The 72089-nt window shown below is 45.7% G+C and overlaps 2 protein-coding genes across 4 annotated transcripts in view; both read right to left on the reverse strand.

The window, feature by feature from the left end:
* Positions 1 to 27777: 27777 nt before the first annotated feature.
* On the reverse strand, positions 27778 to 55132 carry AP2S1 (adaptor related protein complex 2 subunit sigma 1). Of its 2 annotated transcripts, none has more exons than XM_085852861.1 (5): positions 54952 to 55132; positions 50184 to 50333; positions 36203 to 36316; positions 36029 to 36088; positions 27778 to 29161 (listed from the first exon to the last, which is right to left on the reverse strand). In XM_085852861.1, the coding sequence occupies exons 1-5, from the start codon at positions 54952 to 54954 to the stop codon at positions 29060 to 29062; spliced, it is 429 nt and encodes a 142-aa protein (XP_085708987.1). In that variant the 5' UTR covers positions 54955 to 55132; the 3' UTR covers positions 27778 to 29059. The 2 variants fall into 2 exon arrangements, with proteins under 2 accessions (XP_085708987.1, XP_085708986.1); XM_085852860.1 differs by lacking the exon at positions 54952 to 55132 and adding an exon at positions 54674 to 54808.
* Positions 55133 to 63800: 8668 nt separating this feature from the next.
* Positions 63801 to 72089, reverse strand: part of SPRED2 (sprouty related EVH1 domain containing 2) — a 126470-nt gene continuing 118181 nt past the window's right edge. Inside the window, exon 6 of one of the 2 annotated variants that reach the window (XM_085852863.1) lies at positions 63801 to 69141. In XM_085852863.1, the coding sequence (XP_085708989.1) occupies positions 68491 to 69141 (651 nt within the window). In that variant the 3' untranslated portion in view covers positions 63801 to 68490. Of the gene's footprint in view, positions 69145 to 72089 lie in introns of both variants that reach the window. The other variant, XM_085852862.1, reaches the window with a different exon arrangement.

Raw genomic sequence — 72089 nt, forward strand, 5'->3', positions numbered from 1 at the left:
CAGGTCCTTGGTACTTCCAGTCTTGCTCTATGGGTGCGAGACTTGGACTCTGACCAAGGATCTGAGACGGAGACTTAATTCCTTTGGTACCAGGTCTCTTCGGAGAATCCTTGGCTATCGCTGGTCGGATTTTGTGTCCAACGAGCGGTTGCTGAGAGAGACTCGGATGAGATTTGTTACCTGCATAGTCCGTGAGCGTCAGTTGCGGCTGTATGGACATGTGGCTCGTTTTCCTGACTCTGATCCTGCTCACCAGATTCTCTCAGCGAGGGAGTCTCATGAGTGGAGGAGGCCAGTGGGTCGACCACGTGCCTCATGGTTGCAACAGGTTGACCATCATCTCAAGGAGATGGGGATGGGCCTGGCATCTGCCTGGGGGATGGCCAGACGGAGGCCCCTGGAGTACCGGCGGAAAGTGGACGCAGCGACGTGCTGTTCTGGCACATGCTCCCATACCTGACCTGACCTGACCAACACAGGTGACGGGAATCTTGGTTGGTAGAACCAATAGTTTAAGCGACAGGCGCTTTTGGAAAGCCCCAGGGTAGTTAAAGGTTCATGAATATTAGGGTAGATAGGGAAGTGTACCTCTCCGCACCATCCATCCCTTCGCTCTCGTTGTAGGCCGCTGGACCCACTTTGGGTTAGATCGCTGAGATCTGAGGCCATTCTGAGGCTTGATTGCGCCTCAAGACAGGACGCTAGCTCTCCCATATTCCCTTCCAGGAAGGGAACGTCGGGGTTGGGAGTAGGCTCGGATGACTATAGGTTAGCCGGACAGAGACAATAAAGGGGGGTCAGGGAGACAAAATTATAAATCGAGTAAATAAATAAGATGGGGCTAAATTTGGTTTTGCAAAATAAGGGAGTGGGCATGGACAGAGACAGGCAAAGGCGATAGGTTGGGAGGGAGACAGTGGGGTAGGTCCGAGCCCGCCTTCTGTGCGGCCGGCACCACCGCACTCCCTCCACGAGACCAGAGGCCGGCCAGTTTCACCTGCCGGCCTGCTTGTGTTACAGTGGCCTGTTCCAGCCTTGCCTCGCCATGCCTTGTCTGCCTGCCTCTGCCTTGACCCCATGCCTACTACCCTTGTTTGCATTTGCCCCTGTGTCCATCCATTACCATGTGCGTCAGGATCATCGCGCAAGTTGCGGGGACTGCCCTGCAGGCAGCCCCGCCGACCATTGTGCTTGCTTGTGTCAGTGCCCATCCAGTGTTCTGCAGGGACTGCCCTGCAGGCAGCCGCACACGGGGATTGCATTGGTGCAGCCCATGCACCATTCTCGTGTTTTGCTTCCATTCATTTCATGAGCCAGAGACTGCATTTGGGCAGCCTGGTTCCCTGCTTCAAGAATGGCCTGTGGGATGGCATATGGCATGCCGGGTTAGGGTGAGTTGCCTCCAGCAGCTGAAAACAAAGCAAAAGGTTGAGTGACAGACAACGGGCCTTTTGAACAGGCTCCGAAGACATCCAACCTTCAGTTGCGGAGGCGCTCACCCTCACAAACAACTGACTAACTTTGCCATGCCCTTTTTCCCCAGAGTCCATCGGTCCTGGGCCATGGTGTAGTGTAAATTTATAAGTTAAGGTGAATATTGTGTAAATATGTGGACCCCCACCTGCATGTGTGTTTTAGCGCCAGCAATTTGGTTAAGTTGTCCGAATGAGTCTGTGTGAGTTGTTAAGGTAGTTACGCAGCGCAGTAAGTTATTTATTTTTGGGACACGTATACTCAAAATGTCGCACTCAGGGATCCGAAGATAAAATGTATTGAGGGAAAACTTACACATGCTGGTCACACGCAAATTTGACGATTCGGGACGAGTCTGTAAAAAGGGGAGGGGGTAGTGTTGTGGATTTGGAAAGCTATCACACTCAACATTCAGGTCCTTTAGCTCATTTATATCGGTAAGTACATGTTGCCAGTTAGGGTCCCAACCCTGGTCTAATGGGTAATTAAATGTTCCTGCGCTGTGAAGTTGTTTTAATAGTTAGATTTTCTTTTAGTTATTTTTTTACACCGCCGACCACACCGAATCGCCCTCGCCTTCGCTTCACTCCAAGTGATGTCACCACGCCACCGTGGCCGATCGGCGGGGAGCCGGCGTCTTCCACGCTCCACCTCCGACCCAGCACCGTCTCCATTAACCACGCGGTCTGAGGAGAGGCCGTAGGCTGAGCCACGAACTCCGCCCAAGGGAAGGAGTGCCCCGCCCACCGCGCGCCTGTCCAATCTGGTGCAGACGACAATTCACATGGGAACTCTGGTCCAATGGGAGGGCGAGTGGGGAGGAGCGGAGGTTCGTTGAGTGGGAGGGGGAGATAAGGTATGTTCTGAGGAGGGGAAGGTTGTTCCTGAGTTGGCTGGGTTTTTCCTACGGATGAGGATTTCAAAAGAGCGGACACGAAAGCGCAGTTCTAAGGAGATTTCGTCGTCGTTCGTTCGCTGCTTGTTTCTCCCCTGCCCGGCTCATCACCTTGGCTTCAGGGGCGACCTCGTCCCGGCCCCAGAGATTCGCGTTGTCGCCTTCCGCCTGGCTGGGACGACACCAGTCTCACGGCCAGGGGAGGTCCATCTGCGCGCTCGTGGCCAAGTCAGCTACCCTGAACCTCAGCACGACGGTCCTCCGGGCTGGAGGTCCCATTAAAGACCCAGGGGGTCCATTTCTGTGTGTGTGTGTGTGTGTGTGTGTGTGTGTGTGTGTGTGTGTGTGTGTGTGTGTGTGTGTGTGTGTGTGTGTGTGTGTGTGTGTGTGTGTGACACAACGTCACATCACCAATTCAGAGATGAGCCTGATTTGACATCTAAGTAGTGAACAAGTAGTACAAGTGCCTGTGCTGTATATTATTTGCCTTGCTTTTTATTCAGTATAAATCTTCCCTTGCATGCTCCCGAACAATTCCCTCATTATTTGTAATAAAAACTCCAATTGTTAAATATACTCAGCTCATCGTGTCGTTTCCTTCATTGGCTGAACACGTCGTGCGTGTGAGGGATTAGTGGGCCATTGCCACTGCCAGGGTCCCAAAATAATCGGGCCGGCGGAATTCGGCGATATCACCGCTCGGCATTCGCATACAGAACGAGCCGCTTAAGCGGTTCGCTTCCGAACGAGTTCCGCCGAGGATGAAGTACCCCGGTAGCTGGATCACGTGGGTACTTAGGTAAGTTGAAGTTGGCAATTAACCCTACCCCACGTGATCTCCCCATTGGCGTATTTCAGTCCTAAAACACCCAGGACCCGTCGACCCAGGCTAACCCGGGCCGGCGATCTGTAAATTCCGGGCGATCGAGGCGAGACGGCCCCAATGCTTCATCGAGGGTCGTGCTCGTGGCGGTGGGAAACCTCAACAATATGTTATTCTTTACATCCACACAAACACAAACACAAACACACCCTTTATAAAACCTGGTAACTCGAGTTATATCAAGAATAATTTGTTTTTTAAAGTTTTATCTTTTACGGTAAAAAGCAATATTCTCCTCAAGAGCAAAAATAAAAAAATAAAAAAACTTATTTAGTATGGGTGGGATAACAAGATCAATGATGCTCGACCTGACCTGACTCCATTCCACCTGCCTCCTCCATGACCGTCCAAAGTGTTCTCTTTTTGCGGGACAGTACGTGGAAGCTTGCGTCTAACGTGTCCCTGCAAAAGTAGTGACAGCAGAAAGAGTAGATAGTTTTAAAATAGAATGGGATAGGTATCTGGAAGTAATGGGGATAGAGAGAGGGGCCTGATGGGATTTTTAACCACACCCATTTTTTTTCAAAATATCTTGCCATATAATATATGTTGTAATACACAAATATGGTGGCATTTTGGAGGCCAATTCCTCCCATAATTCATTTTATGTAATCTTTCGCTTACATATCCTTTTTCCTCTCCTCCCAAGCTTCTTCTCTTCTCCTCCTTCACTTTCCTCCTAACCTCTCTTGTCATCAGTTCATCAATTTTGATTTTCCAAATTTAGACCCTCCACCAGCGACCTGCGTACATCATAAATAGATGACACCAAGGTAAGTTATTACCTCTGCCACTGAAGGTGGATGGAGGTTATGTTTTCATCCTGTCTGTGTATCTGTCTGTGAGCAAGATATCTCAAAAGGTTATGGACAGATTCAGACAAAACTTGGTGGACAGGTTGGGTGTCACTGGTGTGTCATGTAGGGCAAGGATGAATTGATTTGATTTTTGCGAAGATCTAGATCCAGACTATCAGCGGGATGCAAAATGGAAACTGTTCTACCTGGTGGAGGTATGCATTCCACCAAGTGCCGTTCTCGTTGCACCTCCATTCCAGCCTAATAACTGTTTTCATGCCACAATAGTAATAAAACCCATTGTCTCAGGTCAAGGGGGACAATGGTAGAAATCAAACAAGAAAAAGAGCAATCAGGGATTGCAGACCCTCCCCAGGACTTATTCTTTTTGGTGTATTTTGTGTGTTGTTTGTGTATTACGTAACTAATAAGAGACTTAATTCGGACTGCCACTTTATAACTGCTGGCAGTGATGACCAGGTACCAAGTCGTCCTGCTTTGATGCATCCCCACTTTGATTAGATACCTGACCCTGACCCATGGCGTTTTTTATTATTATTCATTATTCAATTGAATTTACACTTGAATTAAAATAATTCAATTCAAATCAAATGGAAGACCAAATCGATGCAGTCCTGCATTGGAGTAATCATAAGGAACCCAAACAAGCAAAAAGTAAAGATTAAGTCATCAGGAGGAACCTGGACAGGATTCACATTTCAGCTGCAACTTACTTCTCCACCCTCAAACCCATCCAGGCACAGCCAAGTGAGACTCATGAAAAATATATATATTGTGACGTCCACGGGACTTGAACAGTCCCGCCAACGTAGAATGAGCCGAAACGATGGAGGCGGTTTATTTATTTATAACCCAAACATGGCGGTTCTAATCGCTCTACCGCAAACGGGACGTGGAAGGTGGCACGAGTCACTTTTCACTGAGTTGATGATGTTTATTCGTTTTTACTATTAACCAGAAATAACAAGACTCGGCAAGAAGAGGGATCCGGGGCGATTCGACGGGATGGTGTGGGATCGGGCGTGGGGAAAAACACAGACAATTGCAATGAATATGGAGATCTCAAACCTTCTAAGGCGCCAAGCACGCACGCACGCACGCACGCACGCACGCACGCACGCACGCACACACACGCACACACACGCACACACACACACACACACACACACACACACACAAACACAAAACGTAGCTATTTCTGGTGGTCAGGCTGGACCGTGGTGTGGACGCAACTGTCCCTGGCTCGGCGTCGGACGAGCTGGCCTTGCTCTCGTCAGGGGGGACAGGAGAAACCGTGGTGCTGTCGACCTCCTGGTCTTGGCCCAAGTCCGCTCACAGCCGCCAGGGAACCAGTTCTGGCGCCAAGTTGCGAGCAGGAGAGGGAGGCGGGTCCGCCCGCCGTTCGACCCCGTACTCCGAGTCAGCAGAACCCCAGAGCCAACTAAGGTGAGGCACGAGGTTCAGCAAGGCTCCAAGACACGATGAAGAACACGATCGACTCAGCACAACAACAAGGACGCTCTCCGCGCAACAGCCTCCACACCAGAAAAACACGATCGTCTCATCCAGATCTTCTTCCTCTTCCTTTTCGACCCCGAACAGAACCTTTTTATCCTCCTGCCCTCGTCACCTCCAATCGAGCCGTTTATTGGCCCACCGCTGTCGCCTGCTGCCAATCGTGATCATGGGGCGGAGCCATCCGCTGCACTGTCCTGTGACGTCACGGCCAGTCTCCAGAGAATACCAAAAAGGGGTTTACGCAGACACACTTACCCTATCCCGTGTCCCTATCTAATTACGTGACAATTATCATTTCCCCCCTTGAAGAAATGAACATTTACTAGACAACTTATCACCACTGAATTGCTAGTTATTACATCGAGATCCTGGTAAACTCGAACAGCATGGCATACCTAATTACCCTTTGAATGCATACCCCCCCCTCAAACGGAACACTGCCCCCTCCTCTGGTACCGCAGCTCCTGCAAGGTATATCACAGGCGCTACCGTACCAGCTGTGGTGAATTGTCGTGAATTGAGGGACATGACGCGGGATCACATGTTGTGCGTCTCGCGTATAAGGGGAGGTCTCTGCGGCACGAGTGATTGTCCCCGGGGCATTGCTATTGACATCGGCTGTTCACTTGATGCTCGTTAACTGAAGGTGCTCATTGACTGGTGAGAATGGAAATTATATCGAACTCCGTGCTTACGCGGATTGTCTGCAATGATTAACTGCACATGTATACGTTACTGCTTATGTACTCCTAGCTGAACCTGTATTCCCCGGTGTGCCCACAGAAGCGGCTCCAATCAAATGGAATAAAGCCTAAACTCTGAAGGTTCATCTCTCGCTCTCATTTCACCAGCCTTAACACTTACTGACTCACACCTAATTAACCTAACGAAATAAAGTAGGAGGGGCAATGGGCAGCGAGTCGCAGCTAACTTACCTATCCTGCTTAATGTACTACCCCTTTATGGCCTTATCCTCGCCGAAACAATCATTCGTTTTTTTTTGTTTTTATTTTATTTTATCACATGAGAGCACTGAGCGAAGTTGCACTCCATCCTCTGGATCATCGCTCTTGCCCAGCACTCTTCCAGTGATCTGGGGAGGGGAAACAAAAGGTTCCACAAAAACACAACACTTATACTTTACATTCCTACTCTAAGCCTTAACGACACTATTCACAGGATATTTACACTTGACCGCCTCCCCCAGTGGATGCTAAAATAGACCTAGTGTTACCTGGGGAGCCAATTTTCAAATTTGCTTGCCCCAAAATGATGCGGACATCATGCCCTTGCTGCACATGTCAAGTTGTGCAGGATCGAGTGGGACTCATACATCTTCACAACACTCACACCATGGTCATCATCACATTTCTAGGTCATGGTCCTCATTTTAATCATGCAGGCTGAATCCCGTCATGGCCGTGGGGTGGGTTACCACAAGATGATGGGGGCATCTCAGGTGCAACCATGCCCACAGGTAAGCTTTAGTCCAACCCGGACGTTTCTCCACCCCGCTCCCTTTGATTCCCACCCCCCTGGTAGCATCAGCTCTAATCCCGTACAACACTCTGGAAGGGGTCTCACTGGCTCCTCTGGCCTTCCTGGGTCGCCAAGGTCCTACCCGCCTTGGTCGCCCAACCAGACCCTCTCCCAGTTGCCTCCAGACACTGTCACCATTAGCCACCAGGTGGTGAATCTCCTTGAAGGGGGTCGCAATTCCCGCTCACCGTGAGCTTCAGCAATCCCTGTGGACAAGCACATCATCCCCACACACAAAACCCACATGACTCCCCCACCCCATCGGCCTTACATATGACACCTGCATTTCTAACACTTCACCGACCATGACCTTCCCTGTTACCACACCATGCCCAATAAAAAAACAATGTGTGCACCATACATTTCACTTCTTCACTTAAAACAACTCACACAGCACTTCTCACCCGATCCACGCACCAGCCATTGGACAGCCACTCGTGCCCACTTTGTTTCCAATTACCCACTGTCCCGATTGTCACTCTAAAACCCAGCAGAACTTACAAACCCATGCCAATTTTTCCACAATTCATTTTTTTCCACCAAAGGAGGGCACTTCGCCACAATCTCAGCAGCCGAGCATGGCCGTATATGCTCAGCCCAATCTAGTCTCCCCGACCCCCGACAGTGATTTCCGGACCCGACCTATGAAAGGGCATCTCGGATAGACCTGGCGGTTCAGCAGGAGGATTCATCCTCTCCGGGCTTGAAAGTCTATTGGAGGGTCTCTCCATCGCCGGGTACCGGCAATATTGTTGCATGTGTCCTCTTCGCCCGCACCGGAAACAACTCCCCATAAAAGGCCCCCGTGAGTATCGGTGAAATGTCTCTTCCGGTTCCGGACCCCCTCGGCCATAATCAAATTGCTCTATCGGCTGGGCTGGACCCCGCCGCTTTGGTGCACTAACTACCGGATTACCCTTTATCAAACTTGACAGTTTCTGGCAAATTTCCTGAAACATTTGGGTAATGCCAATTTCTCCCAGCCCCCCTCCCTGATCCCGAATCTCCACCTGTCGGATCGTCACCGATGGCCTCTCTGGAACCCGACCCGGCCGACTCCACGAGGCCAGCCTGGCTGCGCACTCAGCCGCTCGGTGAACGGTGGGTGGATCCTGTAACTCCACTAGCGCTCCGACCTCAGGGTCAGGAAGAGCAGCTAAAAATTTCTCTAGTGCCAGTCTGTCCCATGCCTCCACTGTAAGGTCCAGATACGCAATCCTGACTGATTGGTAAATGTCCTGTGCCAGCTCCTGCACTGTCTCACCCGGCTTTAATCTGCGGTGCTGGAGCTGGGCCCGCACCAGATCACAGTTTGCCGCGAACCCAAAACGACGGCTCAACGCCTCGCAAATGTGGGAGCTGGTCAACATCCCCTCCGCGATCACGTTTAACACATCTGCGGCTGGTCCCCGCAACGTTGCCACCAAATTCCCTGTATGTTCCTGCTCATTCCACCCGTTTAGTCGGGAAATACACTCAAATTGCGTCAGAAAAGCTTCAACGCTCCCTGACCCGTCGAAATTTACCAGGAGGATCACTTTTACGGTGGCCCGCTTCTCAGTTTCTCCCTTGTCCGAATCCAGCCCAGGGATCAAACACCCTTGTGGCTGCGTATCCAATTTCGGAGCCCACTGTGGCCAAAGATGTTTTGGGGTGAGGGTCTCATGGGTCAATTTTTCCTCCTGTTCCAAACGTTGAATGGACCGATTCACCTCTTCCCGCAGGATCTTCTGGGCCCGCACAACCTCCTCCAAGGCTCCGTCGCGAGTTTGTAGCTGCTCCTCAACCAACCCGGACACTCTACTTACAAAAGACGGCTCTACCAGGCCTTTATCCAAGACTTCATCTTGGCTCATAATTTTATCTTGTTCGTCCAAACGAGCCTCCAATCCTTTTACCTCCTCCGCCAAATTCATCCCTTGCTTCCTCAGCTCTCCCCACTCTTCAACTTGTAGCTGCATACGAGCATCCACACAGGCACGATGACGTTCCAGGCTTTCATCCACTTTATCAACCCGAATGTTCGTTGGATCAATTTATCTACCAATTTTTTTCGTATATTTTCCCCCTCCAATGTAATTTCTACCTTTGTTTCCTCCAATCTATCCTCGAATTTACTTTGTATTTCTCCCAATTTAACATCCACACACTCCTGCATCTCAGTTTTCATTATCTCCATCTTTTCCCCCAATTCATCCCTCATTAAATCAATCCGTGCACCCAACTGTTCCCCCATTACCCCCAATCGATCCGCCATCTCTGCCCCCTGTGCCGTCATTTCTGCCCTCTGCGTCACGAATTGATTTTCCATTTGTGCCGTCATTTCTGCCATTTGTGCCCCCTGTGCCGTCATTTTTGCCCCGTGTGCTGTAATTGCACTCATTAAACGTTCCAACATTGTCCAGATCGTCATCGTGCCGGTTTCCGGCACTGCCGGCTCCGTTACGGGCGATGAAGCACGGTCCACGCTAGGGATGGGGGAGGTTCCAATCCTACCCCCGTCTCTCCCTTCTTCCCCCGACTCGCTTCCAGACGCGTGGCCTTCCTCCTCAAACATCTGCACATCCGCCATGGTGCAGAAGTCCCGTTTGCCGCCAATTAATATAAATTTGAAAAATCCTGCCAAAATTTTCCCGCGCTCGCGCGCTTTTCTGTAATCATTTTATATTCCAATTCATGGCGAGATTTTAATCTTGGTATATTCTCCCGAAACCAAATATAATTTAGAGGGGTTCGAACATCCAACACCCTGACACCAATATGACGTCCACGGGACTTGAACAGTCCCGCCAACGTAGAATGAGCCGAAACGATGGAGGCGGTTTATTTATTTATAACCCAAACATGGCGGTTCTAATCGCTCTACCGCAAACGGGACGAGGAAGGGTGGCACGAGTCACTTTTCACTGAGTTGATGATGTTTATTCGTTTTTACTATTAACCAGAAATAACAAGACTCGGCAAGAAGAGGGATCCGGGGCGATTCGACGGGATGGTGTGGGATCGGGCGTGGGGAAAAACACAGACAATTCCAATTAATATAGAGATCTCAAACCCTCTAAGGCGCCAAGCACGCACGCACACACACACACACACACACACACACACACACACACACACACACACACACACACACACACACACACACACACACACACACACACACACACACACACACACACACACACACACACCGTAGCTATTTCTGGTGGTCAGGCTAGACTGTGGTGTGGACGCAACTGTCCCTGGATCGGCGTCGGCCGAGCTGGCCTTGCTCTCGTCGGGGGGGGGGCAGGAGAAACCGTGGTGCTGTCGACCTCCTGGTCTTGGCCCAAGTCCGCTCACAGCCGCCAGGGAACCAGTTCTGGCGCCAAGTTGCGAGCAGGAGAGGGAGGCAGGTCCGCCCGCCGTTCGACCCCGTACTTCGAGTCAGCAGAACCCCAGAGCCAACCAAGGTGAGGCACGAGGCTCAGCAAGGCTCCAAGACACGATGAAGAACACAATCGACTCAGCACAACAAGTACGCTTCCCGCGCAACAGCCTCCACACCAAAAAAACACGATCGTCTCATCCAGATCTTCTTCCTCTTCCTTTTCGACCCCGAACAGAACCTTTTTATCCTCCTGCCCTCGTCACCTCCAATCGAGCCGTTTATTGGCCCACCGCAGTCGCCTTCTGCCAATCATGATCACGGGGCGGAGCCATCAGCTGCACTGTCCTGTGACGTCACGGCCAGTCTCCAGAGAATACCAAAAAGGGGTTTACACAGACACACTTACCCTATCCCGTGTCCCTATCTAATTACGTGACAATTATCATTTCCCCCCTTGAAGAAATGAACATTTACTGGACAACTTATCACCACTGAATTGCTACTTATTACATCGAGATCCTGGTAAACTCGAACAGCATGGCATACCTAATTAAACATCCTAATTACCCTTTGAATGCATACCCCCCCTCAAACGTAACAATATTTTAAAATAATTCACCTCGATTTGTCCAGCTGTTCAGGAGAAGATTTTCGGGTAAATCCAATATGCCTACCAAACCATGTGACCTGTGACATCATGTGTGAACATTTTGTTCCTCATGGATAGGCAGTCATGGTTGCAAAGTTTCGCCACCATCTGTTCAACTATTTCAGTGAAGGTTTTCGAAGATTAAAATATATATATATATATATATATATATATATATATATATATATATATATATATATATATATATATATATATATATATATATATACATACATACACACATACATAGTTAGCTGCTGAATCACGTGACAAATAATATTGTTACAGTTCGGGGGTGGGGGGATTTCGGACGAGCGCGTCAATCACCGTCCGCAACCAGTTTGGGTTTTCGCACCCCACTCTTGACAGCCAAATGTTACAGACTCGGCGCCACCCTAACCACCGCCGTCTCCGGGGTTATAACACCGGCTGGTTCGGCACAATTCCCGGGTTACGCGTCTCGAACCACGACACCAAAATACACCTGTGCCTTGCCAGCTGGAGGAATCGATCCCGGTTACAGACTGGTTTTGTCAGAGACCGAGCGGAGTCTACCAGTCTGTAACCATTTTGGTTTTTATATCCAAATTGAGCGGATCGTTCCTCGGCGTGGCACAAATTAATTCAAAGCGGCAACTTCATACGAATCAGCCAGATTTATTGGGGACATCGGGGAATACGACACAAGCAAAGCATTCACGACAATGTTATAATAAATCTATAACCCGTTCTTAACTAGGGAGCTACGGATTACAGGTTTCCAAGGGATCCCTAACGAGATAAGCCTGAAACAACATGCAAACAAGACATGGACAGCACGCAGACAAGACACAGAGTACTTGGTGATGTTTCATGGACGAGAGGAAAGTGTCAAAGGCACGAATGTGGCTCGTGACAAGCCGATGTCCACGGATTCCAGCACCCAAGCTCAAACACGCCGCGTGGCAAGATGGCTCATCCTCCTTTTGTCGCACCGCCCACGCACGCAGCCTCCACGCGTTCTGACTCCGTGTAAGGTCGACGGCACAAGACTGTCAGATCGATGGTGGGTTTCAGCCGGTTTCTCCCAAGGTCCAGCATACAAGTCCAGGCCTGGCCTGTTCACCAGACCAGGCCAAATCGAGGTGTTGGGCTCCGGCAGGCTGGGTCCATGGGACTCCAAGACGCCGTCGAGCCGTGAGGTGAGTAGGGACAGTCAGAGGCTCCGTCACTGGACTCCGGATGAACCTTTTGATGTCTCCTCACGAAAGTGGATCGCCGACTCACACAGCAGCCAGTTCCTCTCGACGCAGATTGCAGCCTCCCACTAGTCGTTTCTATACAGCAGAAATCCTCACTCGACACTCAGGCTGAGTTACTTCCTCGGCAGATGGCAGACTCGACCCTCAGGTTCAGTTCCTCCTACTGCCGATCGCACCACACTTCGGCGCTCTCGTCACAGATCCACCCCTGCCTTTCCTTCGCTCGCTCGTCTCAAAGCCCACTGCAGTTTTTCCCTTCAGTTTCACTTCCTCTTTCTCGGTGCTCTCTCGCCTCAAAGCTCATCCAGCAGATCGCAACTCGACACTCGTCGTTTCTCTGTTGCCTTCCCTGCCTTTCTTTCGGCTCGTTCCTCACGAAAAAAGACCCAGCCATCCCATGTATAGCCAATCGGCGCCACCTCGGCGCTCACAGTTTCACCACCTTTTTCCGGCGTATGCTCGCCTCAAAACCGACTGCTCATCCAGCAGATCATGACTCGACACTCGTCGTTTCTCTGTTGCCTTCCCTGCCTTTCTTTCGGCTCGTTCCTCACGATAACAGACACAGCCGTCCCGTGTACAGCTGATCGGCGTCACCTCGGCGCTCACAGTTTCACCACCTTTTTCCGGCGCACGCTCGCCTCAAAAAAACCCCTGGCTCCTCCCTTCAGTTTCACTTCCTTCTCTCAGACACTCCCCCTGAGAACGCTGGGCGGGGACTATTGTCTGGAGAGAGGAAGGAAAAAGAAGCTCTCGGTCCACCACCAATGTACGAACAATGAACTGGTTCTTACACCTCCCGACACACATGTAGCGTCCATTAACCGAACAACCTGGTAAACATGCATTTAATGGGGGATCTGGGCGAATCCTATATTTAGTAACACACCAAGGGCCATTTCCGCAACAATATCAATAATTTTTTTTCTGTGAACCATTTTATCCCAAGATGACCCTCAATGTTTTTCATATTGATCAGATGTAGTGTTCTACAAATGCAATTATGACATCATAATAAAGACTCCTGTGACATCATAAAAAAAAATCACACCTATTCCCCATGAGGAGTATGTGCCAAGTTTAATTTTTTTCCTTGGTGTAGTTTCAAAGATAGAGGTTCAAATTTTTTCCGTTTTCCAAAATGGCTGCCAAACCACGTAACCTATGATGTCATAATTATCATCCTTAATCATTAAAGCCTTAACCTTGAGGAGTTGCACCAATGGTGAAAATTTTGTCAATCTGACAAGCAGTTGCGGAGAAAAACATGAAAGTTTTGTTCGGACAAACAAAGAAACAAACTAGAGGGGGAGCACTCGGTAGAGTGCAAAACCTCCGCCGCCAATACTGCTCGGTCACTCAAGTGAACCTGATATCCTATTCATTCAATTTGACGTCAACAGTGCTCACAGAGTTATAGTTTGCAACTTTCCCTTTTACATACTCAATTCATTCGTACTCCACATTCTCGATTCATTCTCTAAAAAAAACAATTGTTAGAGAAAAAAAAAAGACAAAATTTTCTAAGTTTTTTTTTCTCTAACAATTTTTTTTTGTGGGGGGGCGGGGGGGTTGGAAATCGCTTCAAACATGTAGAAATGCAAAAACAAAAATTCAAATATTTTTTCAAAATGGCCGCCATTGCGACTATATTGGACTTTGGACCAAGTCCAAAATCTAATGGCATGATCCGACCATACCTCATCCCCCCACCAAGTTTCGTCGAAATCCGTCGAGGAGTTTTTCCGTAATACTGTTCACAAACAAACAAACAAAGACAGGGGTGAAAACAGTAACCTCCGTCCATCTTCGATGGTGGAGGTTAACAAACAAAGAGGAAGAAGAAGAAGAAGATTATGTGCAGAGCTTGCAAAATCCATAAAACAAATTTGACCTCAAAAATAATTGGTGGTTGAATTCAATGACCAAATACAGAACTCCTCTTCAAATTTCAAGTCAATCGGATGAAAATTGAGGATTTTAGAAATACCACCATAGTGGTTGACCTTGGTCCATGTTGACCTCTAAAATAATTGGCTGGTTGATTTCAATGACCTGAAATATAAATCCTCTTCAAATTTAAAGTCAATCGGATGAAAATCGAGGATTTTAGAAATCTCACCGAAGTTGCTGACCTTTGGCCTATGTTGACCCTTTGACCTCAAACAATAGGCTTCGTCCTTATGACAAACTCTACCATGTGGTGAAGTTTCGTGAAGATCAGTTTAGAATTGTGACCTGTAGTCAATAAACAGAGACAGACAAGCCGGTAGGCAGACATGGGTAGTCGATCAAGTCGAATTTAGTTGTTTTTCAGCCGTTACTCACCAACAAAAGCGTCCATAGCAACGGTTCTCTCTCACACATAACTAGGACATACCATGAACCTACCATAGTACCAGATTCATGTATGTCTGACTCATAGTCTCTGAGATATAACGAACTTCGTTTTTTATTTTTTTTCGACCAGGGTTCATTCAAAGTTTATCTTCTCCGACAGTTTTCATGGGAGCGGGCTGAATTTTTTTGTCAAGGAGGCTGAATGTGTTGCCCACAAACGATCATAGTTTGATTTTTTTGAATTTCGATATTTTTGTTTTTTTAGATTTTTTTTTTTTAATTTCAAAGGCCCGTTGCCAGGCAACCGAGGGGTCCATAGCAACGGTTCTCAAACGCGCACAACTAGGTCATGGTATGAACCTACCACCAGAGTTTCATCAAAATCAGCCTACGATTAACGGAGTACTGGCCTGGACAGACAGACAGACAGACATTACGACGGAAAACCTGACAATAAGGGTAGATAGATCGACTACCCAACAAAATCGACGAAACAATATATTTGAGAAATGTTCGATTTAGCAAGTAACAAATTAAAAATCACTCATGGAGTGAACTTGGCGAAACGGAACGGCACTCAGTGGAGCACATCCCTCCACCAGGCTGAACACTTTACATTGTGAATCCCACTGATCGGTTGAATCCGAATCGGGACCTTAACCAAATTCGAATCGGTGAGTTCTTGTCACCTACCCAACTCTTCCACTTCGTTTTGTCATCACTGGTCCACAACTTTTTGAAATATCATGACATTCATAGTTTGGCTAAAATATTTCAATAATGAAGAATCACCTGAGAAAATTCTCAAAATATAAAAAAAAGATCCAGATTCAGATCTTCACCAAAATTTACCGTTGCTGTCCTTGGTCGGTCACCTTCACACAAAACAAATTTCAGAACAATTGCTTGAAAACTGTAGCCATAAATTGTGTGACAGACAGACAGACAGACAGGCAGACCAACATACTTTGTGAAATTATTTTTCACTAAGTAACAAACAGACCCCCTCCTTCAGGGAGGGTAAAAGAGAAAACCCTCACCCTTCGTGGCCATATCCGAGCACGTGAGTATTGTTGGCACTAAAACAGGCAAATTGGATGTGGATGCTGATGATGACCAGGAGACGAAACATCCGAACACACACAACCCGAGGCACGTGTATGGGCCATTCCACTGGTCGCATGATGGAGATTCAAGGCGAACGGTTGCCTTTCAGTTTTCATGACGCACCCCTTACTGTCATTGGACATTATCTCTTGTTAATGTCACGAGCTGCGGGGACGGAGGTGAGGCCCAGCACCGGGGAGGGGGCCACCACCCCTGGGGATACCATTGCCCCTACCAGGGACTACGTGCGCAGTGCGCCTCTGACTCGCCCAAAGGGTGCTCATGTGTGACTGACAAAATGAAAGAGACAACAGGGGTGGGTGGATGTTCGGGAGTGTGGAGGTTCGAGTGGGATGGGGTGGGTGGTACCTCCGATGACCGCTTTGAGCGTTGTCAAATGATAAGTACAAATGCAGGGGCTGTTAGTACTCGCCCAGAGATCGAGATATGCACACTCTGCATTGAGTTGGCCAGTCTGGGTTCGAATCCCGACCCAGCTATTAACTATCATCCTGGATCCCATCACACGGTCCTTCGTGAAGAGGAAGCGAGCTATTGCCGGCACCCTGAACAAATTCCAAATTATTGATCTCATCTACAAGGGGGGCACCGCATCAGCGGCACAGCCGCATCCGCATCATCAGCCAATGATGCTACCACGCAGCTTTGTCCCGCATGCGAACAGAACGGCGTGTTTTATCATCTCTCCAGGTGTAGGTAGACAAGGTGAATCAAGTGAGCGCCGCTTAGTGGACAGGATTAAACGAGACCATTGTAAAAATAGCCGCAAATTACTGGGACTACGTTTTGACGAACGCGACTCGACCGGATCCAGACCTCATCACACCGGAAGTGCGTCACTTCAACGCCTCGCTTAGACCTCGCCGGCGTCATGGTGATCGCGTCCGCTTTGAATCTGGGAGGTCGACGATTTGAATCTCCCCGTTCGAATCGTACCAACGATTTTAAAATGGTTCATCATGCTTCTGTGCTTCACACGCAGAATTTAAAAGGAAATAGCCGTTCTCCTCGTCACAGATTCAAGACGAGCCCTTGCACGGATAAACAACCAGTGGTTGGCAATGCTCGTGGAGGATTTGATGGGCGAACAATTGGGATGAAAGAAAAACAAACAAAAAAAACCTCTAAAACTCACACTTGCGATGTAGTTGCTTGTAAGAGATGAGGTGTTATTAAATGACATCATCGCGCAAATGCCAATACGCCCCCTCACAAGCGAATGCTTTGTGGTATATGATGCGACGTGTAAACGTGATGACGTAATAATTGCATTTCAATCCTGATGGTCAAGGTTTGTTTGAAGGCCGCAGTTAAAGGTAATGTCCAGGTGAACGCGCAGTAAAAACGACTTGTGAGAACTCGGTAGTTAAATATGAATAATAAAAGAATTCAAAAAGGAGAATCGACATTTAAAGTAGGACTAGCCAAACCCGCGCTCTGCGCGAAGTTTATAAAGTGAGGGTTCGTTATGACATCAATATATCCAGTGTTCACAATGTGATTTTGGCGAAGCGCATGTAAGTGGTTACCACTCTGTTTCAAAATGTCAAAAAATGAAGTTTGTTCCATTGCCTTCTCACTACATTTTCCTGAAAGTGCAACTCTAACCGAGTTCAGAACAAACAAAAAAAACCGTATAGCTTAATTACATATATATACCGAAATATGATACTTTGAAGAAGGGGTACCTATTCTGATGGTTTTGCGAGTTTTCAATGAAATTACCTAATTTTCTTTTTTGGCAAAATAAATGAAGGTCATAGTATGTAACTTATTCTAGCAACTAATCTAATAATCAAAATACCAATTTCTGGGATTATTAAGAAATAATATGTACCTTTTTTTCTGCTCTATTCAGTGACTCAGATGCTGAAAAGCACTAAAAGAGATTTATCGAACAAATTCTTGGACGTAAATTTTCAATTCAATCAATTCTGGGAGTAACAAAAAGCTCTCTAAATTCTTTGAAACTGTTAACTACCTTCTACATTAATAAAATATTTTTTAAATACCTGGAAAAATATTTTTTTTAATTTTTAAGAAAATTAATTTTTTAATCAAATTCAAAAAAGTGCGACTTGCAGTCGGACAAAAATGCAAAATTACTCCAAACCAAAGCCATGCATGTTTTCAATATTTTTTTTGTACTATTATATCTATATCACTGTGCCCCATTTGTAAATAAATTTTAGTGAAAATAATCTGATGCACAGGAGAATAAAAGCATTTTTTTTTAAAACGTGACATGCAGTCAGACATTTGGGTTGGAAAGTTCGGTCAAGCCGCTGTCATAAAGTATCCACCCGGATCATCTCAATTTTTTTTTTACATTGATTTTTGGTAATAAGTTGAATAATTTAAGACACGTAAATATGAGTTACAGATAAACTAGTCATTTTGTTAGGGGATTTCATAGTCCCAGGCTCTAAAAGGGCAATAAAACAAGAAAAAAGAAAAAAATATGCCAGAATGTGCATATATCATGCGAATCCACCACTGACCGACACAAATGCTGATTTCCTCAGACGGTGGGTGACAACCTTTTGATTAGATGAGAAATTTCATATTGAATGTTTTATATGTTGTATTTTTGCATGGTCTAATATATGTCATATTTTAAGGTGAAACAAGAAAAAAGGCCAATACTGGGCATGTATAGTCAATAAAAAATCCTGTAGATTCAGTAATATACATCATAGACACATGAACCTATATTTTTTAAGGTCCAATGGAACACTGTCTGTGCAATGAACTAAATTTCATGACCAGTAGTAGTCTTTGTGACTTTCAAAAATGCCACTCAAGTCAGGGTATGCCCTAAAATAGGGGTGGTAACCACTTACATGCACTTAGCCTTTATAGAATTTATTTACACGAGTGCATTCCCGTATGTGCGTTATCCCATACACCCATCACAGATTTTGTAGTGCATGCCGGTACACCCATCACAGATTTTGCAACCACAGATTTTGAAGGATCTGATGGATGACGTACCTTCGTGCGTGACCGTATGTGCAAAAAAATAAATAAATAAAACTTTCAAACCGCGTGCCAGAAACAACCACACAGGCCGTTCCTTTGCTCGAGCGTGCCTGGCCATACGTCACGTATCAAGCGAGCAGCCCGTGCTAAATCCGTTTCTTCTGCACGACGCCTTGCCTCACATCCAGTGTTGTTTTCCAAGCGAGCAGCTCGTGCTTCATCAGTTTCTTCTGCATGACACCTTGTCACACGCGTAGCGTCGTGTGTCAAGTGAGCAGCTCGTGCTTCATCTGTTTCTTCTGCACGATGCCTTGCCTCGCGTCCAGTGTCGTCTGCCGAGCGAGCAGCTTGTGCTTCATCCGTTTCAACTGCACGACGCCTTGTCACATGCATAGTGGCGCGTGTCAAGCGAGCAGCTCGTGCTTCGTCCGATTCCATTGCATGTCCACGATGCGCAACTTCATTCCTTCGCTCTCGTAAACGACGACTGGATTGGGGCATTGTTTCTATTAGATCGGACCAACCGTATCATAAATGGCCATAACTTGGGAAACAGCTGAAACGGATGAAGAAGAACGATATCAAACTTTGAAAAAGCACACACTCAGGTCCCCAGTGTCAACTGTGACGAAGACGAAGAAGAAGACGAAGAAGAAGACGAAGAAGAAGACGACGACGACGAAGACGAAGAAGAAGAAGAAGACGACGACGACGACGACGAAGACGAAGAAGAAGACGACGAAGAAGAAGACGACGACGACGAAGAAGAAGAAGAAGAAGAAGAAGAAGAAGAAGACGAAGAAGAAGAAGAAGAAGAAGAAGACGAAGACGAAGACTAAGACGAAGACGAAGAAGAAGACGAAGACGAAGACGAAGACGAAGACGAAGACGAAGACGAAGACGAAGACGAAGACGAAGACGAAGACGACGACGACGACGACGAAGACGAAGACGAAGAAGAAGAATTGTGATGTCAATTGTGATACGTGCAAAGAAAAAAAACAAAGAATTGTGACTTCAATCGTGACGTCATAGCACAGTGTCCTGTCATTGGTTTGGTAAATAAATGGCCATAACTTGGGAACCACTTGTCCGATTAATATCAAACCTTGACAAGGCACATCCACAGGGCTCCAGCAATATACCTGGCAAGTTTCAATGACATTGGACCAGTGGCTGTCGAGAAACAGCGGTCGCAGACACACATACAGACAGACAGACAGACAGACAGACACACACAGAGATTGCTGGAATAATAGATAGACTAGTGCATGCCCATAAGTGTGTGGCCGTACGTGCGTGGCCGTACGTGCAAACCCCCCCAAAAAAAAAAAAAAAACACGTGCCAGAAACAACAACCACACAGGCCGTTCCTTCGCTCTGACGTGCCCATACGTGCGTGCAAAAAAAAAAAATATTATATATATATATATATATATATATATATATATATATATATATATACTTTAAAACCACTTTCCAGAAACAACTTCACAGGCCGTTCCTTCGCATGTGCGTGCCCATACATCCAAATTAAAAAAAATAATAATAATAATAAAAAAAAAAAAAACTTTCAAACCACATGCCATAAACAACAACCACACAGGCCGTTCCTTTGCTCTCACGTGCCAGTACGTGCGTGGCCGTACGTGCAAAAAAAAAAAACTTTCAAACAACCACACAGGCCGTTCCTTCGCTCTCGTAAACGATGACTGGATTGGGGAATTGTGTTTATCTATAAATGCGCATAAGAAATCGAGAAATTATTAGAATATAGTAAGTCATCACTATCCAGAAGTAGTGCGTGCCCGTACGGAATGTTCACATCATTCCACGAATTATCGCTTTCATTGAAGTAACAACTGCTGTGATACTTCCACACACAGAGTTAATAAAAATCCAAATTAAAATCAAGTTTACCTCCCCGTCTTTGCTTGCCATGACATTCGTTGCCATTGACCATTGCCACTCCTATGCCATGGTGAGGCGACAGGGTAGGATTTGTAGGAGACCTGAAAATAGTGTCATTAGGTATTCCATGTTCGAATTGTTTTATTTTGAAAATAGTTAAAAAAAAAAAAAAATAGTTTTCAAAGCATACCACCAAATTGAGATGTATTTCGTTGGCAAGCATGTTGAGTAGAGCTGAATTCCTGAACACTTCCAAAAGGCCACACTACACCGTTTTGACAATTGGAAACAAAAAATAGTTGTGCACTTTTTTTGATAAATTATTTTTGGAATAATTTTTCTTCAATAAATAAATAATAATAAAAATTGTCTCCATGTACACACCTTTATATCATTAGCACCTCTTTCCATTAGCACCATTAGCATCTCATTATCCCATAAACAACATTGCTGAGGAAACGGCGCTTCTTCTTTGTTTCCTCGTCCAGGGCAAGAATGCGGAGGCTGCTAGATCTGCCGTTTTGATAAATTATTCGTTTTTATGGCCAATTATTAAATTAGCGCCAACGTATTTTGCCTTTTCGCAAGGAAAAACACAAAGAAAAGAGAAGACAAAAAAACCCCCGTAATGGCGAACGCGGCTGAAGTTTTCTTCCCCATGGGCCACGCCGATGCAGCAACGTGTCCTGTCATTGGTTGATAAATAAATGGCAGCAGCAACATGTCCTGTCATTGGTTGGTAAATAAAAGGCCATAACTTGGGAAGCACTTGTCCGATTAATATCAAACCTTGAAAAGGCACATCCTCAGGTCCCCAGCAATATACCTGGCAAGTTTCAATGAGATCGGACCAGTGGTTGGCGAGAAACAGCAGTCACACACACACACACACACACACACACACACACACACACACACACACACACACACACACACACACACACACACACAGCTGGAATTTTAGATAGATACAATGTTTCCTGTTACATTTTGTGTCAAATTTACCTTCTGAGGTAGTCAGTATGTGCAGAAGAGGGTTTCACATTGCAGACGCTGTTTTCTCGGAGTGGCATTACGCCTCTCAGCGGTGACAGTCTGCCGACGACAGACGTAATGACGTCAGCGAATGACCGATTTTGTCATGACGTCATTACGTCTGTCGTCGATGGACCGTCACTGCTGAGAGGCGTAATGACGTCAGCGATTTACCGATGTCATGACGTCATTACGCCTCCGCGGTGACGTCACACGTCACCATGGAAACTAATGTAAAAATGAGAAAATCGTCAAAAATTCCCAAACCTGTCCATCTGGCACGATCTCACAGAGCCTATCATTAGACCACAGAGCACCCGCATGCCGAAAGTGGCGACAATCCGTCCGGCAGATTCGGAGGAGAAACGTTCACAAAATATGGCTTAGTGTATTGATATAATAATGTTAAGTACTGGGACAAAGACTTCACAACGCAAATTTGGTCACATGGTGGATCTGGAGAAGAAGATTTTTGAAGGAATTTATTAAGTCCGCCATTTTCACCGACAAAGCTTTGAAATCCCTGTTACCAATCAGGAGCAAAACCTTGCTGCCAAATTTGAGCAGGATCGACCGAGCGGTTTGGATCGGCCCAGCGGTTTTGATCGACCGAGTGGTTTGATTCCACCGAGCGGTTTGGATCGACCCAGGTACCAGTTTGGTTCCACTGAGCGGTTTGGATCGACCCAGCGGTTTTGATCGACCGAGTGGTGTGGATCGACGGAGCGGTTTGATTCCACCGAGCGGTTTGGATCGACCGAGCGGTTTGGTTCGGCCCAGCGGTTTGGTTCGGCCCAGCGGTTTGGATCGACCAAGCGGTTTGGTTCCATGTGGTTTGGATCGACTGAGCGGTTTGGATCGACCCAGCAGGATCAGTCGAGCGGTTTGAATCGACCAAGCGGTTTGGATCGACCCAGCGATTTGGTTCCACCGAGCGGTTTGGATCGACCAAGCTGTTTGGTTCCACCAAGCGGTTTGGATCGGCCCAGCAGGATCAGTTGAGCGGTTTGGTTCCACCAAGCGGTTTGGATAGGCCCAGCAGGATCAGTTGAGCGGTTTGGATCGACCAAGCCGTTTGGATCGACCCAGCGATTTGGTTCCACCGAGCGGTTTGGATCGACCAAGCTGTTTGGTTCCACCAAGCGGTTTGGATCGGCCCAGCAGGATCAGTTGAGCGGTTTGGTTCCACCAAGCGGTTTGGATTGGCCCAGCAGGATCAGTTGAGCGGTTTGGATCGACCCAGCGATTTGGTTCCACCAAGCGGTTTGGATCGGCCCAGCAGGATCAGTTGAGCGGTTTGGTTCCACCAAGCGGTTTGGATAGGCCCAGCAGGATCAGTCGAGCGGTTTGGATCGACCAAGCCGTTTGGCGAGAGAAGTCGAACGGACGGACGGACAGACAGCGCATGATGACGATACCTTGTCTAATTCAAATTCCAGTTCATGATAAGCAAATACAGTGTTATGATTTGGTGTTTCACCAAAAATAATACTTCATGTGCTCATCATGACCCCTTAACCTGCCAATAGGTGCAAGATGACCAATACAACAAGATACATTGAGTGGTTCCCAGTTCAGGTCCATTCATTTATTACGGACACAAACGTGAAGAAAGAAAGAAAAAAAAAAATAGTTCAACACCACTCGTCGTAAAAACAACAACAACAAAAAAACCACTCGGCAACCATCGGGGTTTTTTCAGGGTGGTGGGGAAATCTTCCCCACTGGCCGGATTCGTCGGGGTAATGCGGTCAGTCTCATCGCCCACCAGTCCACATGGACTGGGCCACGTCCTCCCGTCTTGTGGGTCTCTGTCTCTGCTTTGGCTTCATTAAGGCGGGGGTACACCATGTTGAATGCGAGGGATCTCTGGGTCGCCCGTGGTGGATCGATCGGCTGTCTCTGTGCCACGGATCTGTGCAACAACCCGTTGGCTCGTGACCTTCATATGGAGGAGGTCATGGACGTTTGCTGCTCGGTCGACTCGACTTGTGAAGCGGCATGCCCTCAAGAAAACTTGGGGTGGATTCCAAAACGTACTCGAACTAGTTCTACTCCTACTTTATGCAGCTACAAACTCGCACCATCTTGTCGGCTCCGCCAAGGAATATTTGTGACCAATCTTTCACGAACTGGCTGGCCAGGCCTGACCCACTCTTCACGAAGGACACCGTGATATCCTTAATGTCCACCAACTAATACCAGGAGACCGGACAGCCGGCTTCACGTCCATCCGAGAAACGGCACACACACATTAATGAATCGCCCTGCCCGTCAAACACCCATCGGGATGACAGTTCATAGTTTGGTCAAGATTCAAAACCAGGTGAGACAGCTTGGAGGGGAGTGTGCATCCCTCTTGGCTCTGGTGTTATGGTGCTATGCCGTGATGTTTATGGGTATTAAAATACAACCCAAATCCCTCGAAACGAGAAAATAAAAAAATACATGCAATGGAAGCAGCAAATCATGACTGTCTGGGGGGTGAGGGGGGGGGTGTGGGTAGGAATCATCCAAGCCTGATTTCCATTAAAAAAAGGAAGCAGGGATTTTGATCACATTGAATGTTTGGATTACTACTAAACGCCACAAATGTGTGGATAAAAAGTGTAATCCACTCAACCATACAACAAACAAAGCTCTTGAACCAAAGACTATTCAAATACTCTGGGTAGTGAGAAATTGATGGACATTGTGGGTTCAGGCCAGTGTTGGCAGGATGGCCGATAGGTACATACACCCATTTACAAGCTGTCTAGCCTGGGTTTGAATCCCGACACGGCTATAAACTGTCATCCCAGCGATTCATCAACGTGTGCCATCCCTCGGATGGACGTTAAGCCGGGTGTCCAGCCTGCTGGCATTAAAGATCCCACGGTGCCCTTTGTATCGAGTGAACGAGCAATCGCCTACACCCTCAACAAATCACAGATTCCTGCCCGAACGTCAGGCCTGGCCAACCGATTCGAGAAAAACTTCAGCAAATTTTCTCCCGACCACCCCCACAAGAATGTGGGAGTAGTTGTGGCTGTAAAAGGAGAGATGAGTTGATGTCACTCGAGTTCATGTCTACACCTGACGTCCCACTATTGCGACAGGACAGTTTCATTGCCTGTGGGCTCAGACAGTGAAATCACATCAGGAATTAAATAATTCGTCCTGGGAGAGGGGGGGGGGGTGGAGGAAAAAATAAATAATGAAGCCGCTCGCAGAGTCTGTTCAATTATGTATTTGCAATTATCTAAGACTTTCCAAACTTATTTGTATTCCTAATGAAGTTTATTCTGAAGAGATCATTCGATTTCCATTCAGGAATCCACGAAGGCATCAGGTTCTGATGTACGCGCAATAGTGAAGACTTAATCATGAGTTCAATGGAAACCGAACCTTTGGAAACCAATTGGAACAAAGAATGTACAACTCCATAACAATGAAACAATCAACGTCCAACGGCAGGACAGCCAGATCTATAGCTTGGAAGGCATTACGAGGAGTTTAAACAGGTCTTTGTCTCGACCCTCCCCCCTCCCCCAAACCATTCCTCCAAAAAGCTGGAGATTTTATCCAACAAAAGAAACCTTTCAAATTCGCACAGCCAGGAAGGGCCGTAAAAAGCAGAGACCTCGGTTCGGAAACTTGCCAAAACTAAAGTGCAACCTGAAATATACACGAGGCACTTCTTCAAAATCTCAATTACAAATCCAACCCCACCCCCTCCTCCCCAAACCATACCACATCCACAATAAATACCACATCCCCCCCCCGACCCCCAAAACCATACCACACCAAATTGACCCCTCCAGCCCCAACACACGAAATCCACCACCCAAACCCACCTCCCCCCCGAACCATAACACCACAGTCCACACCAAATTCACCCAACCAAACACACATAACCCTTTCCCTATAACAACCAACATCCACTAGCCATATTGATGGCGTTGTTCATGTGTGAGCTTGCTCGCAGGGGGACAATTACACCCTTTAGGATGAACTGCAAGTCGACGTGCTCCTTACTTGCTCGCCATCTATTTATCCTTTGCCTTTAGACTTCTGTCGGACACCTCGGCAACGTGCCTGGAAACAGCCGTACAAATGGCTTTTGTGCCGGGCTGGATGCAAGTGAATTAAACATGACGAACGTATGCCAAGTGGAAGCATCTTGGGTGGTGTTGGTGGTGGTGCCTTGGACGAGGATCGATGTGCACAAGTGTTTGGAATATGAAAGTTTGAACCAAACTCTCCTGGGACGTGAAATGTATTGATCATCCATCCCCAAAGGCTGAACAATCTGATAATCAATTTAAACATCCAAGAAGTTCAAGGTCCAGCCTCTTCTTTGTTTCAACTGTTAAGAACGATCATAGGAAAGATGTTTTGGATCATCGAAGGAGGAAGGGGTATGTACGAAACGTGCAAGGGTGGAGAGGATCAAAAATTCCACCATATTGGATGGACCTATAGTCCACTGCGGCAAACGGAATTTTTCATCTTGGTTTCTTACAAATGAACAATATAGTAACACCAGCAATGACAACGATGAATAGATCTTCATTACTTGGGTCATGGTGATACGACTTGGCTAAGGAATATCATCAGGGTCTTAAAGCCTCAACAACAAGAACTTCAACTCTTAAGCAAGTACTGCCCTCTGGTGGAAGGAGTTTTAAAAATAGGAACCAGGTAAAAATCCTATGTCATACCATCGCAAATCCATCCCCACGCTCCCCCCCCACCACCGAAAACAATGTTGAAAGATGGCAAAAAGTTCCACCACGAATGACCTAATGTCAAATTGTTTAATTTTTTTTTTAAACATTTTGACACCTGTGGCTCCAAGTCCCACCAACTCGGCATAAACCCAAAGTCAAATCCCCCCCAAAAAATCGCGGTTTCATTACCTCTTCCACCGAAGGTGAAGGAGGTTGTTTTCACCCCTGTCTGTCTGTGTACAGGATATCTCAAAAAAGGTCTGGACGGATCCAGATGAAATGTTGTGGACAGGTTTGGTGTGTGACAAGGACGAACTGATCAGATATTGGTGAAGATCAGATATTGGTGAAGATCAGATATTGGTGAAGATCCGGATCCGACTACAAGAATTTTGAAAGTGTTTCTTCATCATTGAGAGAAAGGGCAGAACCAATATAAAGCACGATATCTCAAAAAGTTGGACAGATTCAGACGAAACTTGGTGGACAGGTTGTGTGTGCGCCAAGGACGAATTGATTCGATTTTGGTGAAGATCTGAATCTGGATATGGATACGAGAATTATTTAATTCTCAAAGTGATTCTTCACCATTGAGAGATTTGGCCAAAAACGATCTATCGCATGATATTTTAAAAACGTATTGGGCCAGATATGTTCTTGTGGATCAGGCATGCACTCTGAGTGCCCTTCTAGTTTATTTTTTTTAAGTGATTATTCACCATTGAGAGATAGGGCTAAACCAATATAAAGCGCGATATCTCAAAAAGTTGTGGACAGATTCGGACGAAACTTGGTGGACAGGTTGTGCATGTGACAAGGACGAACTGATTAGATTTTGATGAAGTTCCAAATCCGGATCCGACAACTGGAATTTTTAAAGCGATTCTTCACCATTGAGAGAAAGGGCTAAAAACCGATATCTTGCATATGTCAAAAATGTGTTGGGCCTGATATGTTATCGTGGATCAGGCATGACAGGGCGGAGGTATGCACTCTACCGAGTGCCCTTCTCGTTTAAAAATGTGCCCGTAATTGCATTCTTTGGTATTTGACCTCACCCCAGGGAGGTTGGGCCAAAAACGATACTGCCGTTGCATCTTCTTGCCAAGTGATGATCATAACTACCAAGCTTGGTGAATTTCTACACAACCGTTTCGGAGATAGCATGACGGACAGATAGATGGAGCACTTATAGTATACCCCCCACCCCCCGCCGCTTTTATTTTCAAAATGTGTGGTGATAACATGCGAAGCAACAAGTTCACAAGTAAACCACCTCGCAAGGATCATCACAAATGGGTTTTATTTATAACATCGATTGAAGGACAAGAAAAGATAATCCACCTGTTATTTTTTGCCAATTTATAGAGCCAAGAGCGAGAATTTTTATAAACACACATAATCACCAATTTGGATGAATGATTAGCTTATTACAAAGCTAAACACTTTCAGGTGTAAAAACAAGGAAAAAAAATATTCGACATTGCTTCAATAAATATTTACAAGAAATATCAGCAACAAATCACGGAATGATTAGCGAGTAGAGATATATCAACAGTTATAAAGTCCCAGAACGTAAACGGAAAAGTAACAGCGCCCAATGCCTTAGGACGGTCACAACCATCATCTTACCTCCTCAATGTGAACGGATTGAAAGTAAAGAAAAAAAAAAAAAAGAAAAAAAAAACGCTTTCCAGCTCACGCACCCATAAACGGCATCGCTTACGGGCACACAACCTCATTTTGTGGGTGAAGACTATAACGAGGCATGAGAGGAGGGGGCAGGAGAGTATATATATGGCTTCTTGAAATGGCATAAAGTGAGAAACTTCGGTCATCGAGACAAGCAAGGGCAGTGGTGTTTCAAATTAAAATGCAGGATATATGCGGGGGTGGGAGGAAAGATCTACGACAAGACAAAACCAGGAAATTGAGACGATGTCAACCTCATTATAACAATGAACCACACTGTGCTCCCCTCAAATATCTTGGTGCACTCCTCTTTAAGTGCCCAAAGCGAAAATTATACACCATAAACACGTTTGTTCATACAGAGGAATCCCTCTGCTTTGATGAAGGAGGCTATCAGGAGAGGGACGACGACAAGCTTGCAGCAATCTTACTTTATCAATCATCTTGGAGCAAAGCAGTTTTGGCCAAGTTTGAGGAACAACATTTATAACTTTCATACACTTAACTCAACGGGCAAAAGTTCCTTTTTGAGAAAACAACATTTGATAATAATTTAAATCACAAGGCCTCACAATCAACAAATCAAAACCAATACATACTGGTGTGCAGAATCAGAATACCATGACATCGTAGATACTCGAGATGCAGGTTTGGAGACATTTGACCAAAGGAAGTCAGAACGTTAATCCTGGTGAACAGGTAATGAGATCATGAGTGCGGGTGACCCCCCCCCCCCCACCGGTATGGACCTTAACGATCTGGGTTGGGTTTGCGAGGGACACAGAGTGTCCTTTCAAATTCTGCTGGCACAACAGAAACATGTATGGTGAATGTAATGGGAGAGAAGGGGGTGATGAGGGTAGCGGGGGGTTACTCCAAAGATTGGAGCATGAGCAGCTGCTTCAACACTTTGGTCTGACTTGTCTCACGGATTTCCCCTGCTAGAAACATCTCGTCCACCACAGTGTACACCTGCATATGACAGAGCACAAAATGAAGAGATAATATCAAAGTAAAATGAACAGGAAGGGTGTGCAAAGTTCAACAGTTCAAGCGAATTGACTGCAAAATAAAATCCCCCCCCTACCCCCGAAGACACCACCATGGAAATGGACTTAAGAAGCAGAGGCTGACTGAAGGTGGCAATGTGACAAATAGAACAATCCAATAGGGGGAAAACCAGTCTAAAACTCAAGAAAATAGTCAAATAAAATAAGAAATAGAAACAGAAAACAATAAGCTAAAACCATAAGCTGCCCATAATAAACTCCAAATACAACAGATATCGGGGGGGGGGGGTATGATGAGGCAATCAACAAAATAAATCAAAATCAACAGTTTGAAAACAACACAAAAAGGTTCTCTCGAGAGCTCGGGAAAAAGGAAATAAAATTTTTGGAAAGGTACATGTGACGACGATAAAGAACACAACAAGGAAGCAGACTGGATACAACACTTGGAAAAGAAAAAACAACATCTACAGGAAACACACCAAATGAGAATCGATGAAGAAAATTAGAAAATCTCTCGCAAAAGTGCCGACTTTCAAATGCCGCCCAGATGCAATTCCAAACTTCTGGCTAAAACGATGACATGCTCTCCACCCTCACGATGCTCAGGCATTTAAAAAAACTCATCCAAGGGGAACAGCAAATGGATCAATGGTTCACAGAAGGCAACACTCTTCCAATCCCAAAATCTAAAGAAACCCATCCACCCATCAACAACATGCAAACTTTTAACAGGTATAATGACTGACGCAATTTACGACCACCTCACTCAACAAGGAGCTTTGGAGAGGTCGAGCAGAAAGGATGCAAAAGGATTCCATGGACCAATAGACCATTTATTGCTAAACAAAACCACACTTGAAAACTGCAAGCTCCGACAAACCAACTTATTCACAGCCTGGATTGATTTAAAAAAAAGCCTTTGATAGTGTCCCACATTCATGGATGATAAAATGCATGCAAGTGTTGCGAGCCAGGGGTCGGTGGTGAGAACGACCACTCGGTGGGGAAAGCTCGTGTCGTCTCCCACCAACTCCCCGGAATTGTAGGCCGTTGCTGGGATAACTCCGCGAGCCGGCGGGTTGTTGAACCGACCGTGGTCGCCAATATTTCAACCGCGTAGCGTAGGGACTATTTGTCTATAACCAATTTACTTAATTAACTACGCGATTTCAACTACCGGGGAAACCACGCCCTCAGCAAGTCTTGCTCAAACCGGGTCACTCTACCGGCTGCGGTAGAGTTCCAACTACCGACTACCAACTCCGGTTCGGGTGCAGCCGAGTGGAAACTGTCAAAGCCGTGCCGGCTGGAATGGACGGATTATCGGGGATAAAACCCCGCCTAAACTCTCAGATCCGAACCATGCTGGACCAATTCAAGAAGGGACGGAAACGAACTGGGAACATTTCTAACAAGTTTTATTTCCAGTAAATGAAGACACAAAGCAAGACTTAACATGAATATGCAAGAAGTATTTACAATGTTCCAAAAACACTTATTCAGTTCGACTTAAAGACTGGCCCACACGCAGGCACACACACACACAAATGAAAAGAAACCCAGAGTTTTTTATTGGACCCTTGCAGCTGAGGAGAGAGACAAGCTGGGGGTCAGAGTTCGGTTAGGTACCTGGCCGTCGGAGAAAGGGGGTACTCCATGCTGCGGCACCTGACAATGGTTGCTGGTTTTGTCCCCAGTTGCATGTGTGGGACTTGAGGTTCGTGGAGGAGCTCTGGTGGTGAGTAGTGGGGTCCAGAGGGGGGTCGGGGTTGCTCTTTCCTTCCTCGGAGAGGGCCAGCAGACACGTTCGCCGCCTCGACGACTTTCTTAACAGCAAAAAACCCTTTCGTGACAGCAAAAACACTCCAAAAACTCTCCAGGACCCCAAAAAGACTCTCCAAGACCCCCAAAAAGACCCTGCCTCAGAGTGGTCGGGAATTTATGGACCTCCCTCAGTGGGGAGGGGCCTTGGTGAACACACCTCGCTGTCCGCCTTTGGACAGGGTCCCACGACATGCCTTTCCGGGGCGGGGCCTTCGCCCCTGCCGGGAAACCCCAGCCACTTTTCCACGCGGGTTCATACTTGACGAGTAACAGTATCAATGTTGCAAAGATTGTGATGAAAGAATTACAACGTGCGTGGGAGCCGAGAAACCGGAACCACGAGATCTTGCCTTGGCATGTCAGGGTGCGAGAAGGCAGCTGGTTGGTGGTGGATCGTGATGGGCCAAGGGGTCATGCAGATGGGATGGTTGTTAGATGGCTTGTTGGAGGGTTCATTGGATGGAAAGATTTAATAGCCTCACTAAAAAGAAATCGCAACGCATGCCTTTGATTCTCCCACAAGACAAAAGGAAAGGGATCTGACTACACACATACTTAACGACATCTGTATGTGGAATGCAAATGGTTTCCAGATCCATAATACAAGTATACAAAATTGACGTCCAGATAGTCACACTGATTGAGAAAGCAATGACGCTCAGGAACACAACTCTAATACTGTTGCGGGCCAGGTATCGGCGACGAGCATGACTGCAAGATGGAGCTGCAGAGTCGACTCGACCGAACACCCGGAATTTATAGGTCGTCACCCCGGACAACTCCGGAGCCGACGGGTCCCTTATTGGACCGAAGATTGACAATAGGTCGACCACTTGGGGTAGGGTCAATTGCCAATTTCAATTTACCTAAATACCCACGTCGTCCAAACTCCCGGGGAAATTCACCTTCGACGGCCCTTGTACGAGTCGAGCCATTAGCATGCCCAACCCGAGCAGACGGTTGCCGAAGTTCCGTCAGTCTGAATGTACATTTACAGCGGCAACAGCCTTTATAATTCACCAACACGTGCCATGCTAAGCCAATGGAAGAAACACAGCAACGAACTGATACATTTAACAAATTTATTTATTTATAATGGGGCAGCGGAGCACGCAAGAAGGAAGAGTTAACCGAATACTGAAGGAATAGCAATTTATGTACAAGCACTTATGCAGTTTTACTTAATAGACTGGCACCACACACACACACACACACACACACACACACACACACACGTACACCCAAGAACCAGTGGCCATAGCCTTTGAGGCCTCGAGCTCAGAGGGAAAGGCAAACTGAAGACCAGAGCCTGCCTCGGACCTGTGCGCCTCGTGCGGGTACGTTGAGCTGGCGGGACTCTGACCTGTGGACCTCGTGCGGGTACGTTGAGCTGGCCAGACTCGGACCTTCCGCATGTGAGGCGAACGTGATAACCACTCGTGTCAGGCGAACGTGATCACGACTCGTGTTCCCAGTTTCTCTCTCCTTGTTCACCGACAGAGACACGGCACGCAACCGACTTGCGGTTCTTGTGGAGGAAGGATCAGGTGTCGTCCGATCACGCCGCACCCTTATTCCCCCTGTCCAGGGTGGAAGGGGCCCGCTGGCCCGCTTACCCCCTCCCCCTCACTGGACGGTTTTAGCGTGCAGAATCGCTCGTCGCCCGGTCATTGGCTAAAACGAGCGGCAAGTCTGTCGATTGGCCCGGAGGAGTGATGACGTCACGCGGACCGCCTTTTTCACAGTCACGGGATCTGATTGGCTGAGCGGCAGCCACCTCACTCGTAGCACGCTGATTGGTCGCGGGCCACCGCGAGGCTCCTCCTTGAACTCCGCCCACCATGGCGTCGACCAGAGAGAGGTGAAGGTGATGCCGGCATTGTTGTAGTTTTGAGGATTTAAAATAAAAGAAAAGAAAACCCTGACTATCAAAGTAACTCACAGCGCATGCACATTTATTCACCCATTAAACAAGGGACAGGGACCCTAACTAAACAACACATACTTACCGATATAACTGTTCTATAGGACCTGTATGTTGAGTGCTCACGGCTTCCAGATTCGCAACAATACTACCTTACTTGGAAGGAAAGATTGAAATCCCAGGAGTGAAGATACGACGTGGTATCGTACAAGGCGACAGCCTTTTCCCCCCTCCTGTTTTTTCTGTCCCTTGACTGATTGAATAACCTCATCAATAAACAAGGACATGGATACAATCTAACATACAACAGAAAAAATGACCAAAGAAACAAGAAAGGGAACACACCTACTGCACATGGATGATCGAAAAATAAATAAATATAAAAATAAAAATAAAAACCACACCGAATGATGAGAAATTGCCAGATCAGCTAAAACTAGTTAAGTAGTACTCAGAGGACATTCAAATGGAGTTTGCTTTTGACAAATGCACATTTGCACAAGGAAAAACAAAAAGAACAAACATCTCAAATTGATCAAAGTAAAACAACACAGGAACTAGAAAACAAAGCATCCCAAAAATACCTTCAAATGGAAGGCTACCCCAAGTACAGCACAAAAAAAGGTGAAAAATAATCAGCAACAAGTACCTACGCAGAATAAGACAAATTCTGAAGTCATCCCTCTCTCCAGGAAACAAAACCAAAGCTATAAACCAACTTGCAGCTCTGGTATTCCAATATAGCTGTACAATTATAACCTGGGCACAATTGGAGATCAATAATTTAGAAACCAAATTGCTAACGATTCACAAGATCTTCTGCAAAAACAACAAGCAATGCATAATGAGGTTGTTCTTGCCAAGATGAGGAGGAAGAGGCAGTCTGATGGAGCTTAACCAAGTGTACGGAACAACGTGTGAAAAGCTCAACAGACTATTGGATGAGACTTGTACATGAGCAAGAAAACAATAAACCAGAAAAGATATTTCATCTATTGAGCAACAAACTTCCAAACGTAGGTGCAAATGAAGACTACCACACAGGAAAATGAAACAGAAACAAACACAGCCCCAATGATTGCAAATAAAAACAAGAAATTATTTGCTGATGACTCCACCCTCTGCCGTACCATCCGTCATCCTTCAGACCAGCAAGCATTAGCCTCTTCGCTCGCTGCAGATTTGGATAAAATCACAAACTGGTCAATCACGTGGAATATGTCTTTCAATCCTGACAAATCTCACACTCTCACTATGTCTCGCAGAAAGGACCATCTGAAAAAAAAACCCAACCTACTTTCTCAACAATTCTCTTGAATAAGTCCTTTCATTCAAGCTTTTGGGTCTCACCATCTTCCACGATCTTTCCTGGGAAAGCCACATCTCCAAGCTCGCCGACAAAGCCAGTCGCCGACTGGGCATTCCACATCGTGCAAAGTCCTTCCTGGCACACCTGAGCTCCTGACCACAAATAAAGCTTTCAACTGCAGCCTTATGGAGCACCGCTTTCCCTTCTGGGCTGGTGCTCCCACCTCTCACCTTTCTAAGCTTCAAGCTGTGGAAACAAAGACATTTAGGATCATTGGTATCTCCCACAGTGAGGCTGTGTCTTTGGGTCTCTCACTCTCTCATTGCAGGCAGGTCGGTGGTCTTTGTCTTCTAGTCTCTTCTCCAGCCTCTAACCCTCTACTCTGTCTACGATCTGTCCTACCCATATTTCCGCAGGGTGCTCAAGGTTCACCAACAACCGCCTTCTCGTAAAACGACCAAAATCATGACTCACTGCTCACCTTCACTTTTTCATTCCTTCTTTTTCCCACCTTTGGAACAAACTCCCACACTCTCTTCAATCCCACTCTTGCCTCCAGGTCTTCAAAACAGCTGTTCACCACCATCTCTTATCTTCCCCCATCAAAAACCATGATCTTTTCTTCCCCCCCCGTTAATCCAGCCCAAATCCACGTCGTTCAAAGTCTTTCCTTCCTGAACGTCCCTGAGGGGCCATCTTGTTTACTCCTTCACTCTCCCTTCCACAGATCTAATGTCTGTCCCCCACTATTTTGTGCTTCACGTCCCCACCCCTCTTGTCTCCTGCTCCCCTTTTTATATATTCTGTGTTTGCTCTTCTATGAGCCTCGACATTGTAGACAAAAAATTTAAAAAGACCAATAGGGCATTTCAGATCCCCGCTAGGGCTTTTTTGTGGCGTTTGTGTAGTTTTCTGTCATGTATTTTGTGTGTGGTGTTTGTGTACTGGTGTATTCCATAATTAATAATAGACATAACTATAACTGCCACTTTATAACTGCTGGCAGGGATGACCGGGTACTAAGATGTCCCGCTTTGAACGGACACGTGACCCTGACCCATGACGCTTATTATTCAATTGAATACAGAATGGGATTAAAAATAAATTCAAATGAAATCAAATGGAAGACCAAATTGGAATCATCAGAAGGAACCCGAACAAGCAGAAAGCAAAGATGAAGTCATCAGGAGGAACCGAGATAGGATTCGTGTTTCAGCTGCTACTCCTCCACCCTCAAACCAATCCAGGCACAGCCAAGTGAGCCTTATTCCAGAAAAAAAAAAACCCAGATCCAAAAAATTAAATAATTCTGGCTGCCAGACCATGTGTCCGATCAGGTTAGAATTTAAAACATACATTCTCCACCACTACATCATAATTGTGAAGTTTCACGTCGAATAATGAAGCGGTTCAAAAGAAAGAATTTTTTAAGACTCACTCAATCCAATATCGCTGCCAGATCGTGTGACCTATCAATTATTCATGAATACCCTGGCATCCCCAGTCTTTAAAGCTTTATGGTCAGTTCACAACTTTTGCCATATATTTTCATAGCCAACCATAAAATATATTAATAAAACACACCAATTATGTATCACACGTCGACATTGAGACAAACATGTTTTGCTTTATGGCATACAAAGAGAAGCTTGCAGAGCTAAGCTTAATTGCCATGTGACAGGAAGAAATGGTCGTTCAAAGCACCCTTTGTTTCCTGTTTGTACTTTTAGTGAACAACATTGCTTCGACAAAAGAAACCAAACAATTACCTTATAGAAGTTAAACACCAAGTCCAGCTCACACACATTGTGGAAATATTCATTCAAAACCTGCATTGACCGAAAAGAAGAAAAAATTTTAGAAGTTAAGAAAAAAAAAAAAATACATGATTGCTTTCATGAAATTGAAGAAGGCATTCACAGGACATTCAAAAACATTCTTACCTCCACAAAGTTGTGAATGGCTTCCAGGTAGGCGAGGTTGTTATCGTTCACGTCGACACAGATACAGAAGTAGAGTCCAGCATAGCGACGATAAACGATCTTGAAGTTGCGAAACTGTCAGGAAGAAAATATACTGTGTCAATATGTCCACGGAATAGTACTGTTACGGCTGTGGAAATTCGCAGAACACCATAAAGGTCCTTAGTTCAGTTATTCCGGTAAGTCTGTGTTCAGATAGGTTTCCCCACCGTTGTCTAGAGGATTTTCTTCGTGTAACCGGGCTGTGATCCTTTGAGGTAGTGTTTTTCTTTTTCTATCTTTATTTTGGACCAACCACATCTCAACCACCATTACAACAACCACCTTAACCACAACGCCAACCACGCCACCATCACAACAACCATGATCGCCTCAACCATCAACTACAACCACCAACGTCGCTCTCAACAACCTCCACCACAACCACACGTGCCTCTCCACAAACCACACCATCCTCACCACTTTAACCCCAAACAACATCGCCTCACCACCTTCTCCACCCCAATCACCTTTGCAACCACAATGCTAACCACCAGCCACGCCACAACTACAAGCAACCACACCACAATCCCACGCACCAACGAATAGCATCTGCGAAAGCCAGCGCAACGCGAGCAAAAAGACTAAGGAGAAACCTCCAATGGTGCGCGGATTTTTCCCGCGCTTGGTGTGGGGAGGTGCGATCCGAGCAGAGGTCAAAGGTGAGAAAGAGTGGGGGCCTCTTTTTGGGGGAATGATTTCCTTGGACCTGAGCCAAGAATGATTTCTCTAGCGCCCCCCCCCCCCCCGGGTGGCGCGTGGGGAGGGGGACGAGAGGGCACGCCCCTTTTCTAGAAGCTTCCTGCAGGAGCTGGAAGGGGGGCAGAGCCGAAAATGGGGAGGAGTCAGGCGTTGGAACCTGGGGGATAAAAGGGTGCACGAGATGCCAGGTTCGTTCGCTGTTGGTCGTCAAGTCGTATTGTCTCTTCGGGGGAGCTTAGTCTCTTCGTGGCATTGGGTGATTGCTGCTGCTTCGTGGTGGTTCGAGCTCCGGGTGCCTTCCCTCTGGATGCCAAGTTGTGAGGGTTGTGTGCGGTGGTCCAGGGTCGAGGCACGCACGAGAGGAGTGTGCCGGAGAGAGCTCGCCGACCGTCGCACCACGAGGGTGGAGGTAACCAGTGTCGATCTCGTGGGACCCATTCGGTCAGCCAAGTCCCATGCCATAAAGGCCCACGGGCCCAGTCTGACCCCCCTGTTTGTGGGGGGGTCTTTTTTCTTCTTTTGTGTGAATGATGTGGTGCCGTGTCCATAAGTGAACCTGTTAAGTACCTGTGAAATAATAAGAATATTCGGTCCTAGTGCTTTCCCGTGCTTTTGTTTGCCTTGCTCGTGTATGCTTTTCTGTATACGTGCATGATTGTTCCATTGCAACATTGTTTCCGTGTTTCATTATAATAAATGTGCTTGGTTCAAATGTAACCCGTTCGTCGCATCCTCCTTTCACCACATTGAAATGCCATCTTGCATCGCGGAATAAATAGCTGGGTTTTAAACACCCGTTAAATAGAATCGGATCCGGCGAGGTCGGGCGATAATACCCGCTCGGTTATCACTGCAGAACAGAACGGACCGCTTAAGCGGTTCGTGTCCCAAGCCGACCTGCATCGAGGTTTGGCCGCCCGGTCGGCTGTCCGCGCGGGTACTTAGGTATATCGAATTCGGCGAGTGACTATCTTGCGCGGGTAGACAATTGGCTCGGCCGTGGTGGGGTTGAAGACCCACCCATGACAGGGTTCTGGCGTTGCTCCGGAAGGTCGCGACTGAATTGTCCGTCCGGTGGGCGAGCTGCTACTATTAGTGGAAAGCGGCAGTTCGCACGCCGGCAGGTGCAAATTCGTAACAGTACAATATCTGCTGATGTCCTTATCCTGCATGCAATTCATTCATGTACAAACTCCTGACTATGAATGTTTAATTACTGTTGAAATAAATTAAACAAGAAGGGCACTCGGTAGAGCACATACCTCCGCCAAGCAATGTCTGATCCACAAGAACATATCGGGTCCATTACGTTTCTGAAATATCATAACATATACATATATATATACATATATACATATATACATATATACATATATATATATATATATATATATATATACATATATACATATATATATATATATATATATATATCGTTTTTTGGCACCATCGCTCAATGGTGAAGAATTACTTTAAAAATTAAATAATTCTCGCATCTAGATTCGGATGTTCACCAAAATCAAATCATTTCTTCCTCGTCACACCCCCAACCTGTCCACAAAGTTTCATCCAAATCAGTCCACAACTTTTTGAGGTATCATGCCACATATTAGTTTAGCCCTAATCAATGGTGAAGAATCTCTGGAAAAAATTGTCATCGTCGGATCTGAATATTCACCAAAATCTAATCAGTTTGTCCTTTTCACACACCCAACTTCAACCGGATCCATCCACAACTTTTTGAGATATCCTGTACACAGGCAGACAGGACAGACAGACAGACACAGAGACAGAGACAGAGACAGAGACAGAGAGACAGAAAGGGGTGAAAACAACCTCCTTCACCTTCAGTGGCAGAGGTAATAAATAGAATATCTATGCAACAATTAAATAAATGAATAAGAGGCAGTCAATTCAAAAAAAAAAAAAAAGTGACAATTTCTTTAACTTTTATATATTCTTACATGAAATATGGCTCAGTGACAACAATGGCACCACCTTTCTCACCACACTCAGCAGAGAATTTCCTGAGGAGCAATTCCCTCCTCCCCTTGGATGCCATCCTATGGAGATTGCCTGTGCTCTTCAACCTTTTCAATGCTGCATGTCAAGCAAGGAAGTAGCACGTGCCATTTTCAAGTCTTTGGTATGAATCGCTGAACCGCAAACCTCCGAGACGCAGAGAGAACGCTCTTACGATTACAGAGTCTGGAAATTATCTCCACCCATTAAAAAGAAAACAAAATTTTTTTTAAACGATTGGGGAGGGGGGGGGACATTGTAATCAGTTGTCTGTCTGTCTGTCATGATATCTCCTCCTAAACGGTTGACAGATATTCAAACTCGGTAGTTATGATCACCACATGGCACGAAGGTGCGAGAGCAATATCATTTTTGGTCTCGCCTCCTGGGGCAGTTACAAAGTCAAATAACAAAAAAAAAACAATTGCAGTTACAAGCACATTTTAAAACATTTTTTTTAAATGAAACTTTGTATATGCAATCAACATGGGGAGACGCATGAAATATGGAATGATTTTTTGGGATTTGACCGTGGTTCACGCCCCAGGGATGGGGACTGAGGGACACAAGATGTTTGTTTGTTTTTTTTTTTTTTAAACTAAATTTTATATTGGGTCACTCTGCTATTTTCTGGTGGAACTCTACTATTTTCAATTTTTTTGCTATCTTCAAATTTCGCTTTCGGTTGGAAGCATGGGGGCTTTCGATGGTGAGTCATCGACTTCGCTAAAGTTATTATTTTTGTTCGGGCCGAGATTTGATTCACACGACATCAATTTTCTCATGCATCACATACTTATCCAATCAATTACCAGCCACCAGGAGTAATAAATAAATAAATAAATAAATAATAACTTGTTCTTGATTAGATTGCACGACAGCAAATCCTGTTTAGAAGAAAGCACTGCGAGTGCAAAGCTGAAGGCGGTCTCTCATTAGTTCGAGGGCCGTTTTCACGACACCACATGCTCGGAGACACGCACACTTTACCCTGTGTATGACAGCAATCAGGTCAATCTCAGTTTTTATAATTCAGGATATGAATCGATGTCAAAACAAAAACAAAGTTTAATTTTTCTCCACCACCCTACCAATGAAGCACCTGTTACAGGTTATCCAGTCTGGGAATCCTGAGGTATCAAATTTTGCAAAGGCCGTGTGCACACGCCAAACATTTCCCCTTCACATCCATTCATGGTGTCAATCGCCTACATGTCAGTACGATTCCTCCACCCACACTTCTGCTCTCTGGGCTCTTATCCTCAACGTTGTGCTGCCCCTCTCAGCTTTCCCCCCTGCCCCTCCCCATACCTCCTCCGGCTTTCATTCTCCTTGCTCCTTGCCACATCCCTATGTCCTATCAGCAGCTCCTCTCCACCTGTGTGGAACTCAAACATTTGGGGCCTCCGTTCAGAGAAATCTTTTCTCCAACAGCCTCAGATCATCAATTTGGATTCAGACCTGGTCACTTTATCTTAGACATGCTGCTTCTACTCTACCAACAATGGATGGAGGCCCTCAATAATCAGACATATCTCAAGCTTTTGATACAGTCTGGTGTGGTGTCGTGGTAGAGGTGCTCCAAGGCAGACAAGCGCGGGGGAACAGTTCAACCCTGCTTTATTGCACGAGCGAGAGCGTGAGCGTACGTTGCCCGTAACTCCCCTTTATTACGTACTCGATGCACTCTACAAGCCACACGACTTAGGCTCCCAGGCCACAACGGCTACAGCAACTACTACCATTCCTCAGGCGGCGTGCACTCCTATATCCCGCGCAAGCACGTGATCACTCTAACCACTCCTCCACCACACTCCCTCACATCATGCCCTGCCCCCGCAGGCCCGCTACACCGCACTCCTCCCTCCTAAAACCATGATTATTAAATGACCATCATCATAATAAGCATAACACTGAACAACAAATTTCAAAAAATTTTTTTTACTGGAGATGTGTAAAGTGATTAAGACTAATTTGGGTACGCTGATTTCAAAAATCATAACCGTTTTGCTGTATCACGTCAGGATTTTCAGGAACAGAAATATTCCCATTGCCTAGAAGTCAGGATTTCAATGAAATTTACATATGTCTTTAACATGTCTATTTCGTACAATTGTTGTTAACTTGTGTTATATTTCTTTCTTTCAGATAAAGATGAGTAGGCGTTACTGTACCAATCATCCTGACAACTTCTGTTATGTCTGTGGTCGGTATACCAAAAAAGATCAACAGCGAAGTATATCTACAGCAGTGAAAATGAAGGCCGCCTACTTTCACTACTTCGGGTGTAAGGTGGGGGACCAAGAACAGAGCTGGGCACCACACATCTGCTGCACAAGCTGTCACACAACCTTGACTCAGTGGTTGGTGGGCAAGCGCGCGAGCATGCCATTTGCGGTGCCCATGATATGGCGTGAGCCGCAGAATCATCATGATGATTGTTATTTCTGCTGCACAAGCATCGCCGGCTTCAACAAGAAGAATAAAGGTCACATCAAGTACGCTGACTGCGTCTCTGCTCGTAAACCTGTGCCTCATGATGACGAGAACCCCGTTCCAACACCTCCAGCTGATCAGAACATAGCTGTAAGCAGTGGTGAAGAGGATGGTGATGATGAACCTTTTGAACCCGACACTCAAGAATCACACCTTCTGAACCAGGGAGACTTAAATGATCTTGTAAGAGATCTCTCGCTGTCAAAGGCGAAGGCAGAGCTGCTTGGATCAAGGCTGCAGCAGTGGAATCTACTTGAACCTAACACCAAGATATCCTTGTTCAGAGCACGTCACAGAGACATGGCTGAGTTCTTTGAGATGGAAGACACGATGACATTCTGTAGTGACATCAACGGTCTGTTGAAAGAACTTGGGTCTGATCACGATCCTGCAGACTGGCGCCTCTTCATCGACTCGGGGAAGAACAGCTTGAAGGCTGTTTTGCTCCACAATGGCAACGAGAAACCATCAGTCCCACTGGCTCACGCGTTCGGCATGACAGAGACCTATGAGACTATGCGGCAGCTGCTTGATTCCATCAAGTACAATGACTTCAACTGGCACATCTGCGGAGACTTGAAAGTGGTGGCGCTGTTGTTAGGGCTGCAGTCAGGCTACACGAAATACATGTGCTTCCTTTGTCTCTGGGATAGCAGAGACGACAAGAATCACTGGACGAAGAAAGATTGGGAAGAGCGAAAAGAGCATGTACCTGGTCGACACAACGTGAAGCATGTCGCCCTTGTCGACCCAGCCAAGGTTTTCCTTCCACCACTCCACATAAAGCTCGGCTTGATGAAAAGTTTTGTACGGGCAATGGATCTGAATGGGCGTGGGTTTTTCCTCAAGGAAAAGTTTGGCAACACCTTGTCGGAGGCCAAGATCAAGGCTGGTGTCTTTGTTGGACCGCAAATCCGACAGATTATGAAGGACGAAACTTTTCCGACAACTCTAAACCCCAAAGAGCTGGCAGCGTGGAGGAGCTTCAAAGCTGTGACGGACAACTTCTTGGGGAACGAGCGTGCGGACAACTATGAAGAAATAGTGCAGCAGCTGCTGGAGTCCTTCAGGAAACTTGGCTCCAGGATGTCCCTGAAAATCCATTTCCTCCACCAGCACCTGAACTTCTTCCCTGACAACTTGGGAGCAGTCTCGGACGAGCATGGCGAGCGATTCCACCAAGAGATTTCACTCATGGAGACGCGTTACCAAGGGCGGCACAACCCGAACATGATGGGCGATTTCTGCTGGTTCCTGCATCGTGAAACTGACACAGAGCAGCACAAACGCAAAGCCAAATGCCTAAAGCATTTTTAATTACATTCTAGTGGAGTTTTTCTGTAATTTCTATAATTTTGAAGCATTCATGATGAAATAAATGAATAAATGAATTTTTGTAAATTTCATTGAAATCCTGACTTCTAGGCAATGGGAATATTTCTGTTACTGAAAATCCTGACGTGATACAGCAAAACGGTTATGATTTTTGAAATCAGCGTACCCAAATTAGTCTAAATCACTTTACACATCTCCAGTAAAAAATTTTTGTTGTTCAGTGTAATCAGCATAGGATACCATGAAATAAAAGCAGATAAGGTACAAAAACGATAATAACCCCAAAGCATAGGCACATCACACCATATACCATGTCGATGCGAGCGAGCGGAACTGCAATGGACAGGTTCCGAAGACTGAGTTGCACAACGAACCCACAAAAACCCTGACCGCGTTACAGATATCAAGAAGCAAGGCGGGCAGCACAGCATCACTACGCAGCAGAAGCGCCCCCAGGAGGCTCATGCTTACACGCCTTCCGGCGAGGTCGCGGCGACCTCCCGAGCAAACCTCCCCCAGCACCATCAAACGCCCCCGGCCGACAAGGCGGCACATCTCCCCCAGCCAGACCCGAATCAGATAAACATTCCGAGCCCGGAAGCCCGCTGTCTGGAAGCCGTGGCGCCAGCGCAAAACCCGACTGGCCTTGGGCGGGGACGCTGAACCGCGCCGTCGGCTGGGTGCACCAACAACCCCATAACAACCCACGCATTACAATCAGCTGAGATTCCAACGTCGTACGCCCAAACGGCCTCGGGCGAGAACAGAGAGTTGCGCCCCAGGTGCCAGGCACGTCTGACCTTGCCGAAACCAGAGGTGGGGGTAACGCTGAACAGCGAACCAGCCCCGGCTCTGAGTCGATCTCTGAGATCCACACGGCAATTGGATGGCAGCAATCCCATACAAACCACACATCAAATCCAGTCATGTCATAAATCAACAACAACATCGTCTGCGCAATTGCAAACTTCTTTTTTCGTACAGCGCGTTCTCCCAAAATAATCCCCACACATGACAGAGTAACAACCCGTGGCCCGCCCACGCAGCGGGAGGTCAATAAAACCTCTTTATTTGCCACGATCGCCCCCAAAGCCTTCATATCACATCGGTCATAACGAAAATCCCATTGACTGATCCCAGCCAAACATATTCTCACACACGAACTGTCGGCATTTATTTCAACAACGTTAAACTGCATCACTTGAGCAATGAAAATCAAATACGCAACGAACAGCAACCCATGAACCACATCACGTGTCCGTCTCTCGGTTGTCGTCGCAACGTAGCGATGACCTGCTTGTCGTCGACAGTCGCGACCCGCGAACTCCTTAAACGCGACTGGCTCGCTGCAATCGCCTGAACGACACGGGCGCGCATTGCACCACGAGTGCAGCCGAAGCGCGAGAGCTCATCGCGGCTGGCCTGGCTCCCGTTGCTCCAGAACCGTACATCATCGTCGCAGGAAGCAATGAACGGCAGCTCACGTTGAATCGTCGCGGCCCCCGTCGCCGGAACCTCACCCTCGCATCTCGAGGGAGGCCCGGGCCCACACGGAGGTACGTGCCCCGAAGGAGGCACAGGTGCACCTGGAGGTACGAACTCCGAAACAGGAACTGCGAGTCCCACCCCTCGCACCACGAACTGCAACCCGCTGACCCCGCTGGGAAACCAAGACGTGTGCCCCGCCAACTGCCGGCAGCGCTTCACCGGCATACGCGTGCGATGCGAGGGCAGCACGAGCGGACTCAACTCGACACCCGATCAGTGCCCCGATCATCTCGACCTCCACTGGCACTGGTCCTGTCACCGTTGGACCAATTGAAACCAGGTTCAACACGGGCAGCATCAGTGCCCCGGTCATCTCAACCTCCCCTGCCATTGATCTTGTCACCTCCGGACCAATTGAAGGCAGCTTTAACATCGGCAGTATCTCCCGTTCCGGGTCGCCGGGATCTCTGTACCCAGGCTGCAAGACTCGACCCGGGGCGTAAGGGTCGCTTCGCACACCGCCATCCATGACCGTTATGATGGGCGATGACTCTCGGCACACACACCATAGACGTCCCCGAATGCTCAGACCGCCGTCCGATTGACTGCATTGCAACGCTCGGCCACGACCCGCGCCGAAGACCGTGCGCGCGGCCGTGCGCGCCTGGAACATCGCGCTGACCTCCGGATCATCTGCTGCGCACCGACCATCGAGACCCCGGACATTCCTCAGAGCTTGCGCGACATTCGACACCGCGTCTGAGCTGAACTACATGTCCTCGTTCTTTAGCCGTGACCTCGCAGAAACCATTCCCGAGGTTTGCCAAGCATTAATAAAACGAACTCCGACCACGGCCGTTGTCCACTCAACGTGACCGTGGAAATAGCAGCCCAACTGTTCAGAAAACAATTCGAAGTCGTCTCCGATGAAGGCGGGCACGCGTCCGTGCCCCGTGTCCCGACCTTCTGTCATGCCTGCGCCGGCCGTGACGGTGAGACGCCCGGCCCCGGAGCCTGTGCGTGCGGCGCACGAAACCTGCGCTGCGCTCCTCCGGGATCCTCGCCCGGCGTCGACCTCGAACCGCGCGGGGTGCGCTGAGTTACTCGCTGCCGATCCGAACCCAACCACTCTACACACGCCGATCCGAACAGCCTCGTCGCCAAACTGTGGTGTCGTGGTAGAGGTGCTCCAAGGCAGAGAAGAGCGGGGGAACAGTTCAACCCTGCTTTATTGCACGAGCGAGAGCGTGAGCGTACGTTGCCCGTAACTCTCCTTTATTACGTACTCGATGCACTCTACAAGCCACATGACTTAAAGGCTCCCAGGCCACAACGGCTACAGCAACAACTACCATGCCTCAGGTGGCGCGCACTCCTATATCCCATGCAAGCACGTGATCACTCTAACCACTCCTCCACCACACTCCCTCACATCATGCCCTGCCCCCGCAGGCCCGCTACACCACATCTGGCATCCTGCCTTGCTCTCCAAACTGGCTGCCGATGGAATCCAAGGCCAACTCCACTCTTGGGTTACTGACTTCCTCCACTCTAATAACCAACATGTGGCTCTCAACAGAACCCTTTCATCTCCTCTCCCTGTCAAGGCTGGAGTACCCCAAGGCAGTGTTCTTGGCCCTCTCTTATTCCTAATCTTCATCAATGATCTCACCAACGATGGAAAATCCTCTTTATCTCTTTGCTGATGACTCCACTCTCTGTCATGACGTCTCTCATCCTTCTGACAGACAGGAAGCAGCCTCTTGCCTCCCCTCAGACCTTGACAAAAATCACAAACTCGTCAAACACTTGGAATATTTATTTCAATCTTAAGAAGGTCACACTCTCACTCCAAAAGGACCATCCTGCAAATACTCCCAAACTCTTCGGACTCGCTCTCAGCCATGTTCTCTTGAGCAAGCCACATTTCAAAAATGGCCTCCAAAGCCATACTAGGCATTCCCCATCATGCAAAGTCCTTCCTTGGCACACCTGAGCGCCTGTCCACCTACAAGGCTTTCATCTGCAGCTCGATGGAATACTGCTCTCCCTTCTGGGCTGGCCCCCCTGCTTAAAATCTTGCTCAGCTTGACACCATGGAAACAAAGGCTTTCAATATCAGAGGAATCTCTCACGATGAAGCTACATCTATGGGGGTAGCTCAGTCTTCTTCCACCTCATCTCTGAACTTGCACCATCTGCCCTCTCCGTGCTTTGTCCCCCCGCATGCATGCGGTCCACTAGCAACCCCCTCTGAGTGACACTGCCTAAATCCAGAACTACTGCTTACGTTCACTCATTTGTTCCTCTTTTTTCCCCCCACCTGTGAAACCACCTACCATACTCTATTCAGTCTCTTTCTTCCCTCCAAGTCTTCAAGACAGCTGTTCACCACCATCTCTGGTCATTCTCCATCCAAAATCATGTTATTTTCAACACCCAATAACCGACCACCCCCCCACCCCCAACCAAACCCTCCCAAAAGTTTTGCTTGTGTTGTATCCATATTGTCCCCCCTTTGCATTCTCCCTTACCCCTCATCATTGCCTGCAACCCTTCTTTGTCCCTCTCCATCTACTTTCTCCCTCCACCCTGCTGTGTCCCGATTTGTTTTGTCATAGCTCTTCCTCGTGGCTAAAGCATGTGGTGGAGAAGAAAAAAAATGGGGGGGGGGGAGGAGGCAGCCGGTGAAGCTCTATTCCTTCGAAGATGACTCAGATAAAGTAGGAATTTAAGGACACACTGGGCTATTTACAATGGAAAAACTGGGGAGAAACACCCACCAGCAAGAAGAGATTGGGGTGAAGCAAGAAGAGATTGGGGTGAACAGCAGGCAGGGATCACAAATGCATCATAAGGGACACCACAAAAAGACAATTCCCATAAACCTTCAACAGCAGAGCAGACAAGATCACTGCTTATCCCAATGACATGATTCGTCCACAAGTTGGCTTAAATTAATATGAAATTCATTCCGAGTCTACAATTCATTTTGGAGGAGAGGTACAAGTTCCACCATCCCCCATAATCAAGGAAAGATCCGAAACATTTATATTAGTACTCTCACTAAAGTTTTAAAAACAAATTTTAACGAGAAAAGCACTCGGCAGAGCACATACCTCCGCCAGGCAGAAGTTTACATTTTGGATCCCACTGATAGTCCGGATCCAGATCCGGCCTTGAACCAAAATTGAATCAGCTTGTTCTCGTCACCTTCCCAATTCATCCACAAAGTTGTCATAACCGGTCCAGAACTTTTTGAAATGTTTTTGGTACCATCTTTCTACGGTGAAGAATCACTTGAAAAAAAATATTCTCATATTCAGATCCGGATCACCAGCAAAATCGAATCAGTTCTTCATCATTACACACCCGAACTGTCCACCAAGTTTCGTCCAAATCCGTCCAGAACTTTTTGAGATATCCTGTTCACAGACAAACACACAAACAGACAGGGGTGAAAACCATAACCTCTAGCTACCTTTGGTGATGTAGGTAATAAATAGCAGTAATATATATATATATATATATATATATATATATATATATATATATATATATATATATATATATAAAAATACAAACCAAACTCCTGACCACAAGACGTTCGTGAAAGCCAAAGGGGCATGCCCCATCGCGGTACTTGTGCAACCTGAGAGTCATCTGCCACACAAACACATTGCCTCTGCCTTGCTGATCACAAATTAGGAGATTTGCAGTCAGGAATAATAAATTTAACGAAAGGAGCACACTGAACCGAGATGCGACATGACACCGCCATGAGATACAGTCGATACATAAAGACTTCAAATTGCCTTGCACCTCACAAAAGTGTGTATATATTGTTGCGGTTGAGGAAATTTGCAAACCACCATTCAGGTCCCATAGGTGAGATATCTCTGTAAGTACATGTGTAGTTAGCCCCAAACCCATTGTTTAGAGGGAATAAATGTGATTCATTTGGGCTGCGACCCTTTGAGATAGCCGTTTTTCTGTTCTATCTTTATTTTGAACCAACCACGTCTCAACCGCCATCACACAACGCCGCTTCACAGCAACAACAACGCCAACAGCCACGATCTTTACCTTCACAACTCGCTCCCGCAAACATCACATCACCGCCATTCCGAACGGCACCATGGCCATAAACCACCACCATAAACCCTCCACCACCTCCACCTCTCTCCTTCTGAGGCCATTCCCGGACCACCTATGGGCACGGAGCGTTAGGCTGTCCTGGGCTCGTACGGGACGCGCGGCGAGCCACGAGTGCAAAATGCGGCCTTTCCGAGGAGAATTCGGATCAGGAATGCTACACGCCCACTTCTGATCCGTCCAATCAGCAAGCGCGGGGCGGTTTGGCCCCGCCTCAAGACGCGTCTGTGTGGAATCGAGATATGCAAATTCTAGGCTCAGGGGAGACTCACGCCCCTTTTTCTCCGTCCAATGGGCGAGCGTGGCTCCACCCCCGAGCTCGTTCTGATCCAGAAATTTGCATATGGGTTCTCCTGCCGGCCTATAAAGGCCGAGCGCGGGGCGAATCTGAGTCGGGTCAGTTTTGGAGAGCAGAGTGTGGCAGTGGCAGCGGCAGAGTCGGTTTGGGTCGAGTCGGTCTCAGAAGAGCGGAGAGTGTTTTGGGCAGAGTCGGGTTGGAGCGCGGAGTGGAGTCGGAAGGCGAGGGCGTACAGGTGGTTTGCTGCAGTCGGCTGAGGAGAATTGGGGAAGAGACCGAAGAGCCTGGGTCCGAGGCAAGGAAGACGGCGGTCGGCGACGAGGTCGCGGTGGAATCGCTCGTCGCGGGACCCAAGCAAGCCAGCCATACTCTTTCCCAAGAGCATCAACAATTCCCCTCCTTTTACCCCCGCGCTGAGATAGTGCGAAAAGGGGGCCCCATTCCCACCCCACTCCAAGCAGTGCCAACGAAACCCGCGAAGGAGCACGAAGTCGGGGCACCGCCGCGCCGCCACATCACAAACACACGGGTAGGATACACCCGGTCTCGCGGACCTGACCGCTCTTTCAGGTCCCGCGCAAATATTGGCCCACAGGCCACGTCTGCCCCCTTTTCTTTTGTTTCTGTGTAAACGTGTGTGTGTGGCGCCAGTCTGGTGAAGTAAAACTGTGTAAGTGTTGCCGTGTGTACGCATCGTCGCTTGTAGATCTGCATTGTTGTGTTTCTTTTGTTGCAATTGCTTTTTGTGCATAATTGTTTTAATTGTATATGTGTGCTTTCCGTGTGCTGCGGAATAAATGTGCATCATGTTGAACTGTTTTCCCGTTTCGCTTCGTCTTTTCATTAATTGAATCTCCATCTTGCTTCACGTAAAGGGTTGGTAGTGGGCTTAATACGCCCGATAATTAAATCGGAACCGTCGAGGCCGACGATAACACCGCTCGGTTATCCCAATAGTACGGAACGGGTCGCTTAAGCGGCCCGTGTCCGGGGTCGACCTGCGGCGAGGTGCGATCGCCCGGTCTACCCTCCGCGTGGGTACTTTGGTAGGTCGAGTTTGGCGAACAACCCTATCCCACGCGGGTGGCCGATTGGCACGATCGTGGTGAGTCCGAAAGGCCCACCCGTGACTAGCTCCCGCGTTAGTCCGAGAGGGTCACGACAGAATTGTCCGTCCAGTGGGTGACGTGCCGCAATTCGAGTTACGTGGCCGTTCGCACGCCGGCGGGCGTGAATTCGCAACAATATATATACAAATAAATAAAGTCTTTTGCATATCTAAACCAAATACAAGCCACAATAGTGAGGAATCAAATTAGCACTAAAAGGCAATATACTTTTCAAATAAACACCAAAGATACAAATGTAAAAAGAAATAATAATAATAATAATAATAATAATTTTCACCTCTACAAAATTTGTGTGCTTTGCATCTCGAACCGTGACCACTGCATGGACCTCTTCAATGAGCTTCTGTTTCTCATCATCATCAAACTGCATGTACCACTTTGCTAGTCGTGTCTTTCCTGCCCGGTTCTGAATCAGGATGAATCGAATCTGGCGGGGGAGTGATGGAAGAAGGAGGGTGAGTTAGAAACGTGAGTGCGAGATACGCAAGTCCAACAAGAAGTGAATACTTCGATATCGCGCGGCTGGGGGCAGTAAAAGTCCAGGTTAAGAATGATGAAACAATTTTGCAGTTATAAAATTTAAATGTAGACAAGGTGAATTAGCATGCATGATGGGAAGAGTTTATGTACTTTGGACAAATTTCTATTGATAGCACTCAGATCAAAGGGACGTACATGGCCATAAGTGTAATAGAAGACATGACAGAAGACACAGGACAGAATAGCCAATTGTATAACAGCGCGATGTCGCCGCGCTGTAACAATGAAGAACGAGAGTTACAATGCTGCGCATCAACAACTAACGGAACAGGAAGATTATCACTTCCTACTCAGAAAATAAACTTCCGGCGTCACACAGAAAACGATTCAGCACAAACAAAACAAAACAAAACAAAAAAAAAAAAAAAAAAAAAAAAAAAAAAAAAAAACATCGCTCTTGCGCATTAACCCCGCCCACAATTCACCTGGCAATCTTCGCCCCGCAATCCACCCGGCAATCTCCGCCCACAATACACCCGGCAACAATACACCCGGCAATCTCCGCCCATAATACACCCGGCAACAATACACCCGGCAACAATACACCCGGCAATCTCCGCCGGCAATCTCCGCCCGCAATACACCCGGCAATCTCCGCCCACAATACACCCGGCAATCTCCGCCCGCAATACACCCGGCAATCTCCGCCCACAATACACCCGGCAACAATACACCCGGCAATCTCCGCCGGCAATCTCCGCCGGCAATCTCCGCCAATAAGTGTGATAGAAGACACAGGACAGAATAGCCAATTATTAGTGGGGCAGATAACAGCAATTTTTGAGAGGAATCGTGCAAATGATGATACAAGCATCAAATTTGGCACATTTGTTCTCCAGGGGGATTCTAGTCAAATCTGCCTGATTGGCCATTTGAAAAAAAAAATAAAAAAAAATAAAAAAAAAAAACTTCAAAAAAGTCAAGATCACGAATCAATGTTGGATGCCGGCTGACATTGGTGAATGTTTCAGAAACATCATCAAAGACGTTCCAAGTCTGCCATGCAGTTTTCTTCCCTTTACCGCGGAAGGCAGACACGACGTCACATCCAGTGAACGTATGGAAGTATGGGATCCCTCTAGCTTTCTCAGGCCCTATTGCAGAAACGACCTCATGGACTGGAATCCATCATGCCTTGGCTCCTTGACCAAAGGCAATCCACATGTTCTCAAGACCAAGACAGATATTGCTATGACCAGTACGTCCGTGTCATTAGCCTTAATGATAATGGACTTGCTCCCATCCGTCGTTGCATCCCTGGCATGTACAAATATTCCAGTGTCAGCTTCTTCATGACAACGTGGAGACACAGCATCCAGTGACTTCCTTGTGTTGCTTCTGGCATCGTCTCCTTTTGTGACAACGACTGTGCTTCACACATCTTTTCCGCAAGGAAGTGAAACAGCTCAGTCTTGTTGCTGTCATCTCGAAGAAAGCTTCTCCAGTTACTTGGGGTCTTACTGGTTCCTGTCACTCTTCTTCCGATTCCTTGCCCCCTTTTCGACCTTGCCTCGGACTTCAGACTTGACTTCTTGTACACAAACACAACGTCCACCCTCTCGTACCTGGCACCATAGGATTTCACCTTTGGGATGATGTCGTCTTTGGCATAGTCATCAAATATCTTTGAAGTGCGTGGAGGTAGGGGAAGCCTGGTGTTGGCTTAGTGGTTAGGGTGGTGGCTTGGGATCCCAGGATCCTGAGTTCAAGCCCCGGTGGCTGCTGAATTAACACCAGGGGGTTGACTCAGCCTGTCATCCTTCCGAGGTCGGCGAAATGAGTACCAGTGTACTGGTCCCGGTGTATGCCCCAGTTAGAATAGGTGTACCATATCCCTGTGTGTCGTAAGAGGCGACCAGGGTTGGCGTCAGGAAGGGGATCCGGCCATAAAAAAAAACATTGCCTCAAGAAAAAGCCTAACCCCTGCACAGCAGGGAAAAATGGCTGTAAAAATGGTCATTTTTTTTTTTTTTGCGTGGAGGTAGGGCATTGGTAAGTGCTGAGCCATCAATGATGACTGCATCTCCCCTTGGTTCTCTGTCTGGGATGTTCACTTGCGTTTCAAGAATTTTAGCCAGCTGTGACTTCAAATCTTTTTGAAGTTTTTTTTTTTTTCAAATTTTTCAAAATTTGGATTTTCATGTTTTTTTTTTTTTGTTTTTTTTTTGTATACCTTGGTCGAGGCTCGTATGAGAGCTAACACACAACTCACAGCAAGGAGGCATGAGACAAGAGGGGCGGGAGTGGAAGGGACAAAACAGTGGGGAACAGACACATTAGGTGAACTGTGGAAGGGAGAGGGATGGGGATGGGATGGGGAACATGGCGAAGAGAAGATGGACATTTCAGGGACTTTCAGGAAGGAAAGCAGGAGAAATGAAGGAAGTGGGCTTGGGTGGATTATCGGGGGTAGAAAAGATCGAGGATTTGGATGGGGAAGATAAGAGGTGGTGGTGAACAGCTGTTTTGAAAGCCTGGAGGGAAGAATGGGAAAGAATAGAGTGAGGAAGTTTATTCCAAAGGCGGGAAAAAAGAGGAATGAAAGAGTGAAGATGAGCAGTGATTCGTGATTTTGGTAGTTTTACCCGAAGGGGGTTGTTGGCGGACCTTGAGCGCCCTGTGGAAATGTGGTGGGGACAAATCGCAGAGAGAGCAGGGGGGGCAAGGCTGGAGAGAAGTCGGTAGAAGACAGAAAGACCACCGACCAACCTGCGGTGATTGAGTGAGAGGCCCAAAGACTCAGCTTCATTGCGGGAGATGCCGATGATCTTAAATGCCCTGGTTTCGACAGCGTGAAGCCGAGAAAGGTGGGAGGCAGGAGCACCAGCCCAGAGGGGAGAGCAGTACTCCATCAGGCTACGGACAAAAGCTTTGTAAGTGGTCAGGAGCTCAAGAGGGCCGAGGAAGGACTTAGCATGACGGAGGATTCCCAGTCGGCGACTGGCTTTTGAGGCGAGGTTGGAAATGTGACTTTCCCAGGAAAGGTCATGGCAGATAGTGAGACCTAGAAGCTTGAAAGAAAAGACTTCTTCCAGAGGATTGTTGAGAAAGTGGATGGGGGGGTTTTGTAAACGGTCCTTTCGAAGAGACATAGTGAGAGTGTGAGATTTGTCTGGATTGAAAGACATGTTCCACGTGTTGGACCAGTTTGTGATTTTATCCAGATCTGCAGTGAGTGAAGAAGCTGCTGCTTGCCGGTCTGAGGGATGACAGATGGTACGGCAGAGGGTGGAGTCGTCGGCAAAGAGAAATAGAGGATTTTCCAGATTTGGCCAATCCAAATGGCCAATCGAGCAGATTTGATCAGAAAGCCCTACAGAACAGAAATGCCAAATTTGATGCTTGCATAATAATTTGCACGATTTTTCTACTATATATATATATATATATATATATATATATATATATATATATATATATATATATATATATATATATATATATATATATATATATATATATACATACACACATATATAACAGCGCAATGTCGCCCGCTGTAGCAAAGGGGTGGGGGTGGGGGGGGGGGAAATAAATAAATAAATAAACGAAAATTACAACACAAATAATCTTTTTCAAAGAAATCGAGAAATAAAACATTTCAGAGATGTAGCTAAAGTTGGTCTGGCAGGACAGCCTCAAGGTACGTACAATCATCATTCCTGGTGGGGGAGAATAAGCCGTCTAACCTGGGTTCGAATCCTGACCCAGGTATAAACTGTCATCCTGCTGTTTCACAGGCAAGGTGATTCTTCAACGTGTGTGCGCAATCTATCAGATGTACGTTCAACGGACACATCCCCTGTCTGCCGGCATAAGTTGGTGGACATCAAGGTTCCCAGTCTCCTTCGCATCGGGAGAGCCATCGCCGGCACCATGAACAAATTTTAAAATCCTGCCCTGACCTCAGTCGAACGTCAGTGAAGCCTGGCCAGCCGGTTCGTGAAAGACTTGGACTAAAAAAAACCACAAGTGCAAATAATTTAATAACATCATTTCTCCCGGCTTAACGTGTCCATCGGGAGGAGAACACACTTGATGATACAACGGGTCTTTCGATACCAACCAGTGTTATAATCAGGACGGGAATCGAACCCAGTTGAGATAGCTCACAGATTAGTCCCAAACAGTCGGTTTGCTTCCTCTGGGTCGAATCCTCACCGTGAGTGCCGCTTCATGCACAGCCAGAGGGACATCGAAATAAAACGTTCAAGCAACACAGTTTACCACAGTAGCGTAGTAGTAGGCCTCAGCAGCCGCTGCTGGTGTTACCCGACGGATGAAGCAACGAAAATCTTCAAAAAGCCGCATTCATTATTTACTGATCTTCAATTTAAAAAATAATACAGCGAAGAGCGAGCACACACACACACACACACACACACACACACACACACACACACACACACACACACACACACACACACACACACACACACACACACACACACACACACACACACACACACACACACACACACAAACACACACACACACACACTCACCATTGTGTAATGTCTCCTGAGGTAAAAACCGCACGAAGCATAGAAAGAGCGCAACGCCGCCACCTAAATGAATCCCCCCCAAAAAACCCACGTCTTTCCTCTTACGAGGATTCTTCTTCTTTACGGTATTCTTCTTCTTCTTCTTTACGGTCTTCTTCTTCTTCTTTACAGACTTATTCTTCTTCTTCTTCTTCTCTTCAGAATCATTTCCGGAAGTAATCGTTTGACTTTGCCTTGGTTCGGAGTCCACATTATTTGAGAATTCACTAAAATACAGAGAATTTAACATTACTCTCATACTTTTTAACATTATTTTGAGATCGCAAGGACGTTAACGAATTGAAAGAAAATTTACATGAGGAACTAACCGATACACCTCAAATAATGTTTAAGTATAATTAACCGTCGTGTTGAACATTTCGATTGGTAATTATTTGTAAGGTTTAGGGTTAGAAAAAAAAATAAAGAACTAATAAATAAATTGTTTTTTTTTACAATGAACAATCACATTTATAATCACGAAGAAGTTTAATTTGGAATTAATCTAAAAATATAATTTATACGGAACATGACGAAACCGGTATGACTGAGAATTATGTAAATTGTACAATATACTTCACGAATCAACAAATTTTCCCTCCACTTGATGGAGTGAAATTCTGCAATAAAACGCCTTGACCCCCTCCCCCCCCTACGCTGGAAGCATTGCAACAAACAGTGCCACCATGGCCGCTATGAACTGTATCAGATCGCGAAGGAAGATGGTTATGGACACAAAACTCAATCAGACTGTCGGCTTTGGTATTAACTATTTAACAAAGGAAATGTGAATTATCCAATACTTTCATGTATTTTGTAAAAATTGCCAAAATCTGTCGCACATTTGTCTCGAAATACGAACATTTATTTTGACCATCATTGGTTCGTTTATAAAGTTACATTGAGAAATCCATCATAACTTTTACAATACTCGTACGTGCCCGTACGTGAAAAAAAAAAGAAAAAAAAAAGAGGAATTATGACGTCAACCGTGACGTCATAGCACCGTGTCCTGTCATTGGTTTGGTAAATAAATGGCCATAACTTGGGATTTGGGAACCACTTGTCCGATTAATACCAAACCTTGAAAAGGCACATCCTCAGGTCCCCAGCAATATACCTGGCAAGTTTCAATGAGATCGGACCAGTGGTTGTCGAGAAACAGCGGTCACACACACACACACACACACACACACACACACACACACACACACACACACACACACACACACACACACACACACACACACACACACACACACACACACACACACACACTGCTGGAATTAGAGATAGATAATAACCTTGTATGAAAACACGAGTCTCCCAACACCTGCTGGTTGATCAAACGAAATGAAGGAATCTTTTGTGACGTCACAAGCATTGTTACACGATGATAGGTATGTGATCGCTTTTGGCTCACAGAGAGGGGATCAGGTGTGACATGATGTTTCTGGGCATGCTTGGTGTCGCTGTTGACCGATACAAGAGGATTGGACCTTGGACATGATGCTACCTCCAGCGCCCTCCATTAGTATTGGAACAGTGAAGTGAGATTACCTCCTCCATCACCGAAGGAGGTAATGTTTTTACCCATTGTCTATCTATTGTACACTGGCTCCTTCCCAATTCCATGTCCACATGATGCATGACGTCATCGCCGGGCGCTGAAGGAAGTACTCAGTTTTCACTCCGTTTGTTGATGAATCAAGTATTATACTTACTTAATTATACTTAAAATAAAATAATAAATAAAACTTAAAATAAAATAAAAGAAACTTCAAATACTTAATTATTATCGATTTATTAAACTTATTTATTTTATTTCTCATCCTGGCAATATCTAAGGCACCTTTTCAGCTGGGAATCTGATATTAGGACATGACAGTGATCAAGTGATTTGGCTATAAAATGTATTTGACTTATTGATTAATCAATTAACTATTTGATTTTTCGATTGATGACTTAATTTTCAAAAAGTTAGAGATTCAGATGAAACAGCGGTGGTTTCAGTATGCCAGCAGCCAATGGATTAAGAAATTAATTATTTTACGATTATTATTTATTTTAATTATGCAATTAATCTATCAATAATTATTGTACAACGCTCCCCAATTCCGACTCCATGTGTTACAAGGCGGCATCGCCGAGGCACCATGTCGCACGCTGGATTTGTTATTTATTTCCTTTGATGTACCTTGAATGTACCACTACTTGTTTTTGTTTATGGACGTGATATCTCAAAACGTTAGGGACGGATTCGGATGAAACTTGGTGGACAGGTTTGGTGTGTAACGAGGACGAATTGATTCGAGTTTCTTAATTGTTAAAGTAATTCTTCACTATCGAAAGATGGAGCCATAAACGATATATAACATATTTCAAAAATGTATTAACCCCGATCAGGTATTGGATCTACTGCATGAGGCATTGTGTGGCAGAGGTTTGCACTATCCCGAGTGTTCTTGTGATTATTGCTACATACTCAAGAAATTTTAATTTGAGATAGAAAATGAATACAAGGCAAGAATACGGAATCCATCCATCCATTGTGACCATACTCTGTGCAGAGCGTTGGTGCTGCCTAAGTAGTCTCCTTGGCTGTTGGGTACAATCCTGGACAGATCACCACTCTGACACAAATTACCAGCAAGCTTGCACTCATTTTGCCAACCTCAGGAGGACAAGCAGTCAACCACACCTGGTATTAATTCAACAGCCAAGTGGGATTTGAGCTCAGGATCCCAAGCCCACCACCCTAACCATTAAGCCAACACCAGGCATAAAAGTGCAGAAGGTCAGCTTTTATTTCTTAGTATTTATAGGTGTATATGCTTTACCACTTTTTACATTCAGTCGCACCATTTTAGGAAAGCAAAAGTATCGTTATGTTTGTTTGTTGGGGGGGGGGAGGGGGGTGGGGGTTAGATATCACCATATAGCAGATAGGAATGCATGGAGTAGCATGGTCCGTGTACGAGTAGTTACCCATCTCAATGTATAAGTAGGGAAACGTTAGTTTAAGAATTGCCTTTTGTGAATGTGTGCTATGCAGGGGGTGGTGCATGGTAATAAGTAATGAGGGATTGTGGAAAGGAAATTGTGTGTAAAACCTCTATGTAAACCTCCACAAGAGAAAGATAAGAGAAGTGAAAGATAAGAGAAGAACGGAGAACAGAGAACGCTGCAGAAGTTTTTCTTGTGTTCGAGACTGAGAAAGTTGAAGAGGTCGTCCTGCCTGATTGCCTTCCATTTCATCGACCTGCCCATGTACCTTCCTCTCATCATCCTGGTCTTCATCTCCCCATCTCATCATCATTCTCATCACCTGTTTGTCCCCGCTGTCGCCAGAGCTGAGTCCCCCAGTCTTGTCCCCTTCCCATCAGTGACCAAGTCGAGTGTGTGGCACCATCCATTTTATTCTCAATGTATATAATTATTAATTGCAACCCTTTTGCATTACTTGGGCACATTCTCAGCGTTGATAAAGAACCACATTACATTGATTAGCGCTACTCACAGAACCTCAGCAGCTCCCACAATGCGTCTTCACCAAAAGCCATGAATTATATTCATTAAATTTGTGAACTAAATAAGAAATATCTAAAGTTATGTTTAATCATGTACTAATTAATATACTTCAGTCTTCCTGGAACTTGTGCAACATTTCCAGGTTGTTACATAGTTTTCATCAAAAAAATGACAAATCAATATCAACTGAACGCAGATGTAAGTTTTACAGAAAGCAAATGGAACAGAATACATGGATAATCATTTTTACAAGGGAATCCTCTCAACTGCAGCATTTTACCAAAGTTCAAATAATATTTCATGAGTGAGGAACAATGTCTTTATTCATTCACACTTCGGGTTGGAAACACCAATTACAAATGCTTGAAGAGGAAATCTTAGATATTGCTGGGATCTTCGACAGAGTAAACCGCCAGTTCGGCTCATCCACCCAGTGTCAGTGTTAACTGACCTGGACACAACAGTGTTGGAACAAATTAACTTAAAGTAAATTGAGATAATAATATTTAGCATTTGGTTACATATCCCTTGCATGCAATAACTGCATCGAGCTTGTGATCCAAAAACATCACCAAACTATTGATGTCTTCCTTTGAGATGCTTTCTGAAGCCTGGACCGCAGCCATTTTCAGTTGTTTGTTTTGGGGGGTTTCTGACTTTAGTCTCTTCAGCGAGTGAAATGCATGCTCCATTGGATCGAAATCAGAAGATTGACTTGGTCAGTCTTAAACCTCACACTTTCTCCCCTGATGAACTCCATGGTTGCTTTGGCAGTGTTTTGGGTCATTGTCTTGCTGTATGGTGAAGCGTCACCAAATGAGGCATTTTCGTGTACATACAGAGAAGAATGTTTCTGTACACTTCCAAATTCATTCTGCTTCTGTCAATATGAGTTACATCAAATTAATAAAATTAGTCCTATGTATGTATGTATGTATTGTATGTATGTTTTTTTTTGTTTTTTTTTAAAGACCGCTGGGCCGACAATCACCACATTTGGCACACAAAGTCTGACCCGGGGATTGTCCTCAGCCTTTACAGACCCTGAAGACCTCAATGACTCGAGACCCCTAAAACCTTTGAGACCTCATCTGTCCATGAAGCTGTATGACTATGTCTATTAATTAGGTACTGTTTCAACATCAGTTGCACACCTACTTCATGTATGCCTATTAATTAAGTACTATTTGAATGTACCTTTTAAACCTTTGGACCCTTAAAGACCCAAAAGTCCCTTAGACATTACAATTCCTGCCTCCCCCTCCGTTTGTTTTTTTCAAAAAGTTAGAGGATAAATCTAAATACATCTTTTGAACTCCCAATTATACACCTTTTATAATTTCTATTTTAAACTTTGGACTTATTGGGACTCTTATATCCTGCAATGAAACATGGCTGACCAATATCTCAAGCAGTCGTCATGACACAGGCCCTTCATCAAACAAACTTTTTACATTTAACTCAAAATGTATCAATCATGGAAGAGAGGTAAACAGCATGCTTCAGTACAAAGGTTTCATTGTGGTTTTAATCAAGCAAAGCTTGTTGATATTTCTCACGATACAATTACATTAGCACTTTATCGGGTCGATCTGAATTGAACTTATCTGTTGGGTCAATTGTGTTTGGGGTGAAATTTGATTGAAAAATTAATGGGGTGAATTGGTCTGAGACAATTTCTTATGATCGTGCATGGGAAAGACCCCCCCGCCCCCCCCCCACACACACACACACACACACACACACACACAAATCGTGTTTCCACAACCAAATCTTTGAGGTGCATTTACTTTCAAGAATGCCACTTTTGCAAGGGTGTAACAGACAAGATGTGAAGTATGTCCTAAAGATCAATTAGTAATAATTTTATTGCCTCCCAAGGTGAAGAGCACATATCTCACTTTATATATAGATTTTGGTACGACATCCAATGGTCCAAAATGAGTTCTCCACAAGGCCTTGAGTCCTTCCGTCCGCTTCGCACCGTCCTTTCTGTTGTTCCCTGTAACATTCTTTCTCTCTAAAGATCAGCCGAGAAAGTAAAGAAATCACCTTCACAGTCATACGACTATTGGAATGGTGAGGCAGGTGGCAGACACCAGATGCTCGTATACGGGAGAAGTGGTACGTGACCCTTCTAGAGACAACAGGCATCGCTGTTGTCCCAGCTGGTTTTGTCTGTTAGGAGTCAAAAGCGGTGAAAAAATTACGCCCATGCTCTCTCTGCACTGAATCAGATATAAAACCTATTTTCTTAGACTTCGAGTTAATCATGACGCTTTGCCTCTGGTCTATCCTAATAATGAACATGTAACACGGTGGAGGCAGTGAAACATTTCACTGGGTGTTCTGCCTAAACTAGAAGGGAACCCGAAGGAGGAAATGGATTATGTGGAAGCCTGTACTCACTGCCATGTTTCTCTCTTGTACTTTCTGCTTGGAGATACCTATTGTCGGTTCGTGAACCGAGTACATTCGTATTATGTAAAACTTGTGACTGGGCTCTGGGTTGTAATCTTCCACATGGACAGAGCTGTCATGGCTGCCCCAGTGTGGCTTAGGCCTACAAAGGCCATTAAATATGGATTCTAATGTCACAGAAAATGTTTTTTTGTTTTTTTCAAACAGCAATTACTCATCGAGAGGGACAAGATGTATCTTACCCAACACTCTTGGTGAGGATGAATTCAAAGTGTACAACAGCTTCACTTTGACACTGAGAGTTTAGAAGATGAGATTGCAGGGTTTTCTTTTTCAAGATTCAATGCATTGCAATCGGGGAAGACAATGAGATGTATATGTGGATGGATGAATAGGAAGGAAAGAGTTTGGAAAGTTTTCTGCATTCAATCCAGACTCAGCAGATGCAACAACTGCACCAACTCCACCACTCAAACTGCGTTGCTGAAAGAACATGTCTTACATGGGGAAGGTCCATAGACTGTAAGACTGCTGAAAAGGCCAGTCCTTGGTTTGACTATGTAAGGCCTGATGCAGTCAATGAAATTGCTCACCAAAAGATCCTTATAAACTCACCACAAATTCAAGGCGGCAATAAGGCCAGCCAAGAGGCAGAGTGCAAGTACGTTTCCAAGCAGTGAGGATGACAGGCTAGCAAACTAGACGCAGGTGCAGGTTAAAATGAGGCTGATTCATGGACAGGGTAAACCAATGTGAAGATGCATGGATATACAGGGAGGTCATATAAACATTTCAAATTAGCTAAAATACCCCGTGAAGGATGGGTGATAGAACGGGAGTGCCGTAGGACAATAATCCCGTGACTTATGGAATTATTGGAGATGATGACAATATGCCGAGGGTTGAGCTTGAAGCACCGTAGATTTATGGAAAGCATGACGTCATCCAGCATGGCGATCGCTTTGAGAAAAAGTTTACTTTCGACTCGGTCGGATGGAATAAATAGAACTTTGGAAGGAAATTTAGATGTATGCAGAATTGCAAGATTGGTAATTGTGTTCCACAAAGTTTAATGATGTTGCGTCGGCGGCAAGAAAGGAAATAGGAAATTGAATTAGGCATGGACAGACAGAGTGAGACACCATCCATTTATTTATACAAATGTGGGGGAGTTATAAAAATAAGGAAGAAAGGGGAGGAGGAAAGGAAGCTAGGAGAGGATTTATGCAGGACACCCCTTTTGAAGATCATTATTGGCGTTATTTAATTCTATTCTTTATCAAGGTTCATCCTTGGTCAGCCCTCTGTCAGCTTGCATGGGTCTTAATTTGCCATTTTGTTTGGCCTATTCAAACACGCCTTGATTTGGAAACACGATCTACTCTTCCGGTCTCATTAAAGTATATAATCAAAATATTATATCTGATTTGAGAATCAGATCTGGTGGACAAAATAACTGTCAATCTTGAGTGAAATCCGAAAATTTTAACAAATTGGCAATTTTTCTAACGAAGTGTATTTATTTAAAGCAAAGCATTAAACTTAACTTTTCCTGCTGTTTGGACCATTATATTGAGTGAAGAGAGATTAAAGAATGTACAGAAAGTGCAACTTCATTGGGCAAAACACCATGCTCTCTAACCTGCTTTTGCAAACTATGGCGATACAGTCTGCAGTGGTCCTTATTTTCGGCAATCATGTATGCAGTAAGGTTTGCTTCTTACTGTTTTGGGCTTTCATGACAAAATATTAATATAAACATCAGATTATAGTTGCTGCAATATCATGTTGGTAGTTTCTGCAAGCAAAGAGGTATTTTTTTGGTGCTACAAGTGTCAAGTGAAGAGGGTTATTTTATGCTTTACACTGTTTTGTGCGATCTGCTTTCATGCAAACTATTAATATAAATATACTAATAGTTGCTGCAATATATTAAGTTGACAGTTCCTAAAAACGAAAAAGTACGGAGACAGACGTGGTGCAAATGGGTACAGATGACTCTCCATGGGGTGTGTGCGAGCCTGCATGCTTGGTTACGGGTGTGGGTTTCACAAGTGTGCAATCTGAACATTATTTCTTTACTTTTGGAACATTCCTAAGTTGGGCGCTTCTTCATACTTTTCTTTTAAAAACTCCCTTCTTTCGCCTTTCCTTTCTTTTCTAAAAAAATTATTGTGTTCCTGCACTTGTAATATGTAGACTGCAGTCGTTTCAAGCCAAACACGTGCAGACAGTTGGCGTCCCCTTTGGGTCGGTCCCGTTCAGTGTTCCCATGTAATCACATGACTATGGTTTCCCACATTCAAATCCCACATACCATATGTTCATGTTAGGCTGTCAGAATGGCCGAGAGGTACACGCACCTCGAATCTGTCAAGCCTGGATTTGAATCCTGACCCAGCTATAAACTCTCATCCCGGTGTTTAACAGGCAGGGTGAATCATCGATGTGTGTGTGCTGTCCCTCCGATGGATGTTAAACTGGGCGTCCGTCTGCTGGCATTAGTTGGTGGGCGTTAAGGATCCCACGATGTCCTTCATGAAAAGTAGGCGATAGAGCTATCACGACCATCGTGTCCAAATTCCAAAATCCTGCCCGAACTCCGACAGGGAAGGCAACAGCAAACCAAGAAACTGTTTTGGCAGCATCGACGCTCTGTAAAAAGTATGCCACTCCTTAATCAGAATTAGACGGTTCATTTTTCCATTGTCTCCTGACGTTTGTGTAATTCAACCTGCATAGTATACTGGACTCTTCTCACGTCCTCTTTCCCGCAGGAGATTTATGTCCATGTTCCTCATAAAGATTGAGAATCAATGAATAAAAATAAATAAATAAATAAATAAATAAAACCCAACTTCAGATAGTAAATAAGCGTTTAATGTTTGCACAACTACGCTACATGTACCTTTACACGTTTTATACAAAGAAACAGTTTTACAATCACAGATCATACGAAATAAACAAATGTACAATTAAAATAGAAAATGGAGAATTTGCTTGATCCATGGCAAAAGGATATTGTATTCCTTAATACGGATTTGCATACAGCACCATAAAGCTAATGTGTGGACACATCTGTGTCCAAAAGCAGCTTGCATGGACAGACACAGGTTCAATGATCATATGTACAACCCTTATGGACACAAGACAAAAATGGGATGCATCGTACAAAAGCTACATATATGTCACGTACTATTACTCAAATACTTATTGTGCTTGTACTTTTGATCATGCACAAAATTCGTTATAGGGCTGTCCACTCCCAGATGTCCACCGGATGTTGGTCAACATTTCATACGAGCAAGAAAAGAAACGACTTTTAACTCGATACAAAAATATACCTTGAATTATACAAACGTGCATCGCTCGTCGTGTGACGATTACATGATCAAAATGGCAGCGGACTTTGAAAATAAACGCTCAAGAATACCGACCAAAAATGCTGGAATGGCGTGATAATATTACTCGGAGGTGCAAACTGCATGTTGTTTAATTATCTTCTCAATACGGCTGGACAAAATTATGGATACAAGATACGTGTCACGGCTCGTGTACAAAATATCCGCAGTTCAAAAATCCAATATATAAATAGGCGATATCAGTATTTTTTTTTTCTTCTTCTTAAATGTACCTGACATCAGAAAGGGGAGTGAGGGTGGTCATGACGTCATGAACTACAAACATAAGACTCACCAATGAGGAGTAACAAGTAACCAATGAGGAGAAAGTCATGATGCTGAAAGCATTAAAACATGTTTAGATGCGATTGTTACGGAGGTTGATAGAAGTTTCATTTGATTTTAAAAGGACGTTCTATTACAGGAAATGTGTCAAAGAAACAATGGATTGGCATGTCATATGAAATATGGTCGTGACATCGATCCGTTTTGAAATTGGATTGGATAAATAAGTCATCGGTGTTGTTTTACTTGGTTTACCGAATGACAGGTAAAAGCAGCAGTGTTGACAATTTCACCAATTACTGGACTTCCGGATGCCAGAACCCACAGATAGTGCTCCAAAGGCGTAAAAATGGGGCTTGAATATGGAAAGATCACTGTCGGGGGTTACTTACATGTTGTGTCTGAAAATGTGACAAATTGTTAAGCCCTTTCACAATTGTACCCCCTTTTCATACGCAATGTACAGATGGACCATTTCCTCCAGCACGTGTCTATCTTAAAAGTTCCAAGACAAAGTTTCAAAAAGTGAAACGACAACAAATCATGTGATCGAGTCAATCGATCACAAGGCAGATCCACCGGGTTAGCATCAAACGGAGAACCCTCATTTAGTACCAGATCAACGCATGTTCATGAGCTGAATAAAGACCGCCTATACAATTCGTAATTTATAACTTCATCAAGGCGAAACAATCCCAGAACGTCCAGTTGTTGCAATTTTCTTAATGGCAAAACATGGAGTCCATACCACAAACATGAGTTACAAAGGAACGGTCAAGGTTACAAAACAGGTTGAAAAGGAGAACATTCGGAAATTATAAGTTTCTATGATAACAATCTTGTCGTGCTTTATTTATCAGCAAGAAGACAGGACAAAACATCCTTTTAAAATACCCCTCACAATATTTATATATCTTTTTAAGGAGGCGATTCATCGACACGAGAAAACTCTCCGATTGGTTTACACCGCAGTTTTGGTTTCATTACAATGCAAGACGATCAAAATGTAATCTTAAGAGCGAGATAGTAGACGCTTTTGGAAGAAGAAAAACAAACAAACAAACACACAAACTCCAAATGTGCCATATTTCATTAACCGGTGTAACAAAGTAATGATTGAGGGAATTCCCTGCCAGTGAAACGAGAATTTGAGAATGCTCCAGCGTGCACTCGATCCACAGCAATTACACGGATGTGTTGGACACGGTTACGATTGGTCCCGTTTGCCCACGAAACCTCTGCCAAAACACCGGGGACGTCCTGAAGGACGACGGCAGGGGATGGTCCAGACACCGAATCGCTTCATTTTACAGCTGCCCAAGCCAAGGTGGAAAAATATAAAAAGGATGAAATTACCCTATTTGCTCCTAGCACTTGTACAGACTTGCTCGATTGTATTTCAAAAGAAGACTTGCAAGAACAGCAAGAAATATCACCTGACCTTCAACAAAACAAACAAAAAAAATAATAATCTGAAAATAGAACATAATGGATGTAGTAAATTAAACAAATGCGGAGCACTTCTAAGGTCAAAGTTCATAAAGAATGAATGCAGAATGTATTAGCAGCACCAGAAGGAAAACCATGGTATGTAACCGTATATGCTACATATACTATGGAAAGATCACAAAATAGACAAAATCGATAAAATCGACGATGAGTCCGACAATTGAAAACAAACAAACAAACTCAAAACGCATGGACTGACAATCACGTTCACAACTTAAGTGTTTGTCGAATAAATTTGCTTCTATAATAATAGATGTTTTTGCAAATGAATGAGCAATTTGAACAAAATCAGTGCATTATTTATTTACATTAAGGAAGCAAGACGTGTGCCTCATTTTAGCAGGTTTGAAAATGTGATCTTGGACGTTAGCTGCCTCGAGAAGACGCCTTCCCGCGCCTACCTAGCGCCTTCTACAGATACTTTAAATTGTTCAAAAATACCGGTTTCTTAACCACGTTAAGCTCTGCTTTCAAAATGAAGTAAGGACGTACAAAAAGGGCTTTTCTCAAAAAAATATTTCCACAGTTTTGCAAGCACGTGTAACCATGCCTTAGGAGGTAGCCACGGCGGAAATGAAGAATAACTGCCTTGGTGTTCACCTGCAAAGATTACTCGGGAGGAATCGGGGAAACGATGGCATTTCTAAAGTGCCGAGTTGAGCTTTGCATCGGTGTGAAGGTGCAGTACCAATGATGGCGGGAGAGGGGGTAGGGGTGGGGAGGGCAGGTGTCATATTCAGTGCTTTCTTGAGATGGAAACATTTACAATTCACAAACCTCAAAGTTCAGAATAAGACAACTTAACAGAAACAATGTAGTGGAACTCCTTTCAACGACACCCAAACTGAGACGGCTACCTTTCCATCGCTACGAGTGTCGAAAAATATGACATCATATTCCCATCTATACTCATCGGTGCAAGTGTTGCTTATGGAAATATCAATACAAGTGAAAAATAGAAGAAAAAAAATAATTCATCAATGTTCAACAAGACAACGAACCATGACAGTTTTCCTCCGATCAGTACCTCGAGAAAACGGCACACATCAAAAACCAATATACAGTACATTGTCAAATAATGCAAAAACCGAAACACAAATCGCGTAATAAATACACAAAGAAGCAAAATAAATAAATGGAAGGACAAAATAAATACAATGCATATGATGGCGCATGTACACGATTAGGTCCGTACCTGCAATTCCGCGTTTCATCGCCTCACTGATCAAAATACGTACAAGTTATTGGATTAACGCAAAGCAAGTGCCAGAGGATGAGGCATCATCTAAACATGCTGGGGGATCAGCAGGGTACGAAGTGTTTTCTTTTCCAAATATCGCCCGGGAATTCCGTTCGGAAGGTACCCGCTTTCCCACAAAGACAAAACTGTGACCTCGCACCCCAACCCTCGATGCATTCTATTCCCCGACAGCGTTGATTTTCATTTCAAAAACACTTGTACAAACGAGTATGCATAATAGGAATACGATGTCATTCCTTTTCCGAAGATACATTCTTTGTCTCTGCATCTGTGCCGGGGCGAAGTAAGGGTACATAACTTGATGAAAGGATTCATTAGTGTTACAAAACCAGTAGTGAAAGGGTGTCCTCATCTTCGAATGTCATTGGGTGGTGTGAAAGGCAATCATTGAAGGGGCTAAACGGTGAAAGTCTGAACGCGAGCGTTGCAGCCATTTTGAACCGTCTCAGTGCTGCCACCTGTCGAAATTTCATGGCGATAAGAAGGAAGTAGCGGAATGTGCAAACAAACGCACGGAATTCGGTTTTATCCGAAACCACGTGATTACTTTTTAAGAGCCATTACTTTTGGGGTAACCCTCTTATTAACCCAATGGCCAAACTAGTTTTAATGTAATAGTTTATCGAGAGTAGTACTCGGGTTAGGTTCAGTTTAAATGCAGCAAATTGCAACTTAAATGAGCGGATACAGAAAAGGCGTTTGTGTTGGATGCAAAAAAAAAAAAAAAAACACTGCCACCCTCGATCTTTACGATTAGCATGTTCGTAACCCTGTCAGATAGTACTGTGGTTGGGCTTGAGAACTTTCCAACACTGTAATCGGAGTAATTAAACAATAAATTTATCCCGACATGGAGGAGGTCGTTCTGTCGGAGCTCCACTGTGCATATGCTATGAAATAACGTACTACTGTATTACTGTATGTTACCGGATGAAGAAAGGAACAAAATGAAAAAGGGATGCAAGAAAATAACTGAGAGCAAACTAATCCAAGGGACAACACAGATAATAAGATGTTCCACTTGCCTCGGAACGACGCGCAAGAGTCAGAGGAGGGTTAAAAAGCCACAGTTCACCTTTTCTTGGTACCCTTTCACATGGCCTTGTGCAACCCACCACAACATCCGCAACGTACGCCACAGCTATAGCAGGCGCGTAGTGGAAGGTAGCAACACATACAGGGTGCTATGAGGGAAAGGGCAGCCAACACAAACCAACGCTGACAGGCGCGCCCGTCGCCCGCCTCACCGCCGTCACACGAGCAAGGGTCCGTGTACTCGCCCTCGGGGTCTGACATGCAATGGTACAGGACGGTTTCTGCGCACAAAATGCAGCTCGCACGCTCGATGCATCGGTACACGGGGTCAGGTGCATCTGAGCAGCGCCTGCGGCGGCCTGACCGCACTGGGTCGAAAAGTTCCCCGCAGTAAACGCAGCGAGTACGAGGCAGGGGTGCCGAATCCTCAGGACTCGGTGAATGGTGTCTTAAACGTCCGCTCAGGTCGTCCTTGTCTTCTTGCCGTGTTGCATAAGGGTATGTATAGTCGTGTTTTTTGACGACTGTGCCGAGTGCAGGTCCTGAGCTGGGGTCCTGCGTCTTCTCAAAGTCACCATAGGAGCCCCCATCATCAGTTTCGAGTTCCTGCCGACAAGGCGCCGTGTGCCGATAGTCTTCATAGCCACGTCGCAGCCACCGTTCCTCAAGAGGATTCATACGCTCCACATGCTCCTCAAAACTCACCACCTTCTGTGTGACAATAAGAATTATGATCAACGTAAAAATGCTGTTACTTTCGTAATAAGGTGTGTGTGTGTGTGTGTGTGTGTGTGTGTGTGTGTGTGTGTGTGTGTGTGTGTGTGTGTGTGTGTGTGTGTGTGTGTGTGTGTGTGTGTGTGTGTGTGTGTGTGTACAAATGTGTTGATTAATAGATTGAAAAAAAAGGTGCAAGTGTATACACCAATCATAGGAGAATAACAACCGAAATTGATGAAACTTATGCACTCAATCACATCAAATGACCCCAAAGATGACCTCGAATGACAGTGAAGAGTACAATTAAGTAACTGTACATTCAAGGATGTGCAAGAGCAACAGTTGATATGAAAGCATGCCTCCTTCCTCGGCCCATTGTGCAATTCCACACTCCATACCACCACCCCCCTCCAAAGCCCTTTCCTGAAGCCAGAGACAGTTGGTAAAGTGTCTTTGGTAGATCAGAGTGTGTGATCCACCAGCCCGAGAAACTGATCGACAGCAAAATTAAAGCTTAATTATCTGCACATAAAGGTAGACAGACAACTCAAAATTATCCCATTATCCGGAGGGAGCAGTGGGGTGGGAGTTCAGAGGGAGGGGTGGGGTGGGAGTCCAGAGGGAGGGGTGGGGATGGAGGAGGGAGGGAAGGGGACCAGGCGTTTCCAGGCAATGCCGGGTACCTTTTCTAGTTGTACGTAATACACATCATTCTTGACAAATGTCTTTGCAATTCTTGTTAAAGTACACTGATGTTTCCTAATGTCTCTGTCCTGCTTGTCATTTACGTTGAAGCTTTTTCCTGCACCTGGAATAAATGTTAAAACGTACATCGATTGATGTCCACCGACGTCTTTGTCTTGCACGTGATTAATGCACCGCGGGCAGGTTGGTGGTCTTTCTGTCTTCCACCATCTCCTCTCCGGCCTCGCACCCCCTGCTCTGTCTGAGATATGTCCCCCCACATATTTCCACAGGGCGCTCAAGGTCCACCAGCAACCCCCTGCTGGTAAAACTACCAAAATCAAGAATCACTACTCACCTTCACTCTTTCATTCCTCTTTTTTCCCGCCTTTGGAACAAACTCCCACACTCGATTCAATCCCACTATTCCCTCCATGTCTTCAAAACAGCTGTTCACCACCACCTCTTATCTTCCCCCATCCAGAACCTCGATCTTTTCTGCCCCCACTAATCCACCCCAAACCCACTTCCTTCAAATTGCCTGCTTTCCTTCCTGAAAGTCCCTGTAGTGTCCATCTTGTTTACCCTGTGTACCCTACCCCATCCCTCTCCCTTTCACAGATCTCCTGTCTCTGTTCCACACTGTTTTTTTTCATTCCATCTTCCACCCCTTGTCTCCTGCTCCCCTTGTTGTGTGTTTGTGTGTTCACTATCATACGAGCCTCGGCATCGTATACAAAAAAAAATGTATATATATATATGCACAAGATCCCTCCATCAGCCCTAAATCACTATTAAAAAATTAACAAATAAACGAGCAAAAAAAATCTCCACTCACTGCATCTTCTTCACTCTCGAGATGTCAAAATATTTTTTTTAAATTGGATGACAAATCAGCGCTGGCTGCATCAAGGTATTTGCACTCACCTTTAACTCGTCACGCCTGGGTTCAAACCCTGACCCAGCTACAAATGCTCAGCCTGGTCTTTCGCATTCAGGGCATTTCAACGACGTGTGCTCCGCTCCCATCCATCGGAGGGACGTTAAGTTGGAAGTCTGCCAACACTGGTCGATCGTCATTAAAGATCGCACAGTCTTTCGTGAAGAGTAGGCAGGTTGTCACCAGCACCCTCAACAAATTAGCAAAGTTACAGTGGCCGAGGGTGGTCCTGTATATGTTTTGATGTGCCCCGAGTTACTCTTCATTTTCTTTTGAACATACCCCGGGGTAATCCTTACTATATAATTCACGGACTGGTGTTTGTGGGTTTGTTTGTCGCACTACTCCTCCTACAGTCCTGGGCCAATTACATCCAGACTTCCTACAGAGGATCAGCATGACCTCAATTGATGTATAGGGGTGTTGTTATCTTTGCCTGTGGTCTTAGGGGGGTGAGGGGTGACGCAAATTCTCCACATCAGGTCAGGTATGGGAACATGTGCCATAGCAGCGCTTCGCTGTGTCCACTTTCCGCCGGTACTGCAGGGGGCCTCCGTCTGGCCATCCCCCAGGCAGATGCCTGGCCCATCCCCATCTCCTCGAGATATCGATAAACCTGCTGCAACCACGAGGCATGTGTTCGTCCCATTGGCATCCTCAACTCACGAGACTCCCTCGCTGAGAGAATCTGGTGAGCAGGATCAGCGTCAGGAAAACGAGCCACATGTCCATACAGCCGCAGCTGACGCTCACGGACCATGCAGGTAACAAATCTCACTTGAGTCTCTCTGAGCAACCGCTCGCTGGACACAAAGTCTGACCAGCGATAGTCAAGGATTCTCCGAAGAGACCTGGTACCAAAGGAATTAAGTCTCCACATAAACATGCATCATGTTGCGCCTCCTCCGGGTGGGGGAGGGTATGACAATAAATCCACAATTTACAGTTCAGTATTCCTGTCCCCACATTTCCCAGTGCAGTGAAGTGTTTTGATTTATAAGCAGGAGGTATATTTTTTGCTTCATGCATCTCACCTGGGTTAGTTTTTCTTGTGTATACAGAGCCGTCGGTTGTTGATACACTGCCCAAATAAAGCCATGCGTCAAAAGAACGTGTTGCATGCTTGGAACAACATCGCCCGTAGAGTGGGTACTCTGCTAAAATAACAAGGACAAATGTGTCCAAGAACCGCGTCCTAAAGGTTTTGTCTGAACTAGAAGAAGAAGAAGAACTAGAAGAAGAAGAAGAACTAGAAGAAGAAGAAGAACTAGAAGAAGAACTAGAAGAAGAACAAGAAGAAGAACAAGAAGAAGAA

Source organism: Eptatretus burgeri, chromosome 13, assembly GCF_056783735.1.
Source record: "Eptatretus burgeri isolate ZD-2024b chromosome 13, Ebu_testis_v1, whole genome shotgun sequence".
NCBI lineage: Eukaryota > Metazoa > Chordata > Myxini > Myxiniformes > Myxinidae > Eptatretus > Eptatretus burgeri.

Bases quoted from the DNA above. Each gene is read 5' to 3' on its own strand.
- AP2S1 (XM_085852860.1), bottom strand. From the start codon at position 54,757: ATGCGGCTTTTTGAAGATTTTCGTTGCTTCATCCGTCGGGTAACACCA. The intron at 36,089-36,202 runs GTAAGAATGTTT...CGGTCAATGCAG, and splicing joins CCATTCACAACTTTGTGGAG to GTTTTGAATGAATATTTCCA. The intron at 29,162-36,028 runs GTAATTGTTTGG...TGTCATATGCAG, and splicing joins TGGTGTTTAACTTCTATAAG to GTGTACACTGTGGTGGACGA.